This window comes from Rhodamnia argentea, chromosome 8, assembly GCF_020921035.1.
Source record: "Rhodamnia argentea isolate NSW1041297 chromosome 8, ASM2092103v1, whole genome shotgun sequence".
Lineage (NCBI taxonomy): Eukaryota > Viridiplantae > Streptophyta > Magnoliopsida > Myrtales > Myrtaceae > Rhodamnia > Rhodamnia argentea.
Window position 1 is genome coordinate 15,623,933 of NC_063157.1, and position 72,089 is coordinate 15,696,021.

Genomic DNA, 72,089 nt, shown 5'->3' on the forward strand with positions numbered 1-72,089 from the left:
ATCATCGGACCAATCCGTTGCTCCATATGTCCGTAATCAAATTTGAGATGATTTTCATTAATAGATGCAACTAAAGGGCAATACAATACTGCACTTCTCGGATCACAACGTATGACCCGGAGGGTGCTAAAATAGCAAAAAAGCTTCAAAATCAAATGCAGTAATCAAAATGCATCAAAAGATAAAGTTCAAAAAGAGCCTTTTACTCGGGGGTGGGGAAATCATCGTCCAGCCACTCAATTATCACGTTCACCCGATTATCCAGGAACGGGTTGAATAAGTCCGGCTCTGCATCTTGAGAGATGTACTCATCTTCCAGCCATTTCCCTCCTTTAGAGAATACCTCGAATAAGGGGTTTAGGAACATCTTTCCTCTAGCTTTCCATGTATCGGTGCCTATGAAACGGCCACCTTGGTGTCCACGACGTCCACGGTCTCCATAACACTTGTTTCGACCTCGGCCTCGACCTGTGTTATTCTTCACTATTCCATTATAACCCAGACCAACCTTGTCGTCATTTGAGCCCAAATTCAAAGGGTTACGGATTCCCCGACCGTGTTTTCCTAATCCGGCATCCGGTATAAAACCGTTCGAAAGTAGCACTTTCCCCGCCATAGTCGCAGGTCTCGAAAGCTCCGGTGCAGCTATTTTTGCATTTGGTGATACATGCATGACAGACACAATATCAAATGTGTGATAACCCAGCTCCTCCTCCTTTGAAGGCTCAATGTATGAGACCATCCCTTTTAAAGCGGCTCGATGTCCCGTCTCGCCATGGACGGTGATCAACTGACCCTTAACCACAAATTTTAACTTTTGATGTAGGGAGGAAGGTATCGCTCCGGACACATGAATCCATGGTCTTCCCGGGAGCAAGGTGAAGGCGCTAGGAATGTCCAATACTTGGAACGGTATAGAGAAAGTTACCGGTCCAATGTCAATGTCTAGCTCAATCTCTCCTACAACATTTTTAGAGACTCCATCAAATGACCGGATGGTGGCCTTATACGTCTTGACAAAGTCTTCGTTGATCCCCAAGCTTCTCAAAGTGCTCAGAGGACATAGGTTGAAAGCGGAACCATTATCAATCGGGACGTGAGGAACCTCCTTTCCATGGCACTTCACGGCGATATAGAGGGCTCTATTATGCACACGCCCTTCTTTCGGGAAGTCTTCATCCGAGAAGGATATCTGATCTTTTAAGAGGATAGCTCCTACGAAGTCCTCTAGTTGAACCTCGTTGATGGTTTCCGGGACATGAACCTCATCCAGCACTTTCAAGAGGGCATTCTTATGCTTTTCAGAATTTTTGAAGAGATCCAGTAAGGAAATGCGTGCGGGCATCTTCCGCAGTTGGTCAACGACTTCATATTCACCGGTCCTCACTACTGATTGCAACTTCTCAACCTCTTCCGCAGTTGGGACTCTCTTTTCAGAATCCGCCTCTCTTGGCGGATAACACCTTCCGGATCTCATTATGACGTCGATCTCGCCCGTTCCATAATCCTAATGAACTGCCTTTGAGTTATATTCCTCCACAGGCGGCAATTTAATCTTCACCGGTATGATCTTCTCTGGTGTTGATTCGGATGTTGATGGTTTTTCCGAACTAGAAGCTTCCAACTCCCAGCTATCAATTTTGTTCAAATCAATCACGAAACGAATCGGGGTATCTACCATCCCGATCATTTCATCCTCATGAACATCCTCGGGGTTATATTCTGGACCGGGCCTTACCAGCGTGGCGTTTTCTTCATCCGGATCCCTCTGCCTTTCCCTTCGACTCTTAGGATTATCCCCTCAATTCTCATACCAATCTCCACCGGATGTTGGAATGACGAGTACGTGTATGCATACATGCGGTCAAAGTATTCAGCCGGAAGGGATTTGAGCACAAACTCCAGCATTTCTCTCTCCGACAGTGGCGGTTGCACCATCACCACATGTTTCTTCCATCTCCTTGCAAAGAGTTCAAAACTCTCGTCTTCACCTTTCCCGATATTCAGCAAATTGGCCTTAGTGAAATAACCCCTAATTCCAGCTTCAAAGTGGCGTATGAAGTGCTCCGATAAATCTTCCCTGCTTGGGACCCAATCCAAATCGATTGATTGAAACCATGCTAGTGCGAGGCCCGCCAGACTACGTCCGAAATTCCGGATCAGTGTTTCATCCTCCTCATGATGGCCAACCATTTGGCAAAGATAATATGAGATATGCGCCAGAGGACATTCAGCGCCATTATACTTCGTGCGGAAGGTCACTCTCGGGTTCACGCCCCGAGGCGGAACGTTTCTTACCCGAGTAAGTGGTGTAATCAGCTCCTTCAACTCATCCATTTTCCTCAACACATCATCTCCTTGCTCCTGCAGTAGGGTGATCTTTCGGTTTTGTGTCTCAATGGCCCGCCGCATTTCCGGAATCTGCATGTTGTCTTCTACTCTTGTGGCGTCATTCTTGGCCATCGGTTGCGATAATTCCGCTACCATAGTCGTCAAATGACGTATATGCGTCTCCGGATTAGAAAGTCGCATATCGATCTCTTGGTCTTCCTGTACATTCCGAGGGACCGCCTGGTTTTTAACTTCATCGATTGTTCGTACAAATTCCTCACTTGCGGGGTCATCCATGCCACCCCACCCATCGGGGACTATATCTCCAGAATCAACAAAGAAACTTGGGGGCGCCGAATATAGCACTTTGAAGTTATAACCGCCACTATCCTCCCCAAGATTGTCCACTATTTCCCCTCTTTCAAGAGCTTTCTGCATAAATCTTCTATCGCCTCGGCGGGCTTTATCCAGACGGATCTCATATTCGTCTATCTCTTCGATTTCCTGGCCATCTTTAATGCTCATCAAATATCCCGAGGGTATTTTCAAAACAGCTCCCCTCGTAGGTTTCATCGCAAATTCTTCGGACAGCATGTCCACGGCCACATAAGTCCCTTTAAAAGCGACGTCTTCCATTTTTCCTATGACGCCCAAGTTAATCAGCTTTTCTAAGCAAGCTTCATTTTGCTCTCGGGAAATACTTTGTCCTTCCGGGTATTGTGAGGCCAATGTCAAGACATCCCGCATTTTACCCATATCCACTATGAATTCCGGAACCTCTTCCTCTTCTCCTCCAAAAATTGCATTCACCTCGCGATGCTTCGGTAGAGGATTCTGTTGCACATTCGGTTCAGCCTTATCAAACTCTAGAACTTTTCCATCGATCAACACTTGCACCTTGAACTTGAGAGCGAGACAGTTGTCCACGTTATGTCCCCTTTCTCCCATATGGTATATGCACGTCTGGGTCTCATCATACCCGGGAAATGTTGGCGGGTGAGCTCTAGGTGGCTCTTTTGCAACTAAGCGGTTCTCCAACAGCATGGGTAGTAATTTGGATAAGGGTCGGGGTAGTGAGGTGAAAACAATTTGGTTCTTTTTTCTGAATTTCGGTGGTTTGGAAGCGGTCCAGGAGGACGTTCCTTGGGTAGGGATAGAAGGTGAGAAATTTCTGGGCTTTGGCGGTTAGGGACAAAGGCTACTTCTCCGATTTGCTCCCTATTATCCCTTCTCAAAGGGTATTGGCATCCGAAAGGTGCCTCGGGTATCTTCTTCTCTCTCGGTGCCCACTCATGGCGTTACGCCACCTTTATCGGGTGCGCAAATGTCCGACACCCAGAGGTGTTCAGCTTGTCGAAAAATTCAAAGGGAAGGGCCTTGAGAAACAGGTCTATTAGTTCTTCTTCCGGGACGGGCGGCTTTACCTGCACAGCCAACGCCATCCATCTTTGGGCGTAGGCGCGAACGGCCTCGCTCTTTCCTTTCATGGTCCTTAAAATGTCCTCCCTAGTTAGGGCGGTTAAAGTATTAAACTTGTATTGCCGAATGAACTCATCCGCCAGTTTGTCCCAATCGGCGAGCCTCTCCGGCTCCAATTCAATGAACCAGGCCGGGGCTGCCCCGGATAAGCTTTCCTAGAAGGTGTTGACCGGTAGTGGGATGTTGTCGGAGAACTGGGACATTCGGCGCAAATAATACTTCAAGTGTGCCTTGGGACATCCGGTTCCGTTGTATTTTCTCACAAAATCCGGCTCCTTATAATCAGCAGGAACCTCTATCTTCTCGAATGGCGCGACCTTATCAAACCTCGAGAGTTCATAACCCCGACTTGCTAGGCATTCTTCGATCTTCGCTAGCCTTTTAATTTCCTCTTCCATTTTGAGGACTTGCTTCTCCTTTTTCTCCGGGTCTATCACAACAGGAGGATCCTTATGCGGTCGCTTCGGGTTCGGGGTGGAATTAGCGGTAGGTGCCGGATTAGTATTTGCTCCATCGAGATGACCCGCAGGGGCTTGAGAATTAGGGTCAATAGGGTATCTCCCCTGACTAGCGATCAGCATCGCTTTCATCTCCGCCACCATTGTGGCGATCATATTCATCTGGTTCTCTAGATTGCCCACACGAGGTGCGAGCTCTTCTTGTTCCATCCTTAATTTGCGCGTTTTGCTACGAGTCCTCGTATTTGTCACTCACCTGTTTTCAGAACATCAAATCAGTATGGGAAATATTAAAGGATTTGGAGACATTGATCCGTGGTAATTGACTTTTCTATATGTATGCAAGGAGTGCTCTTAAAAGGAATAATATGTATTTATTACAAACCAAATTGTTCAAAAGTATCTAAAAGATAGCAAATATGCAAAATCTAAATGGGGGAATGAATCTATCCAAGTCGAGGACGCTTCCACTCCTCTTGCTCTTCTGACCCATCGGAATCCCACTGGTATGGGTCTTCTCCTTCGTCCGACATCCACTGCTCCGGATCTTCGGGAATATACGGCTCTACTCCCCGTACGTAAGGTACTATGTACTCTAGCTCATATGACTCCACCTCTTCAATCCGAGGAGATACGCACTCGGGTATATATGGCTCAACCATTGATTGGCGATACTCCTTAAACTTCTGAATATACTCCTTGGAGGCTCTATGAATGTTCATCTCGTCGTCCAAATAATCCGGCCATTCAACTTGTTGTAACGGGGAGTTCTTCAAAGCGTGAAGTATGAGTTTGATTCAGGCCGGATACAACTCCTTTGCTTCTTTAGTGAGCTTTCCTCGTGTCATATCAAACGAGAAGATCCCGGGACAAACATCCGATGGTATCTCTTGTAAAACTCCAAATTGCCTCACTACTCGAATGCGGTAATACGCCACAGCGCCAGTACATCCCAATAAGGGGATAGGGCTATCTTCAACACCCGTAATGCGAGCCTCCACGATCTTGGGACAAGTCAGACGCCACCTAATATGTTCGCGTTTCAAATTGTCTAATAGCTCAACCCATTTTTTGAATGAGTATTTGGGTACAAGGGATTGACACTTGAGGAAGGATCTAAGAGGGTGGACGTGCTCATTGATCTCATAGCAACCCACTCGGAGTTGGAAGGTCTTTATATGAGAGGTGAACCACAAGTGGAGTAATCCGCTAGACGCTTGGAAAACAACCTTTTTTGAAGATTTGGAACGGTTTAGGGAGAGAAAGGTCTTAACTAAGGTCATGTACGAATAATCCCAGCGACAACATGCTTGTCCGGCTATATGGGCTATAGAAGGGTCAAAAGTGGTCCTTGAGGTTGGGAATAGAACAAATGCAAAGAAGGCCAAAATGAACACCTTTCCCGATTTATGACCGGTTTCGGTGGGTAAAGAGGAATAATTGTCGAAAAGGAACGAGAAAGTGAACTTGTTGGAATTGGACTTGTAAACTTTTTCAATTTCAGAAGTTTTAAGACGGAGAAAACTCGATAACGAACGAGTGGAGTCCATGTCCAAAGGGGGTTGAGCTATACGTTCTTCAAATTTGGCCCCGATAATAGCGGTGTATTCCTCAAGCGTATGGGTCAATTCCAATCCTCGAAAGTTAAATGTCGGTGTGCGCGCGTCCCATGCCTTGGCTAGTGCTTGTATGAGAGCCGGTTGGTATTCCACTTTGATCAAATCTACAAGTCGTCCCAAACGTCCTTCCACGTAGGCCTTGTTGACGATGTCGAGGCGATCCCACCATATAGCGAGTTCTTTGCGCGGTATTGGAATGACTTTGATGTCTCCATTCCCCATGATCTAAAAAATGCAAAAATGATGATCCTAAAGTCAATTACCACGGATTTAATATGCATATGCATGAAATGTGATGCAAATGTGCTAACCAAATTCCATGTCATCTTTTGGTAACATGAGGGGCAACTACTCCCACTTGACCCAAATAAGCCAAATAGGGTAATTACGGACCTAATCTCACCCAAAGATGGCATGTAATTTGATTATGATCGTTTAAGCGTAATCGGGGTAGAAAGTCACTCACAAATTGACGACTCATGGAATTTACAAGTCTAACACAATAAAGTCGAAAAGGATAGGACATAATAGCATCCAAAGATGTTCGGACAATAAATGTCAATGAAAGTACATAATAGACTCAAAATATAATAAAACCTAGAAAATGCCCCAAAGTCGTACTAATCTAGACAATCGGAGTGGTATCCTCATCGGATGAAATCTCCACTATCTCGGGAAGCTTGACATCTTCTTCATCATCGGAGGATATGGTGATAACTTCCTTCTTCTTGATCGGGGAGTGTTTTGGGGCCGTCTTGGTCGCACGAGGCTTCTTCGCCAATTTCATGTACAACTCTCAAATTCTTTCTTTCTCGCGCTCGAGTTCCAAATATCTTCCACATCGGGTATAATCGCAACTCTCGCTACGGATGTGGTTCCGTCCATTGAGCTCTCGTCCATGAACAAATCCAAAAACTCGGAATGTAGCGGGTACTCGGTCCTTGTGTCGAACGGTCCTCCGCTCCCATGTGAATACGTCGGGTACATCAACGCGACCTCGGGGCGCCATCTATCTAAAAAGAAAAATTTGACCTTCAATCCCGATCACTTAAACGATCTTACAAATTGTAATGATATGTCGTGAAAATGCATGATATGCAAAATTTAAATTTGCAAGTTCAAAATAAAGAGGGTAGAAAACCTTACCAACCGTTGTTACTCTTTTTTTGGGTTTTTGGTTTTAGGTATACCAACCGTCCATTTCACATGCGCATGAGACAAGTGAGGTTCAACTCTAAAGAAATCAAAAAGGCTTGGATATGGACCTAAAAAGGCTCTCGCTATACAAATCGATGGGCCGCCCACAAGCGCAATCAAACAACAAGTAGGTAGGACCATCAATCTTGCATAGCGAGCGGGATCAAATATGGTCAACCCAAGTGCAATCAAACACAAGAGCTTCGCATACCAATCCCTATCTATGGCGACCTATAAGGTGATTTCGTGGCTCGGGTTTAGGCGCTTGTGTGTGCAGTGTCGTGATCCTCAAAATATGCAAGACATGCACAACAATTTATATTCAAGACACCGCTTCAATATTTGCATAAATAAACAAACAATCCAAAACTCCATATCTGCATCAAAAAGGTTAGCATATATGCCACGCCTTATAACTCCCATCTGCATCAACATTTAACACTTTTGTTAGTAAACGTACCTCATCTTCAAGAGCATCCGTAGAAAACGGGGTTAGAAAACAATCAACACTTTTATCGGCTTAAGTCCTCTTAGAAATTCTTCCCCGGTGGAGTCGCCGGTCTGTCGCGACCCTCCGGAAAAATTATTTTGAGTCCGGGGTGAGTAGGGTAAACGAACCGATCCCTTTTATATATATATATAGGATCGCGGGTCTCTCCCAAAACCCATTACTCGAATCGCGATGTCGGGTAGAATTTATCAAATATCGAAATTGACCTTGTGTGGTCGAGTGGCATGTGCGAGGTGTACATGCAATTTTGGAGTTGCCACCGATCAATTTATTGGAGGGTATGATCGGAAAACCCTACCGAGCGGTCGGGAGAAACCGTTTGGTTCCGCGAGAACCGGAGATTATTGGGTCCGGGGACTTGGTTACGCCAAATTTCATGTTGACGCCCTTTCGGTTACCGATGTCGAGTGTTTTTCTAACCTAAGAATTCATGCAGATGTGATATCGGGTGAGGTAAGCTCTAACAGTTCTAGGGTATTCATGCAGATGAGAATTTTATTATCCTATCAATCACATTCAGAAAAATCAAAAGTACAATCAAGACAAACAAGATTAATCAAATCAATCAATCAAGGTTAGATATATAAAAAAAAATGGCCCTATTAGCCCACACAAAAGTCAAATTTGAAATCCGGGGGTAGTTCGAGAAAATTTGGGGCGGAAGGCCCAGAAGGGTGGAATGGTCATTTTTTGGGAGTCGGGACCCGAAAATCACAAAATTTCGAATAGGCCAGTTGAATGTGGCCATTTCCTATTTTTTGTGATTTTTCAGAATTTTTCTAATTTTTGGAATTTTTATTTATTTTCTAAAAATATTAAGAATTTTCCGGATCGACATTCATCGACCCTCGAAGTCTCGAAATTTTCGATCCAGACTTTATGAGTCCCGAATCGATCTAGGAATTTTTAGAAATTTTGTTGTGAAAATCTGGGAATTTTTTATGAATTTTCTAAGAATTTTTGCAAATTTTTTTGGATTTTTTGGAAATTTCTTTTTATTTTTTTTATTTTTTATTAATAAACCGAACCGGGTCAACCCGGTCCGACCGCCCGCAGACTCACTCTTCCTCAAAACGACACCGTTTCTTATTTATTTCTTTTTTTGTTTTTGAATTTCTAATTTAATTTCCTAATTTCCAAATATATGCAAAAAGGACGGACGGCCGAGATCAATCTTGGAATCAATCTCGGCCGTCGATCTCTCTCCAGACAAAACGACGACGTCCCATTCTGCACATCCAAAACGACGCCGTCTTCGTTTAAATCAAATGAGCGGTCACGATTAAAACAACAGACTCGATCCGAACCGTTCAAACCCTTTGCACATGAAACGACGACGTTCTCGCCTTCTTACCCTAAACGACGTCACACAATTAATCAAACGAACGGCCGCGATTCGAGCTTGGATCTAATCCTGGCCGTTCAACCTATACACACCTAAACGACGACGCATTGAACAAATGGATAGACGGCTACGATTAAACCTAAAGTGCGATCCAGACCGTCCGTTCGTTCGTATGCCTAAACGAAGACACTTTACTCGGACTAAACGGCACCGTTTTGGATTTTCTAATCTCTAACTAATATACAGAATAACAAAAAACGATCCAACGGCTGAGAATCAAACCTGCCTATTTTCCTCAGCCGTTGGATCAATGCCGAGTCGGCTCGCTCGCGCCAACGGGGGAGCCGACCGGATGACACCAAAGACCAATACGCACACGACACGTAAGCGTTTGACACGTTAACCGGGACACGTCATCTTCGTCTTCTTCACTACGACGACACCGGACGAATGGCTGAGGGACTCCGGCGACGATCTAACGGCGAATTCTTGACCAAATCTCATGAAACCAAATCCTATCGACTCGTCTCAACCTCTAGTTTAACATATCTAGGAATCAAAACATTTCATCCATGGAATCAAGAGTTATGAGCTACGCACAGTCAGCCACTATCAAGTTCAATCAAGCATATTAAGGCCAAATCAGAACAATTAAATCACACACGATCATCACGGGAAGCTCGGAGGACTTACCTCGAGCTCCGATTGAGCTCGTATAGGCTAAAATGGCCCGGTCGATGTTCGGTCGGACCGGTATGAGTTGAAGGCTCGACTCGAGTTTTCAGGCAAGATTGATGCACAAACAAGATGCGATCGTGGTCGTAGATGTTCAAAATAGAAAAGGTACACGTCAATTTCAAAGATCGAACACGAAGACACAAGATGCCATGATTGCACAAGACGAAGCTCGGAGAGTCGACTCACCGATTTTGAAGGTCTTGAGCTGATCCGGTCGGTGCGATCGACTCCCGGTAGCTCCAGCGACCTTCCTGCGGTGGTCCGACGTTCCAACTTGGTCCGGATTCGCCGGGCCGAAGTTGCGCGATTCGAACTCCGGCGAGCTACGGTAAAGCTCGCGAGAGCTTCTCTCACCTCTCACTCTCTCTTTCTCTCTCTATTCCGGTAGTCTTGGTGAGCACGAATGAAACCCCCTTTGATCCGGAATGTTCTCCTCCTTTTATACTTGTTTTTTTTCAAATAATGGCGCGTCGGGCAAAGCTTCACCGACTCACTTCGCACGTGCCCACGCGTGCGAAGTGAGTTGGACGGAGACCGGAACGGAATAGGATTCCGTCCAGCTCCGTTTGGCACTCCGGCAACACCAATTGCGCGCGAATTGCACTTAACTTGCTGAATGTTGACCTTTTTGCGTCGCCGTAGGTTTGACTGCTCCGCCGGCGCTCCTCCGGCGACGATTGTCCTCGAAGTCGGGCTCAATCGACACGAAATCACCCGAGGAACAAAACGCCCGGGTTAATTGCTTTGATTATCGCCGATTGCCTTGTCAATTTGTTCATCAAAATTCGCCCAAATACTGTTCATTCGCGTAGACGTTCTGAAGAAGATGAAGTACATTGCGGGACCGGTTCGACCGGTCGGACCGGTGATCAGACCGGTCCGAACCGGTTCGATAATGAATTTAGCACAAATTTCAAAATTAAACAGAATTGGCTGGGAATTTTTGCAATTAAACCTCAAAATTGGACTTAGGGGCCTGAATGTTATCTAGAAATGTGTTTTTGCCCAAAATTTCCCATCAATTTATATGAAATCCCCAAATTTTTCTAAATCGGCAAATTGGGGAAAAACTCAATTGGATGTCTAATTGATAAAATTGGACTATGAGACCCATGCCAATCGATTCAGAATGTGTCAAAACCTTAGGGGTAGCCCAATTGTGTATAGAAAATTCCTCAATTGAAAGTAATTTCAAAAATTGCAAATATTTTGGGGATTTTGCCTAATTCGTGCAATTCGCGCAATTGAGGGTGCAATTGATCAAATTGAAGTTCAAAGGGACTGCAATTGAATGTCTAGACCTAAAATGTGCAAGAATTGCAAATAAAAAGACTCAATTGGTATTTTTTATGCAAACTCAACTCTAGGCGTTGTGAAGAAACACCTAAAATTGGATTCAATTTTTTATTTTTCTTGAGGTCAATATTAGAAGGGAATTAAAATAAAAATATTGAACATTTTTGTGTATTTTTGTGACTCGAAAAGTATTTTTTGTGATTTTTTTAAATAATTTTCTATTTTCCGAAAATATTAAAAAAATGTGAAAAATATGAAAAATTATTTTTTGTTCCAAATTGGTTCCTTAGGCTTGGCCAAGGCTTCCAATGTTGATTTTTTAATTTTTTGATTTTTTTTGAATTTTTAATGAATTTTGGAAAATAAAACTAAAGGAAAAATGATTAAAAATCGAGTGTCAACATTTGCCGCTTCCACGACTCCATTCATTTGCGACCGGTAAGGTGAAGAATTAAGGTGTCGTACCTTAAATTGATCCAATAAGTGGTCGACTACCTTGTTGTTCAAATTGGAGCCATTATCGGTAATTATGGTTCTTGGAACTCCATATCTTGATATGATATCTCGCTTGATGAATTTAGCCACGTTGTTTGCAGTGATGTTGGCGTATGAGTTGGCTTCAATCCATTTGGTGAAGTAGTCAATAGCCACCAGAATAAAACAATGTCCGTTGGAGGCCTTCGGATTGATAGGGCCAATCATATCAATTCCCCACATTGAGAACGGCCATAGTTCTGACATTTGATGTAGTTTAGTTGGAGGCGCATTTATCTTGTCGCCGTATACTTGGCATTGATGACAAGATCTCACATGTTGGTTGCAATCGGACTCGATAGTCATCCAGTAATATCCGAGTCTCATAATCTTCTTAGCGAGGAGGTGACCATTCATATGCGGCCCACATTCCCCTTCATGAATCTCTTTCATAATGAGATTTGCTTCTTTGGCGTTTACGCACCTTAGTAAGACCGAGTCAAAGGACCTCTTGTATAGGATCCGTCCGCTGAGGAAAAATTTAGAAGCCATCTTGTTAATGTACTTCTTATCTTCTAGTTGATCGCCTTGTGGGAATTCGCCCTTCGGTAAATAATTTTTGATGTCGTGATACCATGGTTCTTCATCGGGTTCTTCTTCGATGACCATGCGGTATGCGGGTTGATCAAGGATGTCAATCCTCAACGGTTCTATTTCAAGGCCATCTTGCACTTGTAACATGGCTGATAATGTGGCCAAAGCATCAGCAAAGTGATTCTGAGTTCTTGGCGGATACTCGAAAGTGATCTCCTCAAAGTGTTGGATCGGCTCTTCGAGGTATTTATGATAAGGAATAAGTTTGGGATCTTTTGTCTTCCACTCTCCTTGAGTACGTAAGATGATTAGCATGGAATCTCCATATACCAGTAGCTTCTCCACCTTTAATGAGATGGCCAATTGTAATCCTAGTATGCATGCCTCATATTCGGAAATGTTGTTGGTGCAAGGGAATACCAACTTGGCCGAGATTGTATAATGTTGATCTTCAGGGGATATTAAGAGCGCCCCAATACCTGATCTAGTGAGATTCATTGCGCCATCAAAGTACATCGTCCATTTATCTTCAGATATGTTTAGAATTTAACCTCCCTTGTTTTGCTCGGAAACGTCTTTAGGAGGATTTTCGGCTAGCATATCAGCAATTGCTCTCCCTTTGATAGATTTTTGAGGAGAAGTTTTGATGTCGAATTCCGAAAGCAGTACTTGCCATTTGGCCATTTTTCCCAATAATGCTGGTTTTTCCAAAAGGTATTTAATAGGGTCATTTTCAATGACCAATTGGATATGATAGTGCAAAGTGTCTTGCCTCAATCTATGGAGAACCCAAACCGGTGCTGCGCAAGTCCTTTCCACCGACAAGTACTTGGCTTCAGATGTTGTGAACTTTTTGCTCGGATAATAGATAGCCCGTTCCTTTCGATCTTTGGGGTTAGTTTGAGCTAATAAAGCTCCCAAGGATTTATCATGAACTGTCGGATATAGAGTTAAAGGAACGTTAGGGATAGGAGGTACCAGATCTTGGGGTTGTACCAAATATTCATTGATCTTCTCAAACGCTTGTTGACATTCTGCATTCCATTTCACTTTTGCGCCTTTCTTTAGAAGCTTGAAAAAGGGTTTCGTCGTTTCTGACATTTGTGATATGAATCTGGATATATAATTCAATCTTCCAAGTAGCCCCCTTACTTCTTTAAGCGTGGAGGGAGTCCCTATTTCCCATATAGCTTTGATCTTGGAGGGGTCGATCTCGATACCACGACTACTTACGACAAATCCAAGATTCTTAGTTTCATCAATTGTTCCAACGAATTCTTCGCTTTCGGGATCATCCATGCCACCCCACCCATCGGGAACTATATCTCCGGAATCGACGAAAAAGCTTGGGGGCGCCGAATACAAAACTTTAAAGTTGTAACCGCCACTATCTTCTCCGAGGTTATCCACTATCTCGCCTCTCTCTAGGGCCCTTTGCAAAGATCTTCTATCGCCTCTACGGGCCTTATCCATGCGGATTTCATATTCATCAAGTTCCTCAATTTCCTTATCCTCTTTAGCGCTCATCAAATATCCCGAGAGTATTTTCCGGACACCTCCCCTCGTAGCTTTCATCGTGAATTCCTCGGACAGCATGTCTACAGCCACATAGGTCCCCTTAAAAGTGACGTCTTCCATTCTTCTTATAACACCCAGATTGATCAGCTTTTCCAAACAAGCCTCCTTTTGCTCCCGGGAAATACTCTCTCCGTCCGGGTATTGTGAGGCCAATGTCGGGATATCCCGCATTTTACTTATATTTACTATAAATTCCAGAACGTCTTCCTCTTCACATTCAAAGATCGCGTTCACCTCGCGATGCTCGGGTAGAGGGTTCTGTTGCACATTCGGTTCGGCCTTATCAAACTCTAGGATCTTTCCATCAATTAACCTTTCTACCTTGAACTTAAGAGCGAGACAGTTGCCCACATTGTGCCCCATTTCTCCCATATGGTATATGTATGTCTGGTCTCATCAAACCCGGGAAACCTTGGAGGATGAGCTCTAGGTGGCTCTTTTGCAACTAGGTGACTCTCTAACAGCATAGGTAATAGTTTGGATAAGGGTCGGGGTAATGGGGTGAAAACAGGTTGGTTCCTTCTTCTAGGTTCGGGTGGTTTAGAAGTAGTCTAGAAAGATGTTCCTTGGGTATGGGTGGAAGGTGAGAAATTTTTGGGTTTAAGCGGGTTAGGGACAAAGGCCACTTCCCCAATTTGCTCCCTATTGTCCCTTCTCAAAGGGTATTGGCGTACGAAAGGCGCTTCGGGTATCTTCTTCTCCCTTAGTGCCCATTCGTGACGTTACGCCACCTTGATCGGGTGCGCGAACATCCGACACCCAGAGGTGTTTAGCTTGTCGAAATATTCAAAGGGAAGTGCCTTGAGGAAAAGGTCTATTAGTTCTTCTTCGGGGACGGGCGGTTTTACCTGCACAGCCAATGCTCTCCATCTTTGGGCGTAGGCGCAAACGGCCTCATTCTTTCCCTTTACGGTTCTCGGAAAGTCCTCTCTAGTGAGGGTAGTCAAAGTGTTGAACTTGTATTACCGAAGGAACTCATCTACCAGCTTGTTCCAATCGGCGAGTCTCTATAGCTCCAACTCAATGAACCATGCTAGGGCTGCCCCAGATAGGCTTTCCTGGAAAGTGTTGACTAGTAGCGGAATGTTGTCTGAGAATTGCGACATTCGGCGCAAATAATACTTTAGGTGCGCCTTGGGACACCCGGTCCCATTATATTTCTTCACGAAATCTGGTTCATTGTAATCAGCGGGAACTTCTATCTTTTCAAATGGGGCTACTTTATCGAACCTTGAAAATTCATACCCCTGACTTGCCGGGCATTCTTCAATCTTAGCAAGTCTTTTAATTTCCTCTTCCATTTTGAGGACTTACTTCTCCTTCTTCTCCGGATCAATCACAATGGGAGGATCCTTAGGCGGTCGCTCCGGATTCAGAGTGGGATTAGCGGCGGGTGTCGGATTAGCGTTTGCTCCATCAGATGAGCCTACATGGGCTTGGGAATTAGGATCAATAGGGTATCTCCCCCGACTTGCAATCATCATTGCCTTCATCTCCGCCACCATTGTAGCTATCATATTCATTTGGTTCTCCAAGTTACCCACACGATGTGCGAGTTCTTCCTGCTCCATTCTTAATTTGCGCGTCTTGCTACGAGTCCTCGTGTTTATCACTCACCTGTTTTTCAAAACATCATATCAGTATGGAGAATATTAAAGGATTTGGAGACATTGATCCGTGGTAATTGAATTTTCTACATGTATGCATGAAATGCTCATAAAAAAGGAATAATATGCATTTATTACAAACCAAATTGTTCAAAAGTATCAAAAAGATAACAAATATGCGAAAATCTAAATGGGGAATAGATCTATCCAAGTCGATGACGCTTCCACTCTTCTTGCTCTTCTGACCTATCGGAATCTTATAGGTATGGGTCTTCTCCTTCTTCCGACATCCACTGCTCCGGATCTTCGGGAATGTACGGTTCCACTCCCGGTACGTACGGTACTATGTACTCGGGCTCGTAGGACTCCACCTCTTCAATCCGATGAGATACGCATTCGGGTACATATGGCTCAACTAATGATTGGCGATACTCCTTAAACTTCTGAATGTACTCTTTGGAGGCTCTATGAATGTTCATCTCGTCATCCAAATAATCCGGCCATTCAACTTGTTACAGCGGGGAGTTCTTCAAAGCGTAGAGAATGAGCTTGATCCGAGCTCGATACGGCTTCTTTGCTTCCTTTGTGAGCTTACCTCGTGTCATATGTTGACACCTGATTTTTAATCAATTTTTCTTTAGTTTTATTTTCCAAAATTCATTAAAAATCCACAAAAAATCAACAAAATTAAAAAATTGACATTGGAAGCCTTGGCCAAGCATAAGGAACCAATTTTGAACAAAAAACATTTTTTCATATTTTTCACATTTTCGAAAAATAAGAAAATATTAGAAAATTCATAAAAAAATACTTTTCGAGGTCACAAAAATACAAACAAATGTCTAATATCTTTCTTTTAATTCCCTTTTAATATTCACCTCGAGAAAAATTGAAAATTGAGTTCAATTTTGGGTGTTCCTTCATAATGCCTAGAGTTGAATTTGCATAAAAAAATACCAATTGAGTCTTTTTATTTGTAATTTTTGCACATTTTAGGTCTAGACATTCAATTGCAGTCCCTTTGAACTTCCATTTGATCAATTGCACCCTCAATTGCGTGAATTGCACGGATTGCACAAAATTCCCAAAATATTTGTCAATTTTTTAAATTACTTTTAATTGAGGGACTGTCATGGTAAAATTGGACTATCCCCCTATGTTTTCATGCATTTCAAATCAATTGGCATATGTCTCATAGTCCAATTTGATCGAATTGACACTCAATTGAACTTTTCCCCAAATTGGGAATTTAGAAAAATTTGGGGTTTTTGCATAAATTGATGAGAACTTTTGGGCAAAACCACATTTCTAGATAATATCCAGGCCCCTGAGTCCAATTTTGAAGTTTAATTGCAAAAATTCCCAGCCAATTTTGTTTAATTTTGAAAATTGCATGAAATTCACTGTCCGAACCGGTCCCGAACAGTGTTGTCTCCTTCCTCGCATCGCTCGCGTGAATGAACAGTACCGGGGTGGATTTTGACGAGCAAATTGACCGGGCAATCGACGATAATTGGACCAATTAACCTGGGTGTTTTGTTCTTCGTGTGATTGTGCGTCGATTGAATCCAACTTTGAAGACAATGGCCGCCGGAGGAGCTCCGGCGAGCCGGTCAAAATCTCGGTGGTGCAAAAAGTCAACGTTTCAAACTCCGGATGCAATTCGTGTTCGTTTAAGGCACGACGGGGACTTGACGGACTTGGACGAAATCCTAGTGACTCCGTCCTTGTCCGTGCGAGCCGAAATCACGTGGGCACACGTGAGGGTAGCTCGGCCGACTCACACCCGATGCACCAAATTTTGAAAATCAAGTATAAAAGGGAGAAGGAAGATTCGCGAAGGGGGAGGTTCATTTGGCTCGCATACACACCAGAATAGAGAGAGAAAGCGAGAGAAAAGGAGAGAGAGGCTCTCGTGAGCATCTTCGTCGCCTTGCCGGAGTTCAACCGTGAGGTCTTCGTGATAGCAATCCGGGGCAAATCGAACTACCGCACCACCACCGGAAGCTCGCCCGAGCTTGGAGGAGTTGATCGACACAGCTCAATCGGCCCGCAACTTCCGTAAACGGTAAGTCGAGCTTCGAGCGTTGTTCTTGTGCGATCATGGCATCTAGACTTCCCAAGCATGATTCTGTCAATTGATGTGTGCGTTTTTATCCCCGAGCATCACTGACCATGATCGCATCTTCATTTCGCATTGATTACGCGTGAAAACCCCGAGTCGGACCTCCAACCTCCCTCACTCTAGTCGGACTTCAGCCTGGCGATTCCGGCCGTCGCGAGCTCGATCCGAGCTCGAGGTAAGTTTCCTATACTCTTTTTAGAGCTTCTGTGCAAAGGAATTGAATTAATATGCTTTGTGTTGCTTGATCGAACTTGGCGATGTCGAGACTGTATAAGCTTTATTCCTGTTGATTCTGTGGATAAAATGTTTTGATTTTTTAGTATGTTGGTCTAGAGGTTAAATCGAGTCGATCGGCGTTGGTTTGAGGCTATTCCGGCGAGATCTCACCGTTGGATCTCGCCAGAGAGCGCTCGGCCGTTCATTCGGCGTCATCGGAACGGAGAAGACGATGTCGACGTGGCGTGGTCAAACGGTCGGCGGCTTACGTGTCGTGACCGGATTGGTCCAGCTGGAGTCCGATCGGCTCGGCCATTGGCGCGAGCGAGCGGCCCGGGCTAAGATCCAACAGCTGAGATAATTAGATAGGTTTGATTCTCAGCCGTTGGATCGCTTTTTCGCTTTTTTTTAGATATTAGATATATTATATAGAAAATAGAAAATCGAAAACGGTGGCGTTTCATGTAAAGCATGCGGCGTCGTTTTAAGCAAATATGGAATGGACGGCTTGGATTAAGTCGAGGAGTGATCGTGGCCGTTCAGTGTATTAATTCACGCGGCGTCGTTTTGGTTTAGGTGAGATGGACGGTTCGGATTAGATTTAGAGGAAATCGTGACCGTCCGCGTCTATTAGTGATACGGTGTCGTTTCTGATACAAGTGAAGTCGATGGCCGAGATCCAGTTGAGGGTTTAATAGTAGCCGTCCGTCTATTGCTCTAGGCGACGTCGTTTTATTATAGGACCAGAGGCGACGTCATTTCTTTTAGCCGGGAATCAACGGCTGAGATTGATCCAGGAATTGATCTCGGTCGTCCATCATTTTTGTATATATTCGGATATTAGGAAATAGATTTAGAAAATCAAAAAATATTTAGAAATAAATAGAAAATTGCATGCGGCGTCGTTTTTGGGTAGAGCGGGTCTGCGAGCGGTCGGACCGGGTTGACCGGTCGTTGACCGGTTTGACCCGATCCAGAATATAATAAAAAATACATAAAAATTTCCAAAAAACCCAAAAATACTTAGAAAATTCATAAAAATTTCCAGATTTTCATAAAAAATTTTCTAAAAATTCCTAGATCGATTCGGGACTCATAAAGTCTGGATCAAAAATTTTTGAGACTTCGAGGGTCGATCTATGTCGATCCGAAAAATTCCCAACATTTTTAGAAAATAAATAAAATATAAAAAAATAGAAAAAATAGAAAAATTCCACAAAATCACAAAAAGTGGGAAATGGCCACATTCAACTTGCCCGACCTCGATTTTGTGGTTTTCGGGTCCCGAATCCCAAAAATGACCATTCTACCCCTCCGGGCCTTCCGCCCCAAATTTTCCCGAACCATCCCCTAAACCCAAACTCGATGTTTCTGTGGGTCAATAGGGCCATTTTAGATATATCCATATGATTGATTGATTTGATTATGTGCAATTATATTGATTGCGCTTTTAATCTTCTGATTGTGATTGATAGAAATAGTAAAAATTCCATCTGCACAATACTTAGAACCGTTAGGGCCTACCTCACCCGAAATTTCATCTGCATGAATTCTTAGGTTAGAAAATCACTCAAAATCGGTAACCGAAAGGGCGTCAATGTGAATCTTGGCGTAACCAAGTCCCCGGACCCAAAAATCTCTGGTTTTCGCGGAACCGAATGGTTTCTCCCGACCGCTCGGTAGGGTTTTCCGATCATACCCTCCAATAAATTAATCGGTGGCGACTCCAATTGCATGTAGACATTGCACATGCCACCCGACCACACTAAGGTCGATCTCGATATTTGATAAATTTTCTCCGACATCGCGATTCGAGTAATGGGTCTTAGGAGAGACCCGCGATCCTAAAAAATCCCGCCGACAACCGGGGTTAAATTAAAAATTAAGGATCGGCTCGTTAACCCTCTCACCACCGGAATATTAAACACAAGATCTTTCGGGAGGGTCGCGACGGACTAGCGACTCCATCGGGGAATACTTATTGCTAAACCGATAAGATGACTTAAGCCGATAAAAATGTTGAGTGCTTTCTAACCCTATTTTCTGCAGATGCTCTTGAAGGTGAGGAAAGTCCGCTAACAGAAGTGTTAAATGTTGATGCAGATAGGAGTTATAAGGGGTGGTGTCTGTGTTAACCTTTTTGATGCAGATATGGCATTTTGGGTTGTGTGTTTATTTATGCACATTTTGAAGCGCTGTTTTAAATATAAATTGTTGTGCATGTCTTACATATTTTGAGGATCACGACACTGCACACACAAGCGCCTAAACCCGAGCCGCGAATCACCCTTATAGGTCTCCATAGATACGGATCGGTATGCGAAGCTCTTGTGTTTGATTGCACTTGGGTTGACCATATTTGCTCCCGCTCGCTATGCGAGATTGATGATCCTACCCACTTGTTGTTTGATTGCGCTTGTGGGCGACTCATCAATTCGTATAGCGGGAGCCTTTCTTAGGTCCATACTCGAGTCTTTTTGATTTCTTTAGAGTTAAACCTCACTTGTCTCATGCGTATGTGAAATGGATGGTTGGTATACCTAAAACCAAAAACCAAAAAAAAGAGTAACATCGATTGGTAAGGCTTTTTACCCTCTTTATTTTGAACTTATAAATTTAAATTTTACATATCATGCATTTTCACGACATATCATTACAATTTGTAAGATCGTTTAAGTGATCGGGGTTGAAGGTCAAATTTTCCTTTTTTTAGGATAGATGGCGCCCCGAAGTCATATCGATGTCCTTGATATATTTACATGGGAACGGAGGACCATTCGACGCAAGGACCGAGTACCCGCTACTTTTCGAGTCTTTGGATTTGTTCATGGACGGGAGCTCAACAGACGGAGCCGTATTCGTAGTGAGAGGTGCGATTATACTCGTTGTGGACAACATTTGGAACTCAAGCGCGAAAAAGAGAGAATTTGGGATTTGTACATGAAATTGGCGAAGAAACCTCGCGCAACCAAGACGACCCCAAAGCACTCCCCAATTAAGAAGAAGGAGGTCATCACCATATCCTCCGATGATGAAGAAGATGTCAAGCTTCCCGAGATAGTAGAGATCTCATCCGATGAAGACACTACTTCGACTATCTAGTTTAGTATGACTTTGGGGCATTTTCTAGGGTTCATTATATTTTGAGTCAATTATGCACTTTCATTGACATTTGTTGTCCGAACATCTTTAGATACTATCACATTCTATCTCTTTCGACTTCATTGAATTAAACTTGTAAATTCCATGAGTTGTCAAATTGTGAGCGACTTTCTACCCCGATTGCGCTTAAACGATCCTAATCAATTACATGCCATCTTTGGGTGAGATTAGGTTCATAACTACCCTGTTTGGCTTATTTGGGTCAAATGGGAGTAGTTGACCCTCATGTTACCAAAAGATGACATGGAATTTGGTTAGCAAATTTACATCACATTTCATGCATATTCATATTAAATCCGTGGTAATTGACTTTAGGATCATCATTTTGCATTTTTAGATCATGGGGAATGGAGACATCAAAGTCATCCCAGTACCGCGCAAGGAGCTTTCTATATGGTGGGATCGCCTCGACATCATCAACAAGGCCTACGTTGAAGGACGTTTGGGATGATTAGTGGACCCGATCAAAGTGGAATATCAACCGGCTCTCATTCAAGCGCTAGCCAAGGCATGGGACGATCGCACGATGACATTTAACTTTCAAGGTTTAGAGTTAACCCCTACGCTCGAGGAGTTTACCGCTATCATTGGGGCTAAGTTCGACGACCATGTAGCTCAACCCCCTCCGGACATGGATTCCACTCGTTCTCTATCGAGCTTTCTTCGTCTCAAAACTTCCGAGATAGAAAAAGTTTATAAGTCCAATTCTGGCAAATTTACATTCTCGTTCCTTTTTGACAATTATTCCTCTTTACCCACCGAAACCGGTCATAAATCGGGAAAGGTGTTCATTTTAGCCTTCTTTACATTCATCCTATTCCCAACCTCGAGGACCACTTTTGACCCTTCTATAGTCCATATAGCCGGATAAGCATGTTGTCACTGGAATTATTCATACATGATTTTAGCTAAGACCTTTCTCTCCCTAAACCGTTCCAAAACTTCCAAAAAGGCCGTTTTCCAAGCATCTAACGGATTACTCCACATGTGGTTCACTTCTCATATAAAAACTTTCCAACTCCGAGTGGGGTGTTATGAGATCAATGAGCACGTTCACCCTCTTAAATCCTTTCTCAAGTGTCAATCCCTTGTACCCAAATACTCGTTCAAGAAGTGGGTTGAGCTATTGGACAATTTGAAGCATGAGCACGTTAGATGGCGTTTGACTTGGCCCAAGATTGTGGAGGCTCGCATTATTGGTGTTGAAGATAGCCCTATCCCCTTATTGGGATGTACTGGCGCTGTGGCGTATTACCCCATCCGAGTGGTGAGGCAATTTGGAGTTCTACAAGAGGTGCTGCCGGATGTTTGTCCCGGGATTTTCTCATTGGACATGACACGAGGAAAGCTCACTAAGGAAGCAAAGACGTTGCATCGAGCCCGAATCAAACTTATACTTCACGCTTTGAAGAACTCCTCGTTACAACAAGTTGAATGGCCGGATTATTTGGATGATGAGATGAACACTCATAGAGCCTCCACGGAGTATATCCAGAAGTTTAAGGAGAATCGCCAATCATTGGTTGAACCATATGTACCTGAATGCGTATCTCCTCGCATTGAGGAGGTGGAGTCCTACGAGCCAGAGTACATAGTACCGTACGTACTGGGAGTAGAGCCGTACATTCTCGAAGATCCGGAGCAGTGGATGTCGGAAGAAGGAGAAGACCCATACCTATGGGATTCCGATGGATCAGAAGAGCAAGAAGAGTGGAAGCGTCCTCGACTTGGATAGATTCATTCCCCCATTTAGATTTTATATATTTGTTGTCTTTTGAACACTTTTGAAGACTTTGGTTTGTAATAAATACATATTGTTCCTTTTATGAGCATTTCATGCATACTTGTAGAAAGTTCAATTACCACGAATCAATATCTCTAAATCCTTTAATATTTTCCATACTGATTTGATACTCTGAAAAACAGGTGAGTGATAAACACGAGGACTCGTAGCAAGACGCGCAAATTAAGAATGGAATAGGAAGAACTCGCACCTCGTGTGGGCAATCCGGAGAACCAAATGAATATGATCGCCACAATGGTGGCGGAGATGAAGGCGATGCTGATCGCTAGTCGGGGAGATACCCCTGTCGATCCTAATTCTCAAGCCCCTACGGGCTCAACCGATGGAACAAACGCTAATCTGGCACCCGCCACTAATCCCACTCTGAATCCGGAGCGACTACTTAAGGATCCTCTTGTTGTGATTGATCTGGAAAAGAAGGAGAAGCAAGTCCTCAAAATGGAAGAAGAGATCAAAAGGCTCGCTAAGATCGAAGAATGCCCGGCGAGTCAGGGGTATGAACTTTCGAGGTTCGATAAAGTAGCACCATTTGAGAAGATAGAGGTTCTAGCCGATTATAAGGAACCGGATTTTGTGAGGAAATACAATGGGACCGGGTGTCCCAAGGCATACTTAAAGTATTATTTGCGCCGAATGTCGCAATTCTCGAACAACATTCCGCTCTTGGTCAACACCTTCCGGGAAAGCCTATCCGGGGCAGCCTTGGCTTGGTTCATTGAATTGGAGCCGGAGAGGCTCGCCGATTGGGACAAACTAGCAGACGAGTTCCTTCGGTAATACAAGTTTAATACCCCGACTGCCCTTACTAGAGAGGACCTTCTGAGAACCGTAAAAGGAAAGAATGAGGCCATTCGCGCCTACGCTCGGAGATGGAGAGCATTGGCTATGCAGGTAAAACCGTCCGTCCCGGAAGAAGAACTGATAGACCTTTTCCTCAAAGCACTTCCCTTTGAGTATTTCGAAAAGCTAAACACCTTCGGGTGTCGGACGTTTGCGTACACGATCAAGGTGGCAGAACGTCACGAATGGGCACCGAGAGAAAAGAAGATATCTGAAGCGCCTTTCGTACGCCAATAACCTTTGAGAAGGGACAATATGGAGCAAGCTGGGGAAGTGGCCTTTGTCCCTAACCCACCAAAGCCTAAAAATTTCTCATCTTCCACCCATACCCAAGGAACGTCCTCCTGGACCGCCTCCAAACCACCAGAATTTAGAAGAAAGAACCAACCTGTTTTCACCCCATTACCCCAACCCTTATCCAAATTATTACCCATGCTGCTAGAGAACCGCCTAGTTGCAAAAGAGCCACCTAGAGCTCATCCTCCAAGATTTCCAGGGTTTGATGAGACCCAGACGTGCATATACCATATGAGAGAAAGGGGACATAACGTGGACAACTGTCTCGCTCTCAAATTCAAGGTACAAGCGTTGATTGACGGTAAGGTTTTGGAGTTTGACAAAACTGAATCGAATGTGCAACGGAACCCGTTACACGAGCATCGCGAGGTGAACACGATTTTTGGAGGCAAAGAGGAAGAGTTCTGGAATTTATAGTAGATATGAGCAAAATGCGGGACATCCCGACTTTGGCCTCACAATACCCGGAAGGAGAAAGTATTTTCCGAGAGCAAAAGGAGGCTTGCTTGGAAAAGCTGATTAACTTGGGCGTTATAGGAAGAATGGAAGATGTCACTTTTAAGGGGACCTATGTGGCTGTGGACATGCTGTCCGAGGAATTTGCGATGAAACCCACGAGGGGAGCTGTCTGGAAAATACCCTCGGGATACTTGATGAGTATTAAAGATGGCCAAGAAATTGAAGAGATAGACGAATATGAAGTCTGTCCGGATAAAGCACGTAGAGGCGATAGAAGATTTATGCAGAAAGCCCTTGAGAGAGGAGAAATAGTTGACAACCTTGGAGAAGATAGTGGCGGTTACAACTTTAAGGTGTTGTATTCGGCGCCCCCAAGCTTTTTTGTTGATTTTGGAGATATAGTCCCCGATGGGTGGGGTGGAATGGATGACCACGAAAGTGAAGAATTTGTGGGAACGGTCGATGAAGCTAAGAATCAAGAGGCCCCTCGGAATGAACAGGTGAATCAAGAGTCCAACGTGAGACTTTCTAATCTAGAAACTCACATGCGTTATTTGACAAACATGGTGGCGGATTTGTCACAATTGATGACCAAAAGGAATACCATGGCGGTAGAAGAGAACATACAGATTCTGGAGATACGGCGAGCCATAGAGACGTAAAATCGAAAGATCGCTCTACTGCAAGAGCAAGGTTATGACGTGTTAAGAAAGATAGATGAGTTGAAAGAGCTGATTATGCCACTCACTCAAGCTAGAAATATCCCGCCCCAAGGCGTGAACCCGAGAGTGACCTTCCGCACGAAGTATAATGGCGCTGGGTGTCCTCTGGTGCATATATCATATTATCTTCGCCAAATGGTTGGCCATCATGAGGATGATGAAATATTGATCCGAAATTTCGGTCATAGTCTAGCGGGCCCCGCATTGGTGTGGTTCCAATCAATCGATGCGGACTGGGTCCCAAGCTGGGAGGAGTTATCAGAACACTTCATACGGCACTTTGAAGCTGGAATTAGAGGGTACTTTACCAAAGCTAATTTGTTAAACATTAGAAAAGGGGAAGATGAGAGCTTTGAACTCTTCGCTAGAAGATGGAAGAAGTATGCGGCAATGGTGCAACCGCCCTGTCAGAAAGGGAGATGCTGGAGTTCATCTTGAAGTCACTTCCGACGGAATATTTTGACCGCATGTATGCATACACTTATTCTTCATTCCGACATCTGGTGGAAATCGGCATGAGGATTGAGGAAATTATCTTGAGAATCGGGAGGGAAAGGCAAAGGGAACTGGATGAAGAAAATGCCACGTTGGTAAGGCCGGGTCCAGAACATAACCCCGATGATATCCATGAAGATGAGATGATCGGAATGGTAGATACTCCGATTCGCTTTGTTATTGATCTGAATAAGGTGGATAATTGGGAAGCATCCGCTTCGGAAAAACCGTTAACCTCTGAATCACCACCAGAGGAGATCATACCAGTGAAGATCAAATTGCCGTTTGTGGAAGAGTATAACTCGAAGGCAGTCCATTGGGATTATGGAACAGGCGAGATTGACGCCATAATGAGATCGGGAAGATATTATCCACCAAGGGAGGCGGATTCTGAAAAGAAAGTCCCGACTGCAGAAGAAGTTGAGAAGTTGCAATCGGTTGTGAGAACCAATGAATATGAGGTCGTTGACCAACTGCGGAAGATGCCTTAACAGATTTCCTTATTAGATCTCTTCAAGAATTCTGAAAAGCACAAGAATGCCCTCCCGAAAGTGTTGGATGAGGTCCATGTTCCGGAGACAATTAATGAAGTTCAACTAGAGGGGACTTCGTAGGTGCTATCCTCTTGAAAGACCAGATTTCCTTTTCGGATGAAGATTTCCCAAAAGAAGGGCGTGTGCATAATAGAGCTTTCTACATCGCCGTGAGGTGCCATGGAAAGGAGGTTCCTCACGTTCTGATTGATAATGGCTCGGCCTTTAATCTCTGTCCCCTAAGTACTTTGAGAAGCTTGGGAGTGAACGAAGATTTCGTGAAGACATCCAAGGCCACTATTCGGTCATTTGACGGAGTCTCCAAGAATGTAGTGGGAGAAATTGAGCTGGACATCTCTATTGGACCGGTGACCTTCTCTCTACTGTTTCAAGTGCTGGATATCCCTAGCGCCTTCACCTTGCTTCTGGGAAGACCGTGGATTCATGTTTCGGGAGCGGTACCCTCCTCCTTGCATCAAAAGGTGAAATTCGTGGTCGGGGGTTAGCCGATTACCGTTCATGGCGAAACGGGGCATCGGGCTTCTTTAAAAGGGATGGTCCCATATATTGAACCTTCGAAAGAAGAAGAGCTGGGTTATCATACTTTTGACATCATATCTGTCATGCATGTATCGCCGGATACAAAGATAGCTACACCGGAGCTTTCAAGACCTGCGACTATGGCGGGAAGAGTGCTACTCTCGAACGGTTTTATTCCGGGTGCCAGATTAAGAAAGTACGGTCAGGGAATCCTTAACCCTTTGAATTTGAGCTTGAATGACCATAAGGTGGGTCTGGGCTATAAAGAGACAAGAAAGCGCAATACGGGTCGAGGCGGAGGTCGAAACAATCGTTATGGAGACCAAGGAGGCCGTGAACACCAAGGTGGCCGTTTCGTAGGCACCAATGCATGGAAAGCTAGAGGGAAGATGTTCCTGAACCCCTTATTTGAGGTGTTTTCCAAAAGGGGCAAATGGCTGGAAGATGAAGACATTTCTGAAGATGCAGAGCTTGACTTGTTCAACCCATTCCTGGATAATCGGGTGCACGTGATAATCGAGTGGCTGGAAGATGATTTCCCCACCCCTGAGTAAAAGGCTCTTTCTGAACTTTATCTTTTAATGCATTTTGATTACTGCATTTATTTTCAAAGCTTTTTGCTGTTTTAGCACCCTTTGGGGTCGCATACTGCGATCCGGGAAGTGCGATCTTGTATTACTCTTAGTTGCATCTGTTAATGAAAATCATCTCAAGTTTTATTACAAGCTTGTGGAACAACGGATTGGTCCGATGATGACAATTGCCAATCTTGTGGAACTTGAGGCCCGATCCGCCACGTGATCTTGAATTTTAAATGGCTTTTTGAGAACAAGGATGTCTGAAAGGTTATGGACTAGTTCTCTTTCTTTCCTCTTCAAAAATTGAATTCGAAAGATGTTTTCATGGTAAAAAAAGGTCATACATTCTTTAATTTTGCCATCTTTGAATACTAACCTTTCATGGTGCATTTCGGGCATGTCATCTCACCCATGCATAACAGGTTAATATATGACTCAGATCAGCTCGATGATTATGCATATGAAATTGATATAGAAGAAGCTGATGTGAGTGATATCAAGAGGGAATGGGATTGTTTTGAAGAGTCCAAGCCTCCTATCTCTAAAGAACCCATCACTATTAATCTGGGAGACTCTACTTGCGTCAAAGAAGTGAAAATGGGAGGACATTTATCTGCAGCAGATGTCTTAAGAATGACGGCACTACTCAAGGAATATCAAGATATTTTCGCCTAGTCATACGCTGACATGCCAGGTTTAGATCGTGAAATAGTGGAACATGCTCTGCCCACAAATCCGGCTTGCACACCGGTTAATCAACCATCCAGAAGGATGAACCCTGAATTAGCAGATAAGATTAAGGAGGAGGTGATGAAGCTCGTTAAGGTTAGATTCATTGAGGCCGTCCCATATACTGATTGGGTCGCCAATATCGTGCCAATTAAGAAGAAGGATGGAAGAATCGGGATATGCGTGGATTATAGGGACTTGAACAAAGCCAGTCCGAAAGATGATTTTCCTCTACCGCACATTGATGTGCTCATCGATAGCACTGCGGGCTTTGAATTATTCTTCTTCATGGATGGATTCTTAGGATATAACTAGATCATGTTGAAAGAAAAAGATAAGATTAAAACCTCATTCACTACACAATGGGGGATCTTTTGTTATAAGGTCATGCTCTTTGGACTGAAAAACGCAGGGGCAACATATCAGAGGGCTATGGTGACCCTTTTTCATAACATGATACATAAGGAGGTTGAGGTTTATGTGGATGATATGATCGCCAAGTCCAGACCTGGAGAAGATCATGTTCAAGTGTTGAGGAAATTATTTGATCGATTGAGGAAATACAAGCTCAAACTAAATCCTGCAAAATGCGTATTTGGCGTAAAATCTGGAAAACTACTTGGATTTGTCGTAAGCGATCGTGGTATCGAGATCAACCCCTCCAAGATCAAAGCCATATGGGAAATAGGGACTCCCTCCACGGTTAAAGAGGTAAGGGGTCTACTTGGAAGATTGAATTATATATCCAGATTCATATCGCAGTTGTCAGAAACGGCGAAACCCTTTTTCAAGCTTCTGAAGAAAAGCGCGAAGGTGAAATGGGATGCAGAATGTCAACAAGCATTTGAGAAGATCAAGGAATACTTGATACAACCCCCAGATCTGGTACCTCCTATCCCTAACGTTCCTTTAACTTTATATCTGATAGTTCATGATGAATCCTTGGGAGCTTTATTAGCCCAAACTAACCCCAAGGATCGAAAGGAACGGGCTATCTATTATTTGAGCAAAAAGTTCACTACATCAGAAGCTAAGTATTCCTCGGTGGAGAGGACTTGCGTAGCATCGGTTTGGGTCCTCCACAGATTGAGGCAGTATACTCTGCACTATCATATCCAATTGGTCACGGAGAATGACCCTATCAAATATCTTCTGGAAAAACCAGCTTTATTGGGAAAGATGGCCAAATGGCAAGTGCTTCTTTCGGAATTTGACATCAGAACTTCTCCTCAAAAATCTGTAAAAGGGAGAGCAATTGCTGACATGCTAGCTGAAAATCCTCCTAAAGACGTTTCGGAGCGGAACAAGGTAGATCAAATTTTGAGCATATCTGAAGACAAGTGGATGATGTACTTTGACGGTGTAGTGAACCTCACTGGATCAGGTGCCGGGGCAGTCTTAATATCCCCCGAAGATAAACATTATCCGGTCTCAGCCAAGTTGGTATTCCCCTGCACCAATAACATTTCTGAATATGAAGCTCGCATACTAGGATTACAATTGGCCATCTCATTAAAGGTGAAGAAGCTGCTGGTATATGGAGATTCCATGCTAATCATCTTACAAACTCAAGGAGAGTGGAAGACAAAAGATCCCAAGCTTATCCCTTATCATAGATTCCTCGAAGAATCGATCCAATACTTTGAAAAGATCACTTTCGAGTATCTACCAAGAACTCGGAATCACTTTGCTGATGCTCTGGCCACATTATTAGCCATGTTACAAGTGCAAGATGGCCTTGAAATAGAACCCTTAAGGATTGACATCCTGGAGCAACCTGCATACTGCATGGTCATTGAAGAAGAACACGATGAAGAACCGTGGTATCATGACATCAAAAATTATCTGTTGAAGGGCGAATTCCCGCAAGGCGATTAACCAGAAGATAAGAAGTATATCAGCAAGATGGCATCTAAATTTTTCCTCAGCGAACAGATCCTATACAAGAGATCCTTTGACTCAGTCCTATTGAGGTGCGTAAATGCCAAAGAAGCAAATCTCATTATGAAAGAGATTCATGAAGGGGAATGTGGACCGCATATGAATGGTCACCTCCTCGCCAAGAAAATCATGAGACTCGGGTATTATTGGATGACTATCGAGTCAGATTGCAACCAACATGTGAGATCCTGTCATCAATGCCAAGTGTACAACGACAAGATAAATGCGTCGCCAATCGAGCTACATCAAATGTCAGAACCCTGGCCATTCTCTATGTGGGGAATCGATATGATTGGCCCTATCAACCCAAAAGCCTCCAACGGACATCGTTTTATTCTGGTGGCTATTGACTACTTCACCAAGTGGATTGAAGCCAGCTCATATGCCAACGTCACCGCAAACAACGTGGCTAAATTCATCAAACGAGATATCATATCAAGGTATGGAGTTCCAAGAGCCATCATTAACGATAATGGCTCCAATCCGAACAACAAGATAGTCGACTAATTATTGGAACAATTTAAGGTACGACACCTTAATTCTTCACCTTACCGCCCGCAAACGAATGGAGCCGTGGAAGCGGCAAACAAGAACATCAAGAAGATATTGGCTAAAACAGCTGAGAAATATCGAGACTGGCATGAGAGATTGCCATATGCTCTCATGGCCTATCGAACTTCTATTCGTACTTCAACCGGGGCAACTCCCTACTCTTTGGTATACGGTATGGAAGCACTCCTACCAGTAGAGGTGGAAATCCCCTCTTTAAGGGTCCTGTCTCAAGTAGAACTCACGGAATATGAGTGGAACCGGCAGAGACATGAACAGTTAAATTTGATTGATGGAAAATGATTGAAGGCTATCTGCCATGGTCAAAGCTACCAGAAGAAAGTGGCTAGAGCTTTTAACAAGAAGGTCAAACCTAGAAATTTTGAAACAGGGATGCTAGTTGTGAAGAAAATGCTCCCAAATGCTCAACACCCAGGAGGCAAATTTATGCCAAATTATGAAGGCCCCTACGTGATTCAGAAAGTCTTATCCGGGGGAGCTTTTATACTTGTAAACATGGATGGAGAAGAATTGACAAGTCCAGTAAATTCAGATGCCGTGAAGAGATACTATCCTTGAAATAAAATCGAGCTTCAAAGCGATTGATGAGCAAATCTGAGTCACATAAAGTTTTGCATTCGCATGACACTTGCATACATGCATTTGCATACGTTTATATTTTGCAGGTGAACTAGGAATCATGAAAAACCTTGCAGAGTAATTGATCAAAACAGGGAAGTTATTTGTTATTTTGGATTACAGATTTTGAACATCTCTGCCTAATCGTTTCCTTTTGTTTTTACAGGAAACGGGAGTTAACATCCGAAGGATATAGAAAGAAGTCGCTTCGGGATTTGAAAATTTGAATATTTTTGAACTAATTGATTCCTTTTGTTTGTGCAGGAAACAAGAATCGACACCCAAAGGAGACAAGAGAAGTCGCTTCGGGATCGGAAATTTTGAACATCTTTAACTGATTGATTCCTTTTGTTTTTACAGGAAACGGGAGTCAACATCCGAAGGAAATGAGAAGAAGTCGCTTCGGGATTTGAAATTTTGAATGTCTTTGAACCGATTGCTTCCTTTTATTTTTACAGGAGACAGAAGTCAATATTTGAAGAGGACAGGTTTGAGGTTCTCCTCCTTTATGAAATACCTTCATACACTGTCATGCTTAAAAATTGAAAAAAATTTGGATTTGTGAAGCCATAAGACCCTTTCAAAGGAACATTCATTGCAAGTTACGGAAACATCTTTTGAATATACCTTTTGGTGAAAACTTTTGCGAATGATGAATTTTGATAAAAATGCCCTATGTTTCTATAAAAGGGCATATTTGAAAGCTTTTCAAGAGAATGATCCTTCGGATGAAAAGAGGCCAGCATTGTCCTTAAACACGTCCCTAATACACTTGAGCGATGAGTGAGAGTGATAGAGCGAAAGAGCTTAATCTCGGGACGTAGGGATTATTCACGATGATTACATGGATTGAAATGACGAAAGGCATTTCCATTTCAAAATTATCCATACACATTTATATCCCTTGATAACCAATCTGAGCCAAAAGGGAGAATTTTCTGAATATAATCCTGTCAAGAACCACCCCACACTGGGACATATTTGGAGGTTCATTGGATCATTCCTTGGAGAAAAGATCAAGTAAGACTTTATTGTACTAACCTGCATCAACCTTTTTGTGAAAGCTTCGGCTGATTTTTAGCAGAGACTTGGAACACCTCAAAGTGAAGAAAAGCACTTCATTTCTATATCCCCAAACACCTACCCTTTGAAGAGCCGATTTGAGCCTTTGAATATTCATTTTTGAACCTTTGTTGATGATCACCTCCCGACATTGGGGCAAATAAAGGAATTACCAGCAATGAGTCAAAAAGCAGCATGATCGGAAGAATTTTTTATACTGGTCTCCAAAAGAGCCAGTCAATGCAAAAAATGACAAGAAACGAAAGGGCTAGAAAAAGCAAAGTGCCTGGTAAAAGCGAGGCCAAAGCCCATGAAAAGAGAACCCCGAAAAGGGGCAAATCCTGAAGAAAAATCATCAAAATGAAAAGAGGAAGATCCTCAAAGTCGATTGAAGAAAGAATGATCATGAATCTACTGCAAAAGCAAATGAATGCTAGGAAAAATGTCAAGGTGATCACCAAAGTTCACCCCTCTTTTGAAAATATGGCTATTCTTAAAGAGCCCACCTTAAGCCAAGATACAACCTGTCACCAAAACTTTTCTGATCTAAGAGGTGTTTCAGGTTGGTGCAAGAAATCATACAGGAAGCTACCGCTTAAAGAGGTAAGTACAATCCTGTTTTATCATGTCTTAAGGGTTCTTGACTTGTAAAACCGAAGAAGCTATTTCTGATCAAAATTCATTTCTAAAACTTAAAATGAACATCCTTTGATAAGCCTTTGACTTGGCCTGAATTACGGTCCCTTTTAAAATGCCTTTTCTGATTAGTCGGGTTGTATGCATCTCGAATGATCCCGAAACCTCAAGGTTAGGTATTCTGTGAGCGGATTTGAATTTTGAGAAAAGCCTACCCAAAATGGTGAGAAGCCCTCTTGGATGAAGGAAAACCCTTTTGAAAAACTTTTAAAACAACCTTTTTGTAGAACACTCGGGATGTGTCATTCAAAATCCATCCTCGGTGGAGATCCGAACTTGTGATTGGACGTGTTTCCTTCACAATTATTCTTTGAAAATTTGTTTGGAATTCTTAAGTTTCTCCCCAGAACTTAGAATTGTCATTCTAATGATGTTTGATTGAACTTTTTGCAGGTTCCCTAGTGATCCCAAATCCTCAAGAGAGTTACATTTTAAAGATTGGATTAACTTGGATTTTCTACGGGTCTTCCGGCATCCCCGTGTCCTCGGATCCTCAAATTTGAAATTTGAAAATAGGGTTTGAGCTTCAGTAGGTACACTAGTAAACCTAGGTCCTCAGATGGCACCTTCTCCTTTCAAAATTTGAAATAGGGTTTGAACTTCTATAGGTACACTAGTTAACCTAGGTCCTCGGATGACACCCTCTCCTTTGAAAATTTGAAATAGTGTTCGAGCTTACGTAGGTACGCTAGTTAACCTAGGTCCTCGGATGGCGCCCTTTCCTTTGAAAATTTGAAATAGGGTTCGAGCTTCTGTAGGTACCCTAGTAAACATAGGTCCTCAGATGGCACCCTCTCCTTTGAAAATTTGAAATAGGGTTCGAGCTTCTGTAGGTACACTAGTTAACCTAGGTCCTCGGATGGCACCCTCTCCTTTGAAAATTTGAAATAGGGTTTGAGCTTACGTAGGTACGCTAGTTCACCTAGGTCATCGGATGGCACCCTCTCCTTTGAAAATTTGAAAATAGGGTTTGAGCTTACGTAGGTACACTAGTAAACCTACGTCCTCAAATGGTACCCTCTCCTTTGAAAATTGAAAATCGGGTTTGAGCTTCAGTAGGTACGCTAGTTAACCTAGGTCCTCAGATGGTACCCTTCTTAAATAGGTGAAACCCCTTTGTTACAAGGGTGAACCTCTCTTCCAGACGGTGAGTACCTTCCTAGAGGAAAACCGATATGCATTTTAGATGGTGAGTCCCTTCCTAGAGGATAGCCAATCTCTTTTAAATAGGTGAAACCCCTTTGTTACAAGGGTGAACCTCTCTTCCGAACAGTGAGTACCTTCCTAGAGGAAAACCGATCTGCATTTTAGATGGTGAGTCCCTTCCTAGAGGATAGCCAATCTCTTTTAAATAGGTGAAACCACTTTGTTACAAGGGTGAACCTCTCTTCCAGACAGTGAGTACCTTCCTAGAAGAAAACCGATCTGCATTTTAGATGGTGAGTCCCTTCCTAGAGGATAGTCAATCTCTTTTAAATAGGTGAAACCCCTTTGTTACAAGGGTGAACCTCTCTTCCAGACGGTGAGTACCTTCCTAGAGGAAAACCGATCTGCATTTTAGATGGTGAGTCCCTTCCTAGACGATAGCCAATCTCTTTTAAATAGGTGAAACCCCTTTGTTTCAAGGGTGAACCTCTCTTCCAGACGGTGAGTACCTTCCTAGAGGAAAACCGATCTGCTTTTTAAATGGTGATTACCTTCCTAGAGGATAACCAATCTCTTTTAAATAGGTGAAACCCCTTTGTTACAAGGGTGAACCTCCCTTCCAGACGGTGAGTACCTTCCTAGAGGAAAACTGATTTGCTTTTTAAATGGTGATTCCCTTCCTAGAGGATAACCAATCTCAATTTTAAATAGGTGAAACCCCTTTGTTACAAGGGTGAACCTCCCTTCCAGACGGTGAGTACCTTCCTAGAGGAAAACCGATCTGCGTTTTAAACGGTGAATCCCCAGAGGATAGCCAATCTCATTTTTGAATAGGTGAAACCCCTTTGTTACAAAGGTGAACCTCCCTTTTAAATCTTCAAACCACTTGCTCGACACCGACTAACGCCGACCATTGCAAAATCGCGCGAACCGTTCAAAGGTAATTCGATACACTCGGTCTCTCAACCTCGGATCAACAAATTTTGGACCACAAACAGGTGAGCTACGGGTAAGTCTCTCTCTTCTCATCTCCCTTTCACATAAGATGAGCATGAACTGAAATAATTCCCCACGGAGTCGGAGCTTTAATGGCAAAGGTAAGGCAATTGAATGCTAAGACTAATTTTTCTTTAAATTTTTCCCCAGCAAAGTCGATTAAGGACTCGGGTGTCACCTTGTCTTTGAAAGCAACCTCTAACCGAGATTACTTTCAAAGAGGGGCAGCCCGATCTGTCGCGACCCTCCCGGAAGATCTAGTGTTTAATATTCCGGTGGTGAGATGGTTAACGAGCCGATCCTTAATTTTTAATTTAACCCCGGTTATCAGCGGGATTTTTTAGGATCGCGGGTCTCTCCCAAGACCCATTACTCGAATCGCGATGTCGGAGAAAATTTATCAAATATCGAGATCGACCTTAGTGTGGTCGGGTGGCATGTGCAATGTGTACATGCAATTGGAGTCACCATCGATCAATTTATTGGAGGGTATGATCGGAAAACCCTACCGAGCAGTCGGGAGAAACCGTTCGGTTCCGCGAAAACGAGAGATTTTTGGGTCCGGGGACTTGGTTACGCCAAGATTCACATTGACGCCCTTTCGGTTACCGATGTTGAGTGATTTTCTAACCTAATAATTCATGCAGATGAAATTTCGGGTGAGGTAGGCCCTAACGGTTCTAAGTATTATGCAGATGGAATTTTTATTATTCCTATCAATCACAATCAGAAGATTAAAAGCGCAATCAATATAATCGCACATAATCAAATCAATCAATCATATGGATATATCTAAAATGGCCCTATTGACCCACAGAAACATCGAGTTTGGGTTTAGGGGATGGTTCGGGAAAATTTGGGGCGGAAGGCCCGGAGGGGTAAAATGGTCATTTTTGGGATTCGGGATTCGAAAATCACAAAATCGGGATCGGGCTAGTTGAATGTGGCCATTTCCCATTTTTTGTGATTTTGTGGAATTTTTCTATTTTTTCTATTTTTTTTTAAATTTTTTATTTATTTTCTAAAAATGTTGGGAATTTTTCGGATCGACATAGATCGACCCTCGAAGTCTCGAAAATTTTTTATCCAGATTTTATGAGTCCCGAATCGATCTAGGAATTTTTAGAAAATTTTTTATGAAAATCTAGAAATTTTTATGAATTTTCTAAGTATTTTTGGGTTTTTTGGAAATTTTTATGTATTTTTTATTATATTCTGGACCGGGTCAAACTGGTCAACGACCGGTCAACCCGGTCCGACCGCTCGCAGACCCGCTCTACCCAAAAACGACGCCGCATGCAATTTTCTATTTATTTCTAAATATTTTTTGATTTTCTAAATATATTTCCTAATATCCGAATATATACAAAAATGATGGACGGCCGAGATCAATTCCTGGATCAATCTCAGCCATCGATTCCCGGCTAAAAGAAACGACGTCACCTCTGGTCCTATAATAAAACGACATCGCCTAGAGCAATAGACGGAAGGCCACGATTAAACCCTCAACTGGATCTCGGCCGTCAACTTCACTTGTATCAGAAACGACACCGTATCACTAATAGACGCGGACGGTCACGATTTCCCCTAAATCTAATGTGAACCATCCATCTCACCTAAACCAAAACGACGCCGCGTGAATTAATACACTGAACGGCCACAATCACTCCTCGACTTAATCCAAGCCGTCCATTCCATATTTGCTTAAAACGACACCGCATGCTATACATGAAACGCCACTGTTTTCGATTTTCTATTTTCTATATAATATATCTAATATCTAAAAAAAAAACAAAAAAGCGATCCAACGGCTGAGAATCAAACCTATCTAATTATCTCGGCCGTTGGATCCGAGCCCATCCGGCTCGCTCGCGCCAACGGCCGAGCCGACTGGACTCCAGCTGGACCAATCCGGTCATGACACGTAAGCCGCTGACCGTTTGACCACGCCACGTCGACATCGTCTTCTCCGTTGCGACGACGCCGAATGAACGGCCGAGCGCTCTCCGGCGAGATCCAACGGTGAGATCTCGTCGGAATAGCCTCAAACCAACGCCGATCGACTCGATTTAACCTCTAGACCAACATACTCAAAAATCAAAACATTTTATCCACGGAATCAACGGGAATCAAGCTTATACGGTCTCGACATCGCCAAGTTCGATCAAGCAACACAGAGCATATTAATTCAATTCCTTCACACAGAAGCTCTAAAAAGAGTATAGGAAACTTACCTCAAGCTCGGATCGAGCTCGCGACGGCTGGAATCGCCTAGCCGAAGTCCGACCGGAGCGAGGGAGGTTGGAGGTCCGACTCGGGGTTTTCACGCGTAATCGATGCGAAATGAAGATGCGATCATGGTCGGTGATGCTCGGGGATAAAAACGCACACATCAATTGACAGAATCATGCTTGGGAAGTCTAGATGCCATGATCGCACAGTAACAACTCTCGAAGCTCGACTTACCGTTTCTGGAAGTTGCGGGCCGATTGAGCCGTGTCGATCAACTCCTCCAAGCTCGGGCGAGCTTCCGGTGGTAGTGCGGTGGTTCGATTTGCCCTGTATTGCTCTCACGAAGACCTCACGGTTGAACTCCGGCTAGGCGACGAAGATGCTCACGAGAGCCTCTCTCTCCTTTTCTCTCGCTTTCTCTCTCTATTCTGGTGTGTATGCCAGCCAAATGAACCTCCCCCTCCATGAATCTTTCTTCTCCCTTTTATACTTGATTTTCAAAATTTGGCGCGTCGGGTGTGAGTCGGCCGAGCTACCCTCACGTGTGCCCACGTGATTTTCGGCTCGCCGGACGGTGACGGAGTCACTAGGATTCCGTCAAGTCCCCGTCGAGCCTTAAACGAACACGAATTGCATCCGGAGTTTGAAACGTTGACTTTTTGCACCACCGAGATTTTGATCGGCTCGCCGGAGCTCCTCCGGCGCCCATTGTCTTTAAAGTTGGATTCAATCGACGCACAATCACATGAAGAACAAAACGCCCGGGTTAATTGGTCCAATTATCGTCGATTACCCGGTTAATTTGCTCGTCAAAATCCACCCTGGTACTATTCATTCGCGCGAGCATTCTGAGGAAGGAGATGACATTGTTCTAGACCGGTTCGGCCGGTCTGACCGGTCCGAATGTGTTCGGAAAGTGAATTTCATGCAATTTTCAAAATTAAACAAAATTGCTTGGGAATTTTTGCAATTAAACTTCAAAATTGGACTCGGGGGCCTAGATATTATCTAGAAATGTGATTTTGCCCAAAAGTTCTCATCAATTTATGCAAAAACCCCAAATTTTTCTAAATTCCCAATTTGGGGAAAAGTTCAATTGAGTGTCAATTCGATCAAATTGGACTATGAGACCTATGCCAACCGATTTGAAATGCATGAAAACATAGGGGGATAATCCAATTTTACCATGATAGTCCCTCAATGAAAAGTAATTTCAAAAATTGGCAAATTGAGGGACTAAATTGCAAATATTTTGGAAATTTTGTGCAATCCGTTCAATTCACGCAATTGAGGGTGCAATTGATCAAATTGAAGTTCAAAGGGACTGCAATTGAATGTCTAGACCTAAAATGTGCAAAAATTACAAATAAAAAGACTCAATTGGTATTTTTTTATACAAATTCAACTATAGGCATTGTGAAGGAACACCCAAAATTGAACTCAATTTTCAATTTTTCTTGAGGTGAATATTAAAAGGGAATTAAAAGAAAAATATTAGACATTTTTTTGTATTTTTTTGACCTCGAAAAGTATTTTTTTATGAATTTTCTAATATTTTCTTATTTTTCGAAAATATTAAAAATGTGAAAAATATGAAAAAATATTTTTTGTTCAAAATTGGTTCTTTATGCTTGGCCAAGGCTTCCAATGTCGATTTTTTAATTTTGTTGATTTTTTGTGGATTTTTAATGAATAAATGGCTTTTTGAGAACAAGGATGTCTGAAAAGTTATGGACTAGTTCTCTTTCTTTCCTCTTCAAAAATTGAATTCGAAAGATGTTTTCATGGTAAAAAAAGGTCATACATTCTTTAATTTTGCCATCTTTGAATACTAACCTTTCATGGTGCATTTCAAGCATGTCATCCCACCCATGCATAACAGGTTAATATATGACTCGGATCGGCTCGATTGTTATGCATATGAAATTGATATAGAAGAGGCTGATGTGAGTGATATCAAGAGGGAATGAGATTGTTTTGAAGAGTCCAAGCCTCCTATCTCTGAAGAACCCATCACTATTAATCCGGGAGACTCTACTTGCGTCAAAGAAGTGAAAATGTGGGGACATTTATCTGCAGCAGATGTCTTAAGAATGACGGCACTACTCAAGGAATATCAAGATATTTTCGCCTAGTCATACGCCGACATGCCAGGTTTAGATCGTGAAATAGTGGAACATGCTCTGCCCACGTATTCGGCTTGCACACCGGTTAATCAACCATCCAGAAGGATGAACCCCGAATTAGCAGATAAGATTAAGGAGGAGGTGATGAAGCTCCTTAAGGTTGGATTCATTGAGGTCATCCCATATGCTGATTGGGTCGCTAATATCGTGCCGGTTAAGAAGAAGGATGGAAGAATCGGGATATGCGTGGATTATAGGGACTTGAACAAAGCCAATCCGAAAGATAATTTTCCTCTACCGTACATTGATGTGCTCGTCGATAGCACTGCGGGCTTTGAATTATTCTCCTTCATGGATGGATTCTCGGGATATAACCAGATCATGTTGAAAGAAGAAGATAAGATCAAAACCTCATTCACTACACAATGGGGGATCTTTTGTTATAAGGTCATGCTCTTTGGACTGAAAAACGCAGGGGCAACATATTAGAGGGCTATGGTGACCCTTTTTCATGGCATGATATATAAAGAGGTTGAGGTTTATGTGGATGATATGATCGCCAAGTCCGGACCCGGAGAAGATCATGTTCAAGTGTTGAGGAAATTATTTGATCGATTGAGGAAATACAAGCTCAAACTAAATCCCGCAAAATGCGTATTTGGCGCAAGATCTGAAAAAATGCTTCGATTTTTTGTAAGCAGTTGTGGTATCCTCCAATTTTTGAGAGAAAGTCCCTAGATTAAAAGTAATTTCAGAAATTAAAAACTCTAGGGACTAAATTGCAAAGAACTTAGGGATTTTTGTGCAATTCGCGCAATTTGCACAATTGAGGGTGCAATTGACTAAATTGAAGCCTGAAGGGCTTGCAATTGAATGTCTAGACAATAAATGTGCAAAAATTGCAAATAAAAAGACTCAATTGGCATTTTTTGTGCAAATTCAACTCTAGCCGTTATGAAGAAACACCTAAAATTGGATTCAATTTTCAATTTTTCTTGAGGTCAATATGAAAAGGGAATAAAAAGAAAAATATTGAACATTTTTCTATATATTTGTGACCTCGAGAAGTATTTTTTATGAATTTTCAAGTATTTTCCTATTTTTCGAAAATATTAAAAAATGTGAAAAATATGAAAATTTATTTTTTGTTTAAAATTGGTTCCTTATGCTTGGCCAAGGCTTCCAATGTTTTTTTTTTTTTAATTTTGATTTTTTGTGAGTTTTTGGTGAATTTTAGAAAATAAAACTAAAGGAAAACCGATTAAAAATCGGACGTCAACAGCTCCCTCTCTTTGAAAGTAATCTCGGTTAGAGGTTGCTTTTAAAGACAAGGTGACGTCCGAGTCCTTAATCGACTCTGCTGGGGAGAAATCTAAAGAAAACTAGTCTTGACATCTAATTGTATTACCTTTGTCGTTAAAATTCTGACTCCACTGGGAATTATTTTAAGTCATGCTCATTTTATGTGAAAGAGAGACGAAAAGAGAGAGATTTACCCGTAGCTTACCTGTCTGTGGTCCGAGATTTGTTAATCTTAGGTTGAGAGAATAATTGTATGGAATTTCCTTTGAATGGTTCGCGAGAATTTATGATGGTCAACGTCCATCCGGTGTCGGCGAGTGGTTTGAAGATTTAGAAGAAAGGTTTACCCTTGTAACAAAGGGATTTTACCGCCTGGAAGAAATTGGCTATCCGTCTATAAGAAATTGGCTATCCTGTAAGAAGGAATTCACCATTTGAAATGCAGATCGGTTATCCTCAAGGAAGGGACTCACGGTCTGAAATAAATTAGCTATCCTGTAAGAAGGAATTCACCATTTGAAATGCGGATCGATTATCCTCTAGGAAGGGACTCACCGTCTAAAATGGGTTGGCTATCCTCTAGGAAGGGACTCGCCGATTTAAAATGGGTTAGCTATCCTCTAGGAAGGGACTCGCCGATTTAAAATGGGTTAGTTATCCTCTAGGAAGGGACTCGCCGATTTAAAATGGGTTGGTTATCCTCTAAGAAGGGCCTCGCCGATTAAAATGGGTTAGCTATCCTCTAGAAAGGGACTTGCCAATTAAAATGAGTTAGCTATCCTCTAAAAAGGGACTCGCCGATTAAAATGGGTTGGCTATCCTCTAGGAAGGGACTCGCCGATTAAAATGGGTTGGCTATCCTCTAGGAAGGGACTCGCCATTTTAAAATGGGTTGGCTATCCTCTAGGAAGGGACTCGCCATCTAGAGACATTGGCTATCCACTGGGGATTCACCTGTTAAAGGAGGAGGGTGCCACTCGAGGACCTAGGTTTACTAGTGTACCTACAGAAGCTCAAACCCGATTCTCAAATTTCAAAGGAAAGGATACCATCTGAGGACCTAGGTTTACTAGTGTACCTATAGAAGCTCAAACCCGATTTTCAAATTTCAAAGTTGAGGACCTGGGGATGCAAGAAGACCTGCAGAAAATCTAAGTTAATCAAATCTTTAAAATGTAGCTTTTCCGAGGATTTGGGATCACTAGGGAACCTGCAGAAAGTCCAATCAAACATCATTAGAATAGCTTTCGGAGTAATTCGGTGGGTTGAGACCCTTGAATATCAGATAAAAGAATGGCCATTCTAAGTTCTAGGGAGAAACTTAAGAATTCCAGACAAATTTTCAAAGTATAATTGTGAAGAAAATGCGTCTAAACACAAGTTCAGACCTCCACTGGGGATGGATTTTGAGTGACACATCCTGAGTATTCTTGCAAGAAGATTGTTTTAAAAGTTTTTCAAAAGGATTTTCCTTCATCCAAGAGGGCTTCTCACCATTTTGGGAAGACTTTTTTTGAAATTCAAATCCGCTCACAAGAAACCTAACCTTGAGGTTTCGGGATCATTCGAGGTGCATACAATATGACTAATCGGAGAAGGCATTTTAAAAGGGACTGTAATTCGGGCCAGGTCAAAAGCTTATCAAAGGATATTCATTTTGAGGCTTAGAAGTGAACATTGATTAGAAATAGCTTCTTCGGGTTTACAAGTCAAGAAGCCTGAAGACATGATAAGACATGATTGTACTTACCTCTTTAAGTGGTAGCTTCCTGTGTGATTTCTTGCATCAACCTGAAATACCTCTTAGATCGGAAAAGCTTTGGGTGACAAGTTGTATCTTGGTTTAGGGTGGGCTTTTTGAGAAAAGACATATTTTCAAAAGAGGGGTAAACTTGGGTGATCACCTTAATATTCTAACCAGCAATCATTTGCTTTTGAGGAATTTTCATGATCAGCTTTCTTCAGCTTGTTTTGAGGATTTTCCTCCTTTCATCTTGATTTTTCAAACTTTACCCTTTTCGGGACGCTTTTCATGGGCTTTGGCCTTGCTTTTACCAGGCACTTTGCTCTTTCTAGCCCTTTTGTTTCTTGCCATTTTTTGCCTTGACTGGTTCCTTTTTTGAGACCAGGATCGAAAATTCTTCCGATTATGCTTTTGACTTATTGCTGGTAATTCCTTCGCTTTGCCCCAAGATAGGGAGGTGATCACCACTAATGGTTTAGAAATGAAGATTAAAAGCTCAAATCGGCTTATCAAAGGGTAAAGTGTTTGGGGATATAGAAATGAAGCACTTTTCCTCATTTTGAGGTGTTCCAAGTCTCCGCCAGAAATCACCTGAAGCTATCACAAAGAGATTGATGCAGGTTAGTACAATAAAGTCTTACCTTGATCTTTTCTCCAAGAGATCTTCCAATGAACCTCCAAATATGCCCCAGTGTAGGGTAGTTTTTGACGGGGTTTTATTCAGAAAATTTCTCCCTTTTGGCTCAGAGTGGTTGTCAAGGGGTATAAATGTGTATGGATAATTTTGAAATGAAAATGCATTTCGTCATTTCAATCCATGTAATCACCGCGAATGATCCCTACGTCCCAAAATTAAGCTCTTATCTCTGTCACTCTCACTCATCGCTCGAGCGTATCGGGGACGTGTTTGAGGATAAAGTTTGCCTCTCTTTATCTGAAGGATTATTCTCTTGAAAAACTTTCAAAGCATAACCTTTTGTAGAGACTCAAGGCGTTCCCATCAAAATTCCAAAATTTTCCTTCAAAAGATGTATTCAAAAATGGCTTGTGAAATTTTGGAAGGAATTTTCCTTAAAAAGGCCTTATGGCTTTACAAATCAAAGTTTTTCAGTTTCAAGCACGACATTGTATGAAGATGAACATACTTCATAAAAGAGGAGAACCTCAAACCTGTCTTCTTCGGATGTCGATTCCTGTTCCCTGCATAAACAAAAGGAAACGATCAGTTAAAGATGTTCAAGTTTTAAATTTCAAAGGGACTTCCTCCTGTTTTCTTGGGATATTGATCCCTATTTCCTGCATAAACAAAGGAATCAATCAGTTAAAGATGTTCAAAATTTTAAATTTCAAAGGGACTTCTTGTTTAATCCATTGCTCTGCAAGATTCTTCATGACTCCAAGTCCACCCGCAAAATACAAATGTATGCAAATGCATGTATGTAAATGTTATACGGATGCAAAATTTATGTGACTCGAGATCGCTTATCAATCACTTCAAAGCTTGATTTTATTTCAAGGATAGTATCTCTTCACGGCGTCTGCATTTACTAGATTTGCCAATTCTTCTCCATCCATGTTTACAAGAATAAGAGCTCCCCTTGATAAGACTTTCTGAATCACGTAGGGGCCTTCATAATTTGGCATGAACTTGCCTCCCGGGTATTGAACATTTGGGAGCATTTTCTTCACAACTAGCATCCCCGCTTCAAAATTTCTAGGCTTGACTTTCTTGTTAAAAGCTCTGGCTACTTTCTTCCGGTAGCTTTGACCATGGCAGATAGCCTTCAATCGTTTTTCATCAATCAAATTCAACTGTTCGTGTCTTTCCTGGTTTCACCCATCCTCCATGAGTTTTACCTAAGACAAGACCCTTAAAGAGGGGATTTCCACTTCTACCGGTAGGACTGCTTCCATACCGTATACCAAAGAGTAGGGAGTTGCCCCGGTTGAAGTACGAATCGAAGTTCGATAGGCCATCAAAGTATATGACAATCTTTCGTACCGGTCTCGATATTTCTTAGCAGTTTTGGCCAATATCTTATTGATGTTCTTGTTTGCCGCTTCCACAGCTCCATTCATTTATCGGCGGTAAGGTGAAAATTAAGGTGTCGTATCTTAAATTGATCTAATAAGTGATCGATTACCTTGTTGTTCGGATTAGAGCCATTGTCTGTAATGATGGCTCTTGGAACTATCGCGATCCTCCGGAAATTTTTATCCGGTCGAAAGCGAGAGGGTTAACGAGCCGATCCTTTTTTAAAACCCCGGTTGTCGGCGGGATCTTTAGGATCGCGGGCCTCTCCCAAGATCCATTACTCAAATCGCGATGTGGGAGGAAAATTTATCGAGATCGACCTTAGTATGGTCGAGTGGCATATGTATAGTGTACTTGCATTTGGAGTCACCACCGATCAATTTATTTGAGGGTATGATTGGAAAACCCTACCGAGCGGTCGAGAGAAACCGTTTGGTTCTACGAGAACTAGAGATTTGGGTCCGGGGACTTGGTTACGCCAAGATTTACATTGACGCCCTTTCGGTTACCGATGTCGAGTGATTTTCTAACCTACGAATTCATGCAGATGAAATTTTGGGTGAGGTAGGTTCTAACGATCTAAGGTATCATGCGGATGGGGATTTTCTACCCTAACAGTCACAATCAAGAATTGAATGCGCAATCAATATAATCTCAATCAATTCAAGCAATCAATCGAATGGAAAATTCTAATATGGCCCTATCGGCTAACGGAAATGCAAAATTTGAATCCCGGGGTGGTTCGGGAAAATTTGGGACGGAAAGCCCGGAAGGGTAGAATGGTCATTTTTGGGGGTTCGGGACCCGAAAATCACAAAATTACGATCCGGCCAGTTGAATGTGGCCATTTCCCATTTTTTTGTGATTTTCTAGAATTTTTCTAATTTTTTTATTTTTTATTTATTTTCTAAAAATTGGGAATTTTCCGGATCGACATTCATCGACCCTCAAAGTCTCAAAATTTTCGATCCAAACTATAAGAGTCCAGGATCGATCTAGAAATTTTTTAGAAATTTTTTGGGAAAATTTGGGAATTTTTTGTGAATTTTCTATGAATTTTGGATTTTTTTTGGAAATTTTTATGTATTTTTATTTATTTATTAATATTATGGACCGGGTCAAACCGGTCAACGACCGGTCAACCCGGTCCAGACCGCCCCCGAACTCAACCAGCACAAAATGGCACTGCATTCTAATTTATTTATTTATTACAATTTTTTTTTATTTTCTAACACTATTTCTAATATCCGTAAATATAAAAACGAAATGGACGGCCGAGATCAATCTTCAAATCAATCTCAGCCGTTGGCCCTCCACTAATCGAAACGACGCCGCGTAGGTCTAATATACGGACGGCCAAGATTAAATCGCAAGGCTCAATCCGAGCCGCTCGCTCCTTCTGCACACAAAACGACGTCGCGTTTGGGTCTTTTTCTTAAACGGTGTCGCATCTAGCGGTATGACGAACGGCCACAATTTGAAGTTCAATCTAATCTGAGCCGTTCACTCCTCATATACATGAAACGACGACGCTTTGGACCTTACTCCCCGAACGACACCGCATTGATTAATACTTTGAACGGCTGCGATTGCTTCTCGATTTAATCTAAACCGTTCGTTCCTATAAAAGCCTAAACGACGTCACATATATTGGCTAAAACGACACCGTTTTCATTATTTTCTAATTTCTATCTAATATATCAAATTTTCAAAAATACTAAATGAAGATCCAACGGCTGAGAATCAAATTTATCTAATTTTCTCAACCGTTGGATCGGATCTGAGTCGGCCCGCTCACGCCAACGGCCAAGCTAACTCGGATCCGAGCCGGCCCTATCACACGACGACACCTCAAACCTTTGACCGTTTGACTCGCCACGTCGCCTTTGTCATCTTCCTTGCGACGACGCCAAACGAACGACCGAGGTTTCCCGGCGAGATCCAACGGTGAAACCTCGGCCGATTGACCCCAAACCAATGCCAATCTACTCACCTCAACTTCCGGATCAACATATTCAAAGATCAAGCAATTTCATCGAGCCAATCGCGAGATATGAGCTATGCACGATCACGGCATCTCGGACTTCAATCAAACGATTTAGAGCATAACAATGCAATTCAAGCTTCAGGCACATTCAGGTCAAGCTAAGAACACTTACCTCGGGCTCCGATTGAGCCCGGAGTTGCCAGATTTGCCCGGCCGAAGTCCGACCGGACCTTGAAGTGTTGGAGGTTCGACTCGATGCATTCGGGTGAAATCAATGCGAAATGAAGATGCGATCATGGTCGGTGATGTGTGAGAGAGAAAACGCACACTCTAATTGCAAGGATTAAGTTCGTGAATGCGAGATGCCATTGATGCACAGTAGGATGATCGAGAAGTCTACTCACCGATTTAAGGGATCTTAGTGCGATCGGGCCGGTGCGATCGTCTCCTCCAAGCTCAGGCGAGCTTCCGGTGGTGGTCCGATGCCTTGATTTGGCCTAGATTGGCCGTGGTGAAGTTGCGGAACCTTTGCCTGAAACCCGAGCTCGAGCTTCGCGCGAGAGCTTCTCTCTCTTTCTCTCTCTATTCCGGTGTGTGAGCAAGCGGAATGAGCCTCCTCCGATCGAGAACCTTCCTCGGCCTTTTATACTTGCATTCAAATTCGTGCGCGTATAAGCGTGAGCTGGCCGAGCCAATTCACGTGCGCTCACATGCCAATTGGCTCGACGGACGGTGACGGAATCATTAGGATTCCGTCCAAGTTTGTTAGATGTCCGTTGAGCTTTAAACGAGCACAAATTGCATCCTGGGTTGGGAGTGTTGACTTTTTGCGTCACCGAGGTTTTGACCGGTTCGCCGGAGCTCGTCCGGCGGCCATTGTCCTCGAAACCAGGCTTAATCGACGCATGATCACCTCGGGTATAAAACGCCCAAGTCAATTAGTCCAATTATCGTCGATTGCCCGGTCAATTTGCTCGTCAAAATTCGCCCAAACACTGTTCATTCGCGTAGGCACTGCGAGGAAGACGATGCACTGTTCTAGACCGGTTCGGTCGGTCCGGCCGGCGGTCAGACCGGTCTGAACCGGTTCATGCAGTGAACTTTTCCAAAATTTCAAAATTAATCAAAATTGACTGGGAATTTTTGCAATTAAACTTCAAAATTGGACTTAGGGGCTTGGATATTATCTAGAAATGCAATTTTACCCAAAATTTTCCATCAATTTATGCAAAAGCCCCAAATTTTTCTAAATTGGCAAATTGGGGAAAAGTTCAATTGAGTGCCCTAATGATCAAATTGGACCAAATCAACCTTGCCAATTGATTCGGAAAGTGTAAAAACCTAGGGGGACGATCCAATTTTACCATGATAGTCCCTGGGTTATGAATAATTTCAAAAATTGCTAATCTTAGGGACTAAATTGCAAACATTTTGGGGATTTTGCCTAATACGTGCAATTCGCACAATTGAGGGTACAATTGATCAAATTGAAACTTGAAAGGACTACAATTGAATGTCTAGACTATAAATGTGCAAAAATTGCAAATAAAAAGACTCAATTTGTATTTTTTTATGCAAATTCAACTTTGGGTATTGTGAAGAAACACCTAAAATTGAACTCAATTTTCGATTTTTTTAGGTCAATATTAAAAGGGAATTAAAATAAAAATATTGAATATTTTTGTGTATTTTCGCGACCTTGAAAATTATTTTTTATGAATTTTTTAATATTTTTCTATTTTTTGAAAATATTAAAAAAATGCGAAAAATATGAAAAATTATTTTTTGTTCCAAATTGGTTCCTTAAGCTCGGCCAAGGCTTTCAATATTGATTTTTTTTAATTTTTTTGATTTTTTTTGAATTTTTGGAAATTTTTAGAAAATAAAACTAAAGGAAAATTGATTAAAAATCAGGTGTCAACAGGAACTCCATATCTTGAGATGATATCACGCTTGATGAATTTAGCCACACTATTTGCAGTGACGTTGGCATATGAATTGGCTTCAATCCACTTGGTGAAGTAGTCAATAGCCACCGGGATAAAACGATGCCCGTTGGAGGCCTTTGCGTTGATCGGGCCAATCATATCAATTCCCCACATTGAGAATGGCCATGGTTCTGACATCTAATGAAGTTCGTTTGGTGGTGCATTTATCCTATCGCCGTATACCTAGCACCGATGACAAGATCTAACATGTTGATTGCAATCTGACTCGATAGTCATCCAGTAGTATCAAGTCTCATGATCTTCTTGGCGACGAGGTGACCATTCATATGTGGTCCGCATTCTCCTTCATGAATTTCTCTCATAATGAGATTTGCTTCTTTGGCATTTACGCACCTCGGTAGGATCGAATCAAAGGATCTCTTGTATAGGATCCGTCCACCGAGAAAGAATTTAGAAGCTATCTTGCTAATGTACTTCTTATCTTCTGATTGACCGCCTTGTGGGAATTCGCCCTTCAGCAGGTAATTCTTGATGTCATGATACCATGGTTCTTCGTCGGGTTCTTCTTCGATGACCATACGGTATGCGGGTTGATCAAGGACGTCAATTCTTAATGGCTCTATTTCAAGACCATCTTGCACTTGTAACATGGCCGATAGTGTGGCCAAAGCATCGATAAAATAATTTTGAGTTCTTGGCAAATACTCGAAAGTGATCTCCTCGAAATGTTGGATCAGCTCTTCGAGGTATTTATGATAAGGGATAAGCTTGGGATCTTTTGTTTTCCACTCTCCCCGGGTTTGCGGGATAATGAGCATGGAGTCTCCATACACTAGCAACTTCTTTACTTTCAATGAGATGGCCAATTGTAACCCCAGTATGCTGGCTTCATATTTAGAAATATTGTTCGTGCATGGGAATACCAACTTGGCTGAAACGGGGTAATGTTGATCCTCGGGAGATATCAGAACCGCCTCAGGACACGATCCGGCTAGATTTCTTGCACTATCAAAGTACATCGTCCATTTGTCTTCGGAGATATTTAGGATTTGATCTCCTTCATTTCGCCCAGGGGTATCCTTAGGAGGATTTTCAGCTAGCATATCAGCAATCGCTCTCCCTTTGATTGCTTTTTGAGGGGAAGTTTTAATGTCAAATTTTGAAAGAAGTACTTGCCATTTGGCCATTTTTCCTAACAAGGCTGGTTTTTCCAGAAGGTACTTGATAGGGTCATTTTCGGTGACCAATTGGATATGATAGTGCAAGGTATATTGCATCGGTCTATGGAGGACCCAAACCAATGCTATGCAAGTCCTTTTCACCGACGAGTACTTAGCTTCAGATGCTGTGAACTTTTTGCTTAGATAATATATGGCCCGTTCCTTTCGATCCTTGGGATTAGTTTGAGCTAGCAAAGCTCCCAAGGACTCATCATGAACTATCGGATATAAAGTTAAAGGAATGTTAGGGATATGAGGTACCAGATCTTGGGGTTGTACCAAGTATTCCTTGATCTTCTCAAACGCTTGCTGACACTCTGAATCCCATTTCACTTTCGCGCCTTTCTTTAAAAGTTTGAAGAAGAGTTTCGCCGTTTCTGACAGCTGCGATATGAATTTGGATATATAATTCAATCTTCCAAGTAGACCCCTTACTTCTTTAATAGTGGAAGGAGTCCCTATTTCCCATATGGCTTTGATCTTGGAGGGGTTGATTTCGATTCCATGACCGCTTACGACAAATCCAAGCGGTTTTCCGGATCTAGCGCTAAATACGCATTTCGCGGGATTCAGCTTGAGCTTGTATTTTCCCAATCAATCAAATAATTTTCTTAGCACTTGAATGTGGTCTTCTCCAGGTTTGGATTTGGCGATCATATCATCCACATAGACCTCCATCTCTTTATGTATCATGTCATGAAAGAGGGTTACCATAGCCCTTTGATAAGTTGCCCCTGCGTTTTTCAATCCAAAGAGCATGACTTTATAAAGGAAGATCCCCCATTGTGTAGTGAATGAGGTCTTGATCTTATCTTCTTCTTTCAACATGATCTGGTTATATCCCGAGAACCCATCCATAAAGGAGAATAATTCAAAGCCCGCGGTACTATCGACGAGCACATCAATGTGTGGTAGGGGAAAATCATCTTTCAGACTATCTTTGTTCAAGTCCCGATAATCCACACATATTCTAATTCTCCCATCCTTCTTCTTAACTGGTACGATGTTGGCGACCCAATCAACATAGGGGACAGCTTCGATAAATCCAACTTTAAGGAGCTTCATCACCTCCTCTTTGATCTTATCTGCCGGTTCGGGATTCATTCTTCTAGATGGCTGATTAACTGGTGTGCAAGAAGGATCTCGTGGGCGAGCATGCTCTACTATTTCACGGTCTAAACCTGGCATGTCAGCATATGACCAGGCAAAAATATCTTGATATTCTTTGAGCAATGTTGTCATTCTCATGACGTCACTTGTAGATAAGTGTCCTCCCACTTTCACTTCTTTGACTCAAGTAGAGTCCCCCAAATTAATAGTGATAGGTTCTTCGGAGATGGGAGGCTTGGACTCTTCAAAATAATCACATGCCCTCTTAATATCGCTCACATCAGCCTCTTCTATATCGATTTCATATGCATAGTCATCGAGCCGATCCGAGTCACATATTAACCTGTTATGCATGGATGGGATGACATGCCTGAAATGCATCATGAGAGGTTAGTATTCAAAGATGGAAAAATTAAAGAATGCATGATCTTTTTAACATGAAAACATTTTTCGAATTCGATTTTTGAAGAAAAAGGAAAGAGAACTAGTCCATAATTTTTCGGACATCTTTGTTCTCAAAAAGGCATTTTTAAAACTCAAGATCATATGGTGGATCGGGCCTCAAGTTTTTATGGTAGAAGCAATTGTTATCATCGGACCAATTCATTATTCCACTTGTACGTAATAAAACTTGAGATGGTTTTAATTAATAGATGCAACTAAAGGTAATACAAGATCGTACTTCTTGGGTCACAGCATGAGACCCAAAGGGTGCTAAAACAGGGAAAAGCTTTAAAAACAAATGCAGTAATCAAAATGCATTAAAAGATAAAGTTTAAAAAGAGCCTTTTACTCCGGGGTGGGGAAATCATCTTCCAACCACTCAATGATCACGTGCACCCGATTATCCAAGAACGAGTTGAACAGGTCCGGTTACGCATCTTCAGAAATATCCTCATCTTCCAACCATTTGCCTCCTTTGGAGAACACTTCAGATAAGGGATTTTGAAACATCTTTCCTCTAGCTTTCCATGCATCGGTGCCAATAAAGCGACTCCCTTGGCGTCCACGGCGTCCTTGGTCTCCATAACCATTGTTTCGACCTCGGCCTCGACCTATATTGCGCTCTACTGTCTCTTTATAGCCCGGACCTACTTTATGGTCATTTGAGCTCGGATTCAAAGGGTTACGTATCCCCCGACCGTACTTCCCCAATCCGGCACCTGGAATAAAACCATTTGAGAGTAGCACTCTTCATGCCATAGTTGCGGGTTTTGACAGCTCCGGAGTAGCTATTTTTGTATCCGGCGATACATGCATGACAGATACGATGTCAAAAGTATGATAACTCATCTCTTCCTCCTTTGAGGGTTCAATGTATGGAACCATTCCTTTTAGCGAAGCGTGATGCCCTGTCTCGCCATGGATGGTGATCAGCTGGCCCCCGACCACAAATTTTATCTTTTGATGCAAGGAGGAAGGTAGCACCCGGACACGTGAATCCACGGTCTTCCAAGAAGTAAGGTGAAGGCACTAGGAATGTCCAGCACTTGAAATAGTACAGAGAAGGTCACCGGTCCAATGGAGATGTACAGTTCAATCTCTCCCGCTACATTCTTGGAGACTCCGTCAAATGACCGGATAGTGGCCTTGGATGTCTTGACGAAATCTTCGTTTATCCCCAAGCTTCTCAAAGTGCTCAGGGGACAGAGATTAAAGGCCGAGTCATTGTCAATTAGGACATGAGGAACCTCCTTTCCGTGGCACCTCACGGCGATATAAATGGCTTTATTGTGCACACGTCCTTCCCTTGGGAAATCTTCATCCGAAAAGGAGATCTAGTCTTTCAAAAGGATGGCACCTACGAAGTCTCCAAGTTGTACTTCGTTGATGGTCTCCAGAACATGTACCTCATCCAGCACCTTTAAGAGGGCATTCTTGTGCTTTTCTGAATTCTTGAAGAGATCTAATAAGGAAATGCGTGCAGGCATTTTCCGCAGTTGGTCGACGACCTCATATTCACCGGTTCTTACGACCGATTGCAACTTCTCAACTTCTTCTGTGGATGGGACTTTCTTTTCGGAATCCGCCTATCTTGGTGGATAACATCTTCCCGATCTCATTATGGCGTCAATCTTGCCCGTTCCATAATCCCAGTGAACTGCCTTCGGGTTATATTCCTCCACAGGTGGCAATTTGATCTTTACCGGCTTGACCTCCTCTTGAGGTGATTTAGACATTGACGATTTTTCCGAGGCGGATGCTTCCCAATTATCCACCTTATTCAAGTCGATCACAAAGCGGATCAGGGTATCTACCATTCCGATCATCTCGTCTTCATGGATATCTTCGGGATTATGTTCTGGACATGACCTTATTGGCATGGCATTTTCTTCATCCAGACGCTTTTGCCTTTCCCTCCTAACTCTCAATATTATTCCTTCAATTCTCATGTCGATCTCCACCATATGTTGGAATGAAGAATACGTGTATGCATACATGCGGTCAAAATATTCTGCTATAAGTGACTTGAGCACGAACTCCAGCATCTCTCTCTCTGACAGTGGCGGTTGCACTATCACAGCATGTTTCTTCCATCTCCTAGCAAAGAGCTCAAAACTCTCGTCTTCACTTTTTCTGATATTCAACAAATTAGCCTTAGTAAAGTACCCTATGATCCCAGCTTCAAAGTGCCGTATAAAGTGCTCCGATAAATCCTCCCAACTCGAGACCCGGTCTAGGTCGATTGATTGGAACCATACTAGTGCGGGGCCCGTCAAGTTATGTCTGAAATTCCAGATTAGCGTTTCGTCATCTTCATGATGGCCAACCATTTGGCAGAGATAATATGAGATATGCGCCAGAGGACATCCAGTACCATTATACTTCGTGCGGAAGGTCACTTTTGGGTTCACGCCTTGGGGCGGAACATTTCTAGCTTGGGTGATTGGCATGATCAAATCTTTCAGTTCATCCATCTTCCTTGACATGTCATCACTTTGCTCTTGCAGTAGGGCAATCCTTCGATTTTGTGTCTCCATGGCTCGCCGTATCTCCAGAATCTGCATATTCTCCTCTACCGCCACGGTGTTATTCTGAGTCACTAATTGTGATAACTCTGCTACCATGGTCATCAAATGACGTATATGCGTCTCCGGATTAGAAACCCGCATATCGACCTCCCGATTTCCTTGCTCATCGGGAGGAACCGCTTGATTCTTAGCTTCATCAATTGTTCCGACGAACTCTTCGCTTTCGGGATCATCCATGCCACCCCAACCGTCAGGAACTATATCTCCGAAATCCACGAAAAAGCTTGGTGGCGCCGAATATAGAACTTTGAAATTGTAATCGCCACTATCTTCCCCAAGTTATCGACTATCTCGCCTCTTTCAAGGGCTTTTTGCATAAACCTCCTATCACCTCGGCAGGCCTTTTCAAGGCGCAATTCATACTCGTCTATCTCTTCAATTTCCTGGCCATCTCGGATATTCATCAAGTACCCCGATGGAACTCTCCAGGTTTTTCCTCTTGTAGCCTTCATTGTGAACTCTTCCGCCATCATATCTATAGTGACATAGGTTCCTTTGAAAGAGGAATCTTCCATTCTTCCGATTATGCCTAGGTTAATTAGCTTCTCCAAGCATGCCTCCTTTTGTTCCCGGGAAATACTCTCTCCTTCCGGGTATTGTGAAGCCAATGCTAGGATGTCTTGCATTTTACGCACATCTATTATGTACCCCGGAGTATTTTCCTCTTCACCTTTGAAAATCGCGTTCACCTCGCGATGCTCGGGTAAAGGGTTTTGTTGCACATTCGGTTCAGCCTTATCAAACTCTAGGACTTTTCCGTCAATCGGGGCTTGCACTTTGTACTTAAGAGCGAGGCAATTATCCACATTGTGCCCCATTTCTCCCATATGGTATATACATGTCTGGGTCTCATTAAACCTGGGAAATCTTGGAGGATTAGCTCTAGGTGGCTCTTTTGCAACTAGTCGATTCTCCAATAACATGGGTAGTAGTTTGGATAAAGGTCGGGGTAATGGAGTGAAAACAGGTTGGTTCCTTCTTCTAGGTTCTGGTGGTTTGGAAATAGTCCGGGAAGGTGTTCCTTGGGTAGGGGTGGAAGATGAGAAATTTTTTGACTTAGGCGGGTTTGAGACAAAGGTCACTTCCCCAATTTGCTCCCTATTGTCCCTTCTCAAGGGGTATTGGCGTCTGAAAGGTGCTTTGGGTATCTTCTTCTCCCTCGGTGCCCAATCGTGACGTTACGCCACTTTGATCAAGTGCGCGAACGTCCGATACCCAGAGGTGTTCAGCTTGTCAAAATACTCAAAGGGAAGTGCCTTGAGAAAGAGGTCTATCGGTTCTTCTTCGAGAACGGGCGGTTTTACTTGTACATCCAATGCTCTCCATCTTTGGGCGTAGGTGCGAACGGCCTCATTCTTTCCTTTTACTGTCCTCGGGAGGTCTTCCCTAGTAAGGGTAGTCAAAGTATTAAATTTGTATTGCCGAAGGAACTCGTCAGCCGGCTTGTCCCAATTGGCAAGTCTTTCTAGCTCAAGCTCAATGAACCATGCCAAGGCTGCCCTAGATAGGCTTTCTTGGAAAGTATTGACCAGTAGTGGGATGTTATCCGAAAACCGAGACATTCGGCGCAGATAATACTTCAAGTGCGCCTTGGGACACCCGGTCCCATTATACTTCCTCACAAAATCTGGTTCCTTGTAATCAGCAAGAACCTCAATCTTCTTAAATGGTGCTACTTTATCAAACCTTGAAAGCTCATACCCCCGACTTGCCAAGCACTCCTCGATCTTAGCGAGTCTTTTAATTTCCTCTTCTATTTTGAGAACTTGGTTCTCTTTCTTTTCCAGGTCTATTACGATTGGAGAATCCTTAGGTGATCGCTCGGGATTCGGGGTGGGATTGCGGCGGGAGCCGGATTAGCATTTGTTCCATCTGACAAGCCCGATGGGGTTTGAGGATTAGGATCGACGGGATATTTTCCCCGACTAGCGATCAGCATCACCTTCATCTCTGCCACCATTGTGGCTATCATATTTATATGGTTTTCGAGATTACCCACTGTCGCGACCCTCCATCGGTTCGATAGGTCCCGGCGGGGCAAGTAGGGTTAACGAGCCGATCCCCTTTTTATACATATTTATTTATGTGGGATCGCGGGCCTCTCCCAAGACCCATTACTCGAATCGCGATGTCGAGTAGAATTTATCAAATATCGAAATTGACCTTGTGTGGTCGGGTGGCATGTGCGAGGTGTACATGCAATTTTGGAGTCACTACCGATCAATTTATTGGAGGGTATGATCGGAAAACCCTACCGAGCGGTCGGGAGAAACCGTTCGGTTCCGCGAAAACCAGAGATTTTTGGATCCGGGGACTTGGTTACGTCAAATTTCATATTGACGTCCTTTCGGTTACCAATGTTGAGTGTTTTTCTAACCTAGGAGTTCATGCAGATACGATATCGGGTGAGGTAGGCCCTAACGATTTAAGGTATTCATGCAGATGGGGATTTTCTATCCTAATCAATCACAATCAAAAAATTTAATGCGCAATCAAAATCATTACAAGCAAACAAATCAATCAATCAAGGTTTGACATGTCTAAAATGACCATATTGGCCCATATAAAAATCAAACTCGATTTTGGGGTGATTTGGTGAAAATTTGGGGCGGAAGGCCCGGAAGGGTAGAATGGTCATTTTTGGGGTTCGGGACCCAAAAATCACAAAATTTCAATTTGGCCAGTTGAATGCGGCCATTTCCCATTTTTTGTGATTTTCTTGAATTTTTCTAATTTTATCTAATTTTTTTCGAATTTTATTTATTTTTCAAAAATATTGGGAATTTTTCGGATCGACACGGATCGACCCTCGAAGCCTCAAAATTTTCGATCCAGACTTTATGAGTCCCAAATTGATCTACAAATTTTTAGAAATTTTTTGTGAAAATCTGGGAATTTTTCTGAATTTTCTAAGTATTTTTGGAATTTTTTTGATTTTTTTTTTGGAAATTTCTTTTTTATTTTTTATTATTATTTTTTTATTATTAAACCGGACCGGGTCAACCCGGTCCGACCGCCTCGGACTCGCTCAAAACACTAAAACGGTGCCGCATCTATTTTTCTATTTATTTATTCGATTTTCTAAGCAATTTCCTAATATCCGAATATACTAAAATGAAACGGATGGCCGAGATCAATCCCGCATTTGATCTCGGCCGTCGACTCATACTTATTCAAAACGACGCCGCTTCAGGCTAATCGAACGAACGGCTAGGATCTGAACTTAGATCTAATCCCGACCGTCAACCTAACTAAGCTAAAACGACACCGTATCCAACAAATGAAACAGACGGCCACGATCTAACCTGGATTGAATCTGAGCCGCTCGTTCTCTACACCCTCTAAACGACGCCGCATCACTCTAATAAACGGACGGTCACGATTAAAACTAAACTAGATCTCGATCGTCTATCCTACTTAAAGCTAGAAACGACGACGCTTTATCCTCCTTATGCAAAACGATGCCGTGTCGGTTAAAGCATTAAACGGTTACGATTGACTCCAGATTTGATCTCAACCGTTCATTCCTCATATAGCAAAAACGACGACGTAACTCCTAGGCTAAACGGTGTCGCTTTTCATATTTTCTATTTTCTAACAAATAATCTAATTATCTAAAATACGAAAATGAAGATCCGACGGTCCGTAATCAAACCTATCTATTAATCGGGACCGTCGGATCGGAGCCGACTCGGCTCGCTCGCGCCAACGGCCGAGCCGAGTCGGCGACGCTCCGCACCAATCAAACGATGACACGTAGGCCGCTGACCCGTTGACCGCGCCGGGTCAGCTTTGTCTTCCCCACGCCGACGAGACCGGACGGACGGCCGAGGGACTCCGGCGACGATCCGACGGTGAATTCTTGACCAAATCTGATGAAATCAAGTCCTATCGACTCATCTCGACCTCTATTCTAACATATCTAAGAATCACAGCCTTCTATCCATGGAATCATGAATGATAAGCTTCGCACAGTATCAACATCGCATAGTTCAATCACATGAAATAGAGCATAACTATTAAATTCAATCACGGGATTCACTCGGAGGAGGTTTAGAAACCTTACCTGCAGGTCGGATCGACCTGGTTTGGTCTAGATTAGTCTAGACAAGCTTCGACAGTGGACGGCCATGGAGGTTGGATTTCGCGGACTCGATCGGAGGTATTTATGCAAAATCGAGGCAAAATGGATATGCAAAAGTGGTCGGTGAAGTTCGGGGAGCAAAACGCACACAACAATTTAAAGAATCATGTTCGGAACAGTGCGATGCCATTGATGCACAGTGGAGGAATCGGAAGCTTGACTTACCCGATTTGGAGATCGCGAGTTAATCCAAGTGGCTCGGTCGCTTTTCGGAGCTGCCGTGAAGCTTCCGAAGTGGATCGTGAAGCTCGATTTGCTCTGGATTAGCTTGACGAGCAATCCACGGAAACCGCTCGAACCTTCGTCAATGGCGGACGTCGAGAGCTCTCTCTCTCTCTCTAACTCTCTCTCTCTCTATTCTGTTTACTCTTGCGAACCAAATGAGCCCCTTTCCTCGTCCGTAATCTTCCTCGCTATTTATACTCACTTTTCGAAAAAAATGGCGCGTCGGACGAGCTTGGTTGAACTTCCTTCGCACGTGCCCGAGCGTGCCAAAAGGTCCAAACGGCGTCGAGAACGGAATGCCATTCCGTTGGACCCCGTTTGGTGCTCCGGCGATCGCAAATGAACAAGTATTCAACCAAATTTGTGAAAGTTTGACTTTTTGGGCTTTGAACGTTTGACCGGCCGTCCCGCCGTGCTCCGGTGACGATTGATCGCGCCGTCGGAGGCAAAAGATACGTCTTGACCTGAAAAATAAAAACCCCACGTCAATTAGATTAATTAAGCACGAATTGATCCCCAATTTGGCGGTTGAATCTCGCCGTTCAGACCTGCAATTCGCGCACACCTATGAGGGAGACGACACATTACGGGACCGGTTCAGCCGGTCCGACCGTCGGTCCGACCGGTCTCGAACGGTTCATACAGTAAAATTCATAGAATTTTCAAAATTAATCAAAATTGAATGGGAATTTTTACAATTAAACCTCAAAATTGGACTTAGGGGCCTATATATTATCTAGAAATGCAATTTTGCCCAAAAGTTCTTATCAATTTGCACAAAAGCCCCAAATTTTTCAATTTGCCCAAATTGGGGAAAAGTTCAATTGAGTGTCAATTTGACTAATCGATTCAGAATGTTCAAAAACCTTAGGGGTAGCCCAATTGTGTATAAAAAGTTCCTCAATTGGAAGTAATTTCAAACATTGCAAATTGAGGGACTAAATTGCAAATAATTTGGGGATTCTTGTCTAATTCGTGCAATTCGTGCAACCGAGGGCGCAATTGATCAAATTGAAGTTCAAAGGGACTGCAATTGAATGTTTAGACTCAAAATGTGCAAAAATTGCAAATAAAAAGACTCAATCGGTATTTTTTGTGAAAATTCAACCCTAGGCGTTGTGAAGGAACTCCTAAAATTGAACTTAATTTTCAATTTTTATTGAGGTCGATATGAAAAGGGAATTAAAAGAAAAATATTGAACATTTTTGTGTATTTTTGTGACCTCGAAAAGTATTTTTTATGATTTTTCAAAGATTTTTCCATTTTCCGAAAATATCAAAAAATGCGAAAAATATGAAAATTTATTTTTTGTTCCAAATTGGTTCCTTAGGCTTGGCCAAGGCTTCCAATGTTGATTTTATAATTTTTTGATTTTTTATGAATTTTTAGTGAATTTTGGAAAATAAAACTCAAGGAAAACCGACTAAAAAAATTCGGGTGTCAACAGCTGCCCCTCTTTGAAAGTAATCTCGGTTAGAGGTTGCTTTCAAAGACAAGGTGACACCTGGATCTTTAATCGACTCTGCTGGGGAAAAATCTAAAGAAAATAAGTCTTGACATTCGATTGCTTTACCTTTGCTGTTAAAGTTCTAACTCCGTGGGGAATTGTTTCAGTTCATGCTCATTTATATGAAAGAGAGATAAGAAGAGAGAGACTTACCCGTAGCTCACCTGTCTATGGTTTGAGATTTGTTGATCCGAGGTTGAAAAATTAAGTGTACGGAATTACCTGTGGACGGTTTGGCGCGATTTTGCTATGGTCGCCGTCCGTCCGGTGTCGAGAGGTGGTTTGAAGATTTGTGGGGAAGGTTCACCCTTGTAACAAAGGGGTTTCACCTATTCAAAAAATGGGTTTGACTATCCACTGGGGACTCATCATTTTTTTTAAAAAAGGGGCAGATCGGCCTTCATCTAGGAAGCTACTCACCGTCTGGAAGGGAGGTTCACCCTTGTAACAAAGGGGTTTCACCTATTTTAAAGAGATTGGCTATCCTCCATGCGGGGACTCACCACCTAAAACGCAGATCGGCTTTCGTCTACGCAGCTACTCACCGTCTGGAAGGGAGGTTCACCCTTGTAACAAAGGGGTTTCACCTATTTAAAAGAGATTGGCTATCCTCCATGCGGGGACTCACCATCTAAAAAGCGGATCGGCTTTCGTCTATGCAGCTACTCACCGTCCGAGAGGGTGCCATCCGAGGACCTAGGTCGACCAGTGTACCTATAGAAGCTCAAACCCTATTTCAAATTTTCTAAAAAGCAGATCGGCTTTCGTCTATCCAGCTACTCACCGTCCGAGAGGGTGCCATCCGAGGACCTAGGTTGACTAGTGTACCTACAGAAGCTCAAACCCTATTTCAAATTTTCAAATAAGCAGATCGGCTTTCGTCTATGCAGCTACTCACCATCCGAGAGGGTGCCATCTGAGGACCTAGGTTGACTAGTGTACCTACGTAAGCTCAAACCCTATTTCAAATTTTCAAATAAGCAGATCGGCTTTCGTCTATGCAGCTACTCATCGTCCGAGAGGGTGCCATCTGAGGACCTAGGTTGACTAGTGTACCTACTGAAGCTCAAACCCTATTTCAAATTTTCAAATAAGCAGATCGGCTTTCGTCTATCCAGCTACTCACCGTCGGAGAGGGTGCCATCCGAGGACCTAGGTTGACTAGTGTACCTACGTAAGCTCAAACTCTATTTCAAATTTTCAAATAAGCAGATCGGCTTTTGTCTATCCAGCTACTCACCGTCCGAGAGGGTGCCATCTGAAGACCTAGGTTGACTAGTGTACCTACAGAAGCTCAAACCCTATTTCAAATTTTCTAAAAAGCAGATCGGCTTTCGTCTATGCAGCTACTCACCGTCCGAGAGGGTGCCATCTAAGGACCTAGGTTGACTAGTGTACCTACGTAAGCTCAAACCCTATTTCAAATTTTCAAAGGAGAGGTTCGAGGACCTGGGAACGCCCGGAAGACCCGTAGAAAATCCAAGTTAATCAAATCTTTAAATGTAACTCTTCCGAGGATTTGGAATCACCGGGGAACCCGCAGAAAGTCCAAGTTAATCAAATCTTTAAAATATAACTTTTTTGAGGATTTGAGATTACCAGGGAACCCGCAGAAAGTTCAATCAAATATCATTAGAATGACAATTCTAAGTTCTGGGGAGAAACTTAAGAATTCCAGACAAGTTTTCAAAGTATATTTGCAAAGGAAACATGTCCAATTACAATTTCAAATTTCCACCGAGGATGGATTTCGAATGACACATCCCGAGTGTTCTACAAAAAGGTTGCTTTAAAAGTTTTTCAAAAGGGTTTTCCTTCATCCAAGAGGGCTTCTCACCATTTGGGAAGGCTTTTCTTGAAAATTCAAATCCGCTTACAGAAAACCTAACCTTGAGGTTTCGGGATCATTCGAGGTGCATACAATCTAATTAATCAGATAAGGCATTTTAAAAGGGACTGTAATTCGGGCCAGGTCGAAGGCTTATCAAAGGATATTCATTTTGAGGTTTAGAAATGAATTTTGATCAGAAATAGCTTCTTCGGGTTTACAAGTCAAGAACCCCGAAGACATGATAAGATAGGATTGTACTTACCTCTTTAAGCGATAGCTTCCTATGTGATCTCTTGCATCAACCTGAAACACCTCTCGGATCGGAGAAGTTTTGGTGACAGGTTGTATCTTGGCTTAAGGTGGGCTCTTTAAGAATGGCCATATTTTCAAAAAGGGGTGAACTTTGGTGATCACCTTGACACTTTCCCAGCATTCATCTGCTTTTGTAAAAGATTCATAATCATTCTTCTTTCTTTCCTTCAATTGACTTTGGAGGATTTTCTCTTTTCATCCCGATGATTTTTCTTCAGAATTTGCCCCCTTTTCGGGGTGTTCTTTTCATGGGCTTTGGCCTTGCTTTTACTAGGCACTTTGCTTTTTCTAGCCCTTTCGTTTCTTGTCATTTTTTTGCATTGATCGGCTCTTTTGGAGACCGGTATCAAAAACTCTTCCGATCATGCTTTTGACTCATTGCTGGTAATTCCTTTCTTTTGCCCCGGTGTGGGGAGGTGATCACCAACAAGGGTTATGAAATGAATATTCAAAGGCTCAAATTGGCTCTTCAAAGGGTAAGTGTTTGGGATATAGAAATGAAGTGTTTTTCTTCACCTTGAGGTGTTCCGAATCTCTACCGGAAATCACCTGAAGCTATCACAAAAAGATTGATGCAGGTTAGTACAATAAAGTCTTACCTGATCTTTTCTCCAAAGAATCATCCAATGAACCTCCAAATATGCCCCGGTGTGGGGTGGTTCTTGACAGGGTTATATTCATAAAATTCTCTATTTTGGCTCAGAGTGGTTATCAAGGGATATAAATGTGTATGGATAATTTTGAAATGGAAATGCCTTTCATCATTTCAATCCATGTAATCAACGCGAATGACCCCTACGTCCCGAGGTTAAGCTCTTTCGCTCTGTCACTCTCACTCATCACTCAAGTGTATCGGGGACGTGTTTAAAGGTAATGTTTGCCTCTTTTCATCTGAAGGATCAGTCTTCTGAAAAACTTTCAAAACATGCCCCTTTATAGAAACTCGGGGCGTTTTCATCAAAATTCATCGTTTGCAAAAGTTTTCATCAAAAGGTTTATTCAAAAGATGTTTCTGAAATTTGAAAGGAATGTTTCTTTGAAAGGGCCTTGTAGCTCTATAAATCCAAGTTTTCAATTTCAAACATTACAACGTATGAAAGTATTTTGTGAAAGAGGAGAACCTCAAACCTGTCTTCTTCAAATATTGACTTCTGTCCCCCGTAAAAACAAAAGGAAGCAATCAGTTCAAGATATTCAAAATTTTAAGTTCCGAAGCAATTTCTTCTCATCTCCTCCAGATATTGACTCCCGTTTCCTGTAAAAACAAAAGGAAACAATCAGTTCAAAGATATTCAAAGTTTTAAGTTCCGAAGCGATTTCTTCTCATCTCCTCCAGATGTTGACTCCCGTTTCCTGTAGAAACAAAAGGAAACGATCAATCAAAGATATTCAAAGTTTTAAGTTCCGAAGCGATTTCTTCTCATCTCTTCCGGATGTTGACTCCCGTTTACTGTAGAAACAAAAGGAGATAATTAGTTAAAGATGTTCAAAATTTCAAATCCCGAAGCGACTTTCTCCCGTCTACTTCGGACGTTGACTCCCGTTTCCCGTAAAAACAAAAAGAATCAATTAGGTAGAGATGTTCAAAATTTGTAATCCAAAATAACAAATAACTTCCCTGTTTTGGTCAGCCACTCTGCAAGGTTCTTCATGATTCCCGGTTTACCTACAAAATACGGACATATGCAAATGCATGTATGCAAATGTCATGCGAATGCAAGATTCTATGCGACTCGGATCTGCTCATCAATCGCTTTGAAGCTCAATTTTATTTCAAGGATAATATCTCTTCACGGCGTCTGCATTTCTTGGACTTGCCAATTCTCCTCCATCCATATTTACAAGTATAAGAGCTCCCCCGGATAAGACCTTCTGAATCACGTAGGGGCCTTCATAATTTGGCATGAACTTGCCTACTGGATGTTGAGCATTTGGGAGCATTTTCTTCACAACTAGCATCCCTGTTTCAAAATTTCTAGGCTTGACCTTCTTGTTAAAAGCCCCGGCTACTTTCTTCTGGTAGCTTTGACCATGGCAGATAGCCTTCAATCGTTTTTCGTCAATCAAATTTAATTGTTCATGTCTCTGCCGGTTCCACTCCTCTTCCGTGAGTTCTACTTGAGACAAGATCCTTAAAGAGGGGATTTCCATCTCTACCGGTAAGATCGCTTCCATACTGTATACTAAAGAGTAGGGAGTTGCCCCGGTTGAAGTACGGATCGAAGTTCGATAAGCCATGAGGGCTTATGGCAATCTCTCATGCCAATCTCTATATTTCTCAGCAGTCTTGGCCAATATCTTCTTGATGTTCTTGTTTGCCACTTCCACAGCTCCATTCATTTGTGGGCGGTAAGGTGAAGAATTAAGGTGTCGTACCTTAAATTGTTCCAATAGGTGATCGACAACCCTGTTGTTCAAATTTGAGCCATTGTCTGTAATGATGCCTCTTGGCACTCCGTATCTTGAGATGATATCTCTCTTGATGAATTTAGCCACGCTATTCGCAGTGACATTGGCGTATGAGCTGGCTTCAATCCACTTGGTGAAGTAGTCAATAGCCACCGGAATAAAACGATGTCCATTTGAGGCCTTTGGGTTGATAGGGCCGATCATATCGATTCCCCACATGCGGAATGGCCATGGTTCTGACATTTGGTGTAGTTCGGTCGGTGGCGCATTTATCTTGTCGCCATATACCCGACATTGATGACAGGATCTAACATGCTGGTTGCAATCTAACTCAATAGTCATCCAAGAATATCCGAGTCTCATAATTTTCTTGGCGAGGAGGTGACCATTCATATGCGGCCCGCATTCCCCTTCATGAATCTCTTTCATAATAAGATTGGCTTCTTTTGAGTTCACGCACCTCGGCGGGACCGAGTCAAAGGATCTCTTGTATAAAATCTGTCCGCTGAGGAAGAATTTAGATGCCATCTTGCTTATGTACTTCTTATCTTCCGGTTGGCTGTCTTGCGGGAATTCGCCCTTTAGCAGATAATTCTTGATGTCATGATACCATGGTTCTTCATCAGGTTCTTCTTCAATGACCATGCAGTATGCGGGTTGCTCCAAGATGTCAATCCTTAACGGCTCTATTTCAAGGCCATCTTGTACTTGTAACATGGCTGATAATGTGGCCAAAGCATCAGCAAAATGGTTCTGAGTTCTTGGTAGATACTCGAAGGCGATCTCTTCGAAATGTTAGATCAGCTCTTTAAGGAATTTATGATAAGGAATAAGTTTGGGATCCTTTGTCTTCCACTCTCCTTGAGTTTGTAAGATAATCAACATGGAATCTCCATATACCAGTAGCTTCTTCACTTTTAATGATATGGCCAATTGTAACCCCAGTATGCAGGCTTCATATTCAGAAATGTTGTTGGTGCATGGAAACACCAATTTAGCTGAAATTGGATAATGTTGATCTTCGGGGGATATTAAAACTGCCCCGGTATCTGATCCAGTGAGGTTCACTACGCCGTCAAAGTACATTGTCCATTTGTTTTCGGATATGTTCAGGATTTGACCTCCCTTGTTTTGCTCTGAAACGTCCTTAGGAGGATTCTCGGCTAGCATGTCAGCAATCGCTCTTCCCTTGACAGACTTTTGGGGAGAGGTTTTGATATCAAACTCTGAAAGCAGTATTTGCTATTTAGCCATCTTTCCTAGCAATGTTGGCTTCTCTAAAAGGTATTTGATGGGGTCATTTTCGGTGACCAGCTCTATATGATAATGCAGTGTATACCGCCTCAATCTGTGGAGGACCCAAACCAATGCTACGCAAGTTCTTTCCACTGCTGGGTACTTGGCTTCATATGTTGTGAACTTTTTGCTCAAATAATATATGGCCCGCTCTTTACGATCCTTGGGGTTAGTTTGAGCTAATAAAGCTCCCAAGGACTCGTCATTAACCGTCGATTATAGAGTTAAAGGAACGTTAGAGATAGGAGGTACCAATACTGGAGGTTGTACCAAATATTCCTTGATCTTCTCAAATGCTTGTTGGCATTTTGAATCCCATTTCACCTTCGCACCTTTCTACAAGAGCTTGAAAAAGGGTTTCGCCGTTTCTGATAGTTGAGATATAAATCTGGATATATAATTCAATCTTCCAAGTAGGCCCCTTACTTCTTTAACAGTAGAAGGAGTCCCTATTTCCCATATGGCCTTGATCTTAGAATGGTCAATTTCAATACCACGACTGCTCACCACAAATCCTAGCAGCTTTCCGGATCTTGTGCCAAATACGCATTTCGCAGGATTCAGCTTGAGCTTGTACTTTCTCAATCGATCAAATAATTTCTTTAGCACTTTAACATGGTCTTCTCCAGGTCTGGACTTGGCGATCATATCGTCCACATAGACCTCAATCTCCTTATGTATCATGTCATAAAAAAGGGTCACCATAGCCCTCCGATATGTTGCCCCTGCATTTTTCAATCCAAAAGGCATTACCTTGTAACAAAAGGTTCCCCATTGTGTAGTGAATGAGGTCTTGATCTTATCTTCTTCGTTCAGCATGATCCGATTATATCCCGAGAATCCATCCATAAAGGAAAATAATTCAAAGCCCGCGGTACTATCGACGAGTACATCAATGTGCGGTAGAGGAAAATCGTCTTTTGGACTGGCTTTGTTCAAGTCCCGATAATCCACGCATATTCTAATTCTTCCATCCTTCTTCTTTACTGGCACGATGTTGGCGACCCAATCAGCATATGGGACAGCTTCGATAAATCCAACTTTAAGGAGCTTCATGACCTCTTCCTTGATCTTATCCGACAGTTCATGATTCATTCTTCCGGGTGATTGATTTACTGGTGTGCAAGAAGGGTTGGTGGGCAGGACATGCTCCACAATTTCACGATCTAAACCCGGCATGTCAGCATATGACTAGGCGAAAATATCTTGATATTCTTTGAGCAATGCTGTTATCCTTAAAACATCTGCTGCCGACGTGTGTCCTCCTATTTTCACTTCCTTGATGCAGTAAGAACTCCCAAATTAATAGTGATGGGTTCTTCGGAGATAGGGGGCTTAGATTCTTCAAAACAATCCCATTCTTTCTTGATATCGCTCACATCAACCTCGTCTATATCAACTTCGTACGTATAGTCGTCGAGCTGATCCGAGTCACATATTAACCTGTTATGTATGGGTGGGATGACATGCCCGAAATGCACCATGAAAGGTTAGTATTCGAAGATGATAAAATCAAAGAATGCATGTTTTTATCATGAAAACATTTTTCGAATTCAATTTTGAAGAAAAAGGAAAAAGAACTAGTCCATGATTTTCCGGACATCCTTGTTCTCAAAAAGCTATTTAAACCCAAGATCATATGGCGGATCGGGCCTCAAGTTTCATGGTAGAATCAATTGTCATCATCGGACCAATCCGTTGCTCCATATGTCTGTAATCAAATTTGAGATGATTTTCATTAATGAATGCAACTAAGAGCAATACAGTGCTGCACTTCTTGGATCACAACGTGCGACCCAAAGGGTGCTAAAACAGCAAAAAGTTTCAAAAACAAATGCAGTAATCAAAATGCATTAAGAAGGTAAAGTTCGGGAAGAGCCTTTTACTCGGGGGTGGGGAAATCATCGTCCGGCCACTCAATTATCACGTTCACCCGATTATCTAGGAACGGGTTGAACAGGTCCGACTCTGCATCCTCAGAGATGTCCTCATCTTCCAGCCATTTGCCTCCTTTAGAGAATACCTCGAATAAGGGGTTCGAGAACATTTTTCCTCTAGCTTTCCATGCATCGGTGCCTATGAAACGGCCACCTTGGTATCAACGGCGTCCACGGTCTCCATAACATTTGTTTCGACCTCGGCCTCGACCCGTATTATTCTTCGCTATTCCATTATAACCCGGACCAACCTTGTGGTCATTTGAGCCCAAATTCAAAGGGTTTAGGATTCCCTGACCATACTTTCCTAATCCGGCACCTGGAACAAATCCATTTGAGAGTAACACTCTTCCCGCCATGGTCGCAGGCTTCGAAAGCTCCGGTGCAGCTATTTTTGCATACGGCGATACATGCATGACAGATACAATGTCAAATGCATGATAACTCGGCTCCTCCTCCTTTGAGGGTTCAATGTATGGGACCATCCCTTTTAAAGCGGCTCGATGTCCCTTTTCGCCATGGATGGTGATCAATTGACCCTTGACCACGAATTTTAACTTTTGATGCAAGGAGGAAGGTGTCGCGACCCTCCGAAGGTTTCCCTTCCGGGGCGAGGGTTAACGAGCCGATCCACCTTTTATATTCCATATATAAGGGATCGCGGGTTTCTCCCAAGACCCATTATCGGAATCGCGATGTCGGGTAGAATTTATCGAATATCGAAATTGACCTTGTGTGGTCGAGTGGCATGTGCGATGTGTACATGCAATTTGGAGTCGCCACCGATCGATTTATTGGAAGGTACGATCGGAAAACCTTACCGATCGGTTGGGAGAAACCGTTCGGTTCCGCGAAAAACCGGAGATTTTTGGGTCCGGGGACTTGGTTACGCCAAATTTCAAATTGACGCCCTTTCGGTTACCGATGTCGAGTGTTTTTCTAACCTAAGAATTCATGCAGATGCAATATCGGGTGGGGTAGGTCCTAAAAGTTCTAAGTGTACATGCGGATGGGAATTTTCTATCCTAATCAATCACAATCAAAGAATTTAATGCGCAATCAAAATCATTACAAGCAAACAAATCAATCAATCAAGGTTTGATATGTCTAAAATGGCCCTATCGGCCCACACAAAAATCAAATTTGAGTGTCGGGGTGATTTGGTAAAAATTTGGGGCGGAAGGCCCGGAAGGGTAGAATGGTCATTTTGGGAGTTCGGGACTCGAAAATCACAAAATTTCAATTTGGCCAGTTGAATGTGGCCATTTCTCATTTTTTGTGATTTTATGGAATTTTTCTAATTTTTTCTATTTTTTTTTTGAATTTTCATTTATTTTTCAAAAATATTGGAAATTTTCCGGATCGAAATTAATTGACCCTCGAAGTCTCAAAATTCTCGATTCAGACTTTATGAGTCCCGAATCGATCTACAAATTTTTAGAAATTTTTTGTGAAAATCTGAGAATTTTTGTAAATTTTCTAAGTATTTTTGCAATTTTTTGGATTTTTTTGAAAATTTCTTTTTATTTTTTTATTATTTTTTTATTAATAGTCCGGACCGGGTCAACCCGGTCAACCCGATCCGACCGCCCGCGGACCTGTTCTACGTACAAACGACACCGTATATGTATTTATCTAATTATTTTTTTTATTTTTTTTATATATTTTCTAATATCCGAATATACAAAAAAAAAAATGAAACGGACGATTGAGATCAATTGCAGATTTGATCTCAGCCATTGACTCGCGCCTCGCCAAAAACGACGACGTTGCAGTCTATCTACTCAAAACGACGCCGCATTATCGAACAAATAAACGGCCACGATCTGCTCTCAAATCTAATCTAGGCCGTCGACTTGCTTGGCCATAAAACAACGCAGTATTACTTAGAGGTATCAATGGTCTCGATTAAATCCTGAAGTTCAATCCGGGCCGTTCATTCGCCTACAACAAAACGACGCCGCACGAGTTAACACTTTGAAAGGCTACGATTAATTCTAGACTTGATCTCAACCGTTCACTCCACCTAATATCAAAACGACGTCGCCTAGACACGAACTAAACGGCACCGTTTTACATTTTCTATTTTCTAATCTAATATATCTAATATCCAAAAATATAAAATAAAGATCCAACGGTCCAGAATCAAATTCACCTAATTATCCGGACCGTTGGATCAGATCTGAGTCGGCTCGCTTGCGCCAACGGCCGAGCCGACTCTCATCCGAGCCGGCCTAATGGGGAAGTGACACCTGGATGTTTGACCGGTTGACCACGCCATGTCAGCTCGTCGTCTTCAACCTTGCGACGACAGAATGGACGGCCGACAGGCTCCGGCGAGATCTGACAGTGAGATCTCGCCGGATCGACACGAAACCAACACCGCTTGACTCGTCTGTTCATCCGGATCAACATATCCGAGAATTACACGATTTCATCCACATAATCATTATGAATCTAACTTACACAGACCTCGGCCATGAACAATGAAATATACAAACCAGAGCATAACTATTCGATCAAAGCTGCATAAACACTCAAATCGGGTTCGGGATACTTACCTCGGACTTTGATTGAGTCCGGAATTGCCTGATTCACTGGGCCGAAGTCCGACCAAGCCGCGAAATGTTGGAGGTTTGACTCGTGAGATTCAAAGCAAGTCGATGCAGAAATGAAGTGCGGACATGGTCGGTGAAGCTCAAGGATGAAAACGCACACCATAATTTCATCAATCATGCTCAGAACGGGAGGATGCCATGATCGTGCAGCATAGAAAACGAGAGCTCACCTTGTCGTTTTTGAATGTCGCGAGTCAATCGGAGTGGTGCGATAACTTCCTAGTGGCTCAGGCTAGCTTCCGGCGATGATCTTCGGGCTCGATTTGATGTGGATCGGCCGGGCGAACGTTGTGCAGTTCGAACTCCGACGAGCTACGGTAAAGCTCGCGAAAATCTCTCCCACCTCTCGCTCTCTCTTTCTCTCTCTATTCTCGTGTCTGTGTGAACGAATGAGCCCCCTCTCCTTTCTAGAATCCTCTTCGGCCCTTTTATATTGGTTTTAAAATCGCGCGCGCATTGGAGCTTGAGTCGGTGATGCTTCGCACGTGGCAATCTCACGCGTTTTGGTCGCCGGACGGTGACGGAATCGGTTGTGATTCCGTCAACGTCCGTTAGACCCTTAATCGAGCTCAAACAAGCATGAATTTGTCACGGTTTGAGAAACGTTGACTTTTCGGACGCCGGCGCCTTTGACCATCGATTCCGGCCGTCTCCGGCGAGCATTGGCCTCGCCACTGGTGAGGATTGACGCTCCTCAACCTGCTGAATAAAAACCCTCAACCAATTAGTTCAATTAGGCACGAATTGGTCCTCAATTTGACCATTGAAACTCGGCGCTCAAACCTGCAAATGGCCTGCGTTCGTGGGGAAGACAACACTGTTTGGACCGGTCCGACCGTCCGACCGTCGGTCAGACCGGTCCGAACCTGTCGACAAAGTGCAATTCTCATAAATTTCAAAATTAACCACAATTGACTGGGAATTTTTGCAATTAAATCTCAAAATTGAACTTAAGGGCCTGGATATTATCTAAAAAAGTGGTTTTGCCCAAAAATTTTCATCAATTTGCACAAAAACCCCAAAATTTTCAAAATTGCCAATTTGGGGAAAACCCCAATTGGATGTCAATTCGACCAAATTGGACTACGAGACCTATGCCAATTGATTTGAAATGTATGAAAACATAGGGGGACGGTCCAATTTTACCATGAAAGTCCCTCAATTAAAAGTAATTTTAAAGGTTGAGAAATTGAGGGACTAAATTGCAAATAATTTGGGGATTTGGCCTAATTCATGCAATTCATGCAATTGATGGTGCAATTGATCAAATTGAAGTTCAAAGGGACTGCAATTGAATGTCTAGACTCTAAATGTGCAAAAATTGCAAATAAAAAGACTCGATTTGTATTTTTTATGCCAATTCAACCTTAGGCATTGTGAAGAAACACCTAAGATTGAACTCAATTTTTGATTTTTCTTGAGGTCAATATTAAAAGGGAATTAAAAGAAAAATATTGGACATTTTTGTGTATTTTTGCGACCTCGAAAAATATTTTTTATCATTTTTCAAAGATTTTTCTATTTTTCGAAAATATTAAAAAAAGTAAAAAATATGAAAAATTATTTTTGGTCCCAAATTGGTTCCTCATGCTTGGCCAAGGCTTCCAATGTTGATTTTTAATTTTTTGATTTTTTTGTGAATTTTTGAGAAATTTTAGAAAATAAAACTAAAGGAAAACCGACTAAAAATTCGGGTGTCAACAGCTGCCCCTCTTTGAAAGTAATCTCGGTTAGAGGTTGCTTTCAAAGACAAGGTGACACCTGGATCCTTAATCGACTCTACTGGGGAAAAGTTTAAAGAAAGCTAGTCTTAACATCCAATTGCCTTACTTTCGCAGTTTAAAGCTCTAACTCCATGGGGAATTGTTTGAGTTCATGCTCGTCTTATGTGAAAGGGAGATGAAAAGAGAAAGAGACTTACCCGTAGCTCACCTGTCCGTGGCCTAAAATCTGTTGATCCGAGGTTTGGGAAAATGATTACATGGAATTACCTCTGAATGTTCTGGCGAGATTTCGCGATGGTCGCCGTCCGTCTAGTGTCGAGCGGTGGTTTGAAGATTTGTGGGGAAGGTTCACCCTTGTAACAAAGGGATTTCACCTATTCAAAATGGGTTTGACTATCCATTAGGGATTCATCATTTAAAAAGGGGCAGATCGGCTTTCGTCTATGCAGCTACCCACCGTTTGGAAGGGAGGCTCACCCTTGTAACAAAGGGGTTTCACCAATCTAAAAGAGATTGGCTATCCTCCATGAGGGGACTCACAATTTAAAAGGCAGATCGGCTTTCGTCTATGCAGCTACTCACCGTCTGAGAG